A 72089-nucleotide genomic window follows, 5' to 3' on the forward strand; every position below is an offset into this window, starting at 1 on the left:
CACTTTGAACAGTGGACGTTACATTTCAGATGTGTTACGACCCGTAGCTCTACCCTTCATTCGATCCCTGCGAAACCCTACATTTCAGCAGGATAATGCACGACCGCATGCTGCAGGTCCTGTACGGGCCTTTCTGGATAGAGAAAATGTTCGACTGCTGCCCTGGCGAGCACATTCTCCAGATCTCTTACCAATTAAAAACTTCTGGTCAAGGTAGCCTAGCAACTGGCTCGTCACAATACGCCAGTCACTACTCTTGATGAACTGTGGTATCGTGTTGAAGCTGCCTCGGCAGCTGTACCTGTACACGCCATCCAAGCTCTGTTTGACTCAATGGCCAGGCGTATCAAAGCCGTCATTACGGCCAGAGGTGGTTGTTCTGGGTACTGATTTCTCGTGATCTATGTACCCAAATTGCGTGAAAATGTAATCACATGTCAGTTCTAGTATAATATATTTGTCCAATGAATACCCGTTTATCATCTGCATTTCTTCTTGGTGTAGCAATTTTAACGGCCAGTAGTGTATTTTAGCGAAGATTCTTCTTTTGTCAAGATAGTTTGTAAACCGTTTTGCTTTGTAAGCTCTTTGGAATATTATGAGTACCGCAGAATATCAATAGAAGGGGTATGCCTCTGATGGAAGTGGACGTGTTTTTTTTAATTTTGTCTACAACAATACAACTGATGGTTTCATGAAAATGTAGATCGTGAAGTCAGGGTGTTAGAGAAGAGTGGGATACGATAAAAAGATATTCATAGCAACAGAAAGAATTCCATCAGTTATTCAGTTTGACAATAACCTACAAAATCAAAATTACAGCCGCAAGAATGTACCCCTAGACGCAATAACTGCAGCAAACAACAAGAAGAAAAAATGAAGGTACGTAAAATGTTTTTCTTTTGCATATGTTGCGGCTGTCGAAGCTTTTGAAACTAATGAAGACACTAAGAAAAATTTAATAGTGATATGAGGGAGAGTAAGATCACAATGGGAAACTCAAGAAGCTTTTTTAATACCTTTTGATAGGGGATCAGTATGCCCCCCTTGAAATGCTTCCGCAGCTGCTGTTATGCGATGTCTCATTTCACTCATTGTTGTTGGAGGCATATAAACAAAGTCTTTTATAAACCCCCACAGGAAATAATCACATACAGTCAGGTCCGGTGACCTTAGGGGCCTGTAATGTAGGGCTGAGTTATTTAGTCCAGTGCACCTTTGATTTAAAACTTCCCCCACTTCCAGATGCCAGTGTGACGGTGCTCATCCTGTTGGCAAATGAAGCAGTTCAAATCAGCATCCAACTGTGAGAAAAGAAACTTGTCAACCATATCGAGATATGTGCTTCCTGTAATAGTGTTCCCAGAAAAGTAAATAGCACCACACACCTTTTCCAGTGAAACTGCACAAAACATACTAATTTTTTTAGAGTCCCTCTCATGTTCTACAACTTCATGTGGTTGTTCCGTACCCCATATTCTCATTTTATGAGGGTTTACCTTTTCATTTAAATGGAATGTTACCTCATCACTAAACACTAAGCGTGGAAGAAAGTTGTCATCATCCATCTTGTCAAGAACAAAATTACAGAACTCCGCTTGTTGTTGTTTGTCACCTTCACGAACACCTTGCAATAGCTGAATTTTGTATAGTTTCATGCGTAAACGTCGACGCAACACACGCGAGACGGGCATCGAGGGCGGGGGGAGGGGGGGGGGGGGGTATGTTGAGTTGTCGAGCTACATGGCGAACGGATTTCTGTGGACTCCTTGTGAAACTATGACGGATGGTTCGATGTCTGTATCAGACACTAGGGGACGGCCCGGCGATTTCCCTTCACACAAACAACCTGTTTCTCGGAATTGTTCATGCCATCGTCTAATGCTCTGTGCTGTAGGACGAGCCACACCATACCTAGTACGAAAGTCACGCTGAATATTTATTGCACTATGCAAAACTTAGAACAACTTTGTTCATGGAACTGAAGTGCTGCCACCTAGCGGGAACCGTGTAAAACTCGAGAGTGTGCTCTTCCAACAGTACGTTGTTCACGCACATATCTCAAATAACAAAATAGTTATGATTTTTTTAAATCGTATGATTCTTTCTGATACACCCTGTATTACCAAGATAATGTTAATGCTATGAAAACTCAAATACCCTGTACTCTAAATTTAACTTTTTGCTATATTTTATTATTTATTATACTTGTAATAATAAATAAACGTAAAATACCCCCATGAAACATTCAAAAAATTACAATTGTAATTTTAGATTTTTAGTTTCCTTCTTAGAGGTTTTCTTTGCACTCGCTGGACATTTTCGTAGAGAAATCAAGCCAGAATGGCTTCATACTACAAGGATAAATACAAGACCACTTTTCCTTATTTTTTGGACACAGGTGGAGCATATTTTGCGTTCTTGCAATCGTTCTAGAACGACTTCTACTCTTGGTTCTGCTACACCCAAAACAAGGTGAATGGATACACTACGTTCAAGGGCTATGTGATAGTTGTTGACTCGCATTTTATCCGTGGTGTCACCAACGAGATCACAAGCTTGTTCAAAAATTTGAAGCTGCTTACCTGACTACCGTTTTTGTAGAAATTGTTTAAGACAAACTCATATACCCCCACTTTTGTTCAACACGTGGAAAAATAATGCCATTCGCCATCATTGGAAGAGGCTTCGACGTCCAGCGATATTTGTTTGAACTAAATATATTTATAGCAGAATCCTTAGCTAAACGTTCAGTCTCTACAATTCTGTCTTCATCATTCTCATCACTTGATTCATTCAAGGAATCACAGGTGTCAAAACAAATTCGTCTTCACTTTCGCACTGTTCCTATTCTCAGGTATGTTCACTTTCAATTTCGTTGTCACTATCAAATCCAGTATCACTTCCTACACTGTCCTCAAACCATTTTAAAACTGGATATAGTATCCTCGAAGTCAGGATCCGTAACATGACCGGCAGATGAAGACTTGGCTACTGAACCCATAAAGGAAAGTCCCTTGTGCGGTATCAGAGATCGCAAGCACGAAAGAAGCACTTGTAGTATAGGTTCACATCACATTAAAGTGGCTATTGACAAAGGAAATCATCTTCGGGGAAGAACAACTAGATAACGCTGTGATCTCCTACCCTACCCGTATGTATTACCAACAGACTAACAATAAAGGCTAGCCATCTGTGAGACCCCACCTGTTCAGAAAGGTGAGTACTACTCAGCAGCTTTATATAGGAGTCCAGAAGAACGGAAGAAATACAGTGACAAATCTCAAATCTTCGAATCTGAGATTTCTTTCGGGGACACTACTAAAAGAAGCAAGGAAGACTGGGTTTTTCAAAGCAGCCATCCTGGCATTTGCCTGGAGCGATTTTGGGAAATCACGGAAAACCTGAATCTGGATGGACAGAGGACGGACGCGCGTTTTAACCGCCGTCTTCCCGAATACGAGTCTAGTAGTTTACTAACAACTGGCCGCCCTCCTACCGCCCCCCCCCCCTCCCCCTCTCCGAGCGGTGACACACTACTCTTGTTCTGTAAATGTGTTCCTTGCAGTGTAGTAATGGAGAATTTTCCTCCGTTAAGTATTTATTCGTAGACCCTTCCACAGTTTTTTCTGTTTCATCAGCTGTATGGGGAAAAGTTCTGTATCTACATCTACAACTACATGGCTACTCTGCAGTTCACACTTAAGTGTCTGGCAGAGGGTTCATCGAACCATTTTCATACTACTTCTCTACTATTCCACTCTCGAATGGCGCGTAGGAAAAAGGAACACCTAAATCTTTCCGTTCGAGCTCTGATTTCCCTTATTTTACGTATTATAATAATCATCTCTCCCTACCTAGGTGGGTGTCAACAAAATATTTTCGCATTTGGAAGAGAAAGTTGGCGATTGAAATTTCGTAAATAGATCTCGCCGCAAAGAAAACCGATTTTGTTTCAGTGACTGCCACCCCAACTCGCGTATCGTATCGGTGACACTCTCACCACTACTCCGCGATAATACGATACGAGCTGCCCTTCTTTGCACTTTTTCGATGTCCTCCGTCAATCCTACCTGGTAAGGATCTCACACCCCGCAGCAATATTCCAGCAGAGGACGGACAAGTGTAATGTAGGCTGTTTCTTTAGTTGGTCTGTCGCATCTTCTAAGTGTTCTGTCAACAAAGCGCAGTCTTTATTTCGCCTTCCCCGCAGTATTATCTATGTGGTCTTTCCAATTTATGTTGCTCGTAATTGTAATTCCTAGGTATTTAGCCGATTTGACAGTCCTTAGATTTGTGCGATTTGTCGTATACCCAAAATTTATATCTTTTAGTACCCATGTGGATGACCTCGCACTTTTCTTTGTTTAGTGCCAATTGCCACTTTTCACACCATACGGAAATTCTCTCTAGGTCATTTTGTAATTGTAATTGATCGTCTGATGATTTTACTAGACGCTAAATTACAGCGTCATCTGCAAACAATCTAAGGGAGCTTCATGGGAATAGATCATTTATATAAATCAGGAATAGCAGGGGGCCTATGATACTGCCTTGCGGAACACCAGATATACCTTCTGTTCTACTCGATGATTTACCGTCTATCACTACGAGCTGTGACCTCTCTGAGAGGAAATCACGAATCCAGTCACAAGGGAGACGATACTCCATATCCACGCAATTTGATTTATAGTCACTTGTGAGGAACGGTATCAAAAGCCTTCTGAAAATCTAGGAATATGGAATCGATCTGAGATCCCTTGTCGACAGCACTCATTACTTCATGGGAATAAAGAGCTAGCTGTTTTGCACAAGAACGATATTTTATGAATCCGTGTTGGTTATGTATCAATAAGTCATTTTCTTCAAGGTGATTCATAATGTTCAAGTACAGTATACGCTCCGAAATCATACTGAAAATTGAGGTCAGTGATATGAGTCTGTAATTCAATGGGTTACTCCTATTTCCTTTCTTGAATACTGGCGTGACCTGTGCTACTTGCCAGTCTTTAGCAACGGACATTGTATATGATTGCTAAGAAAGGCGCTATTGTGTCTGCATACTCTGAAAGGAACCTCATTGGTATTCCATCTGGACCAGAAGACTTGCCTTTCTAAAGGGATTTGAGTTGTTTCCCACACAGTATTTAAAGCATGCACCAAATCCACGACCGGCCGCCGTGGCCGAGCGCTTCTAGGCGCTTCAGTCCGGAACCGCGCTGTTGCTGCAGTCGCAGGTTCGAGTCCTGCCTCGGTCATGGACGTGTGTGATGTCCTTAGGTTAGTTACGTTTAAGTAGTTCTAAGTCTAGGGGACTGATGACCTCAAATGTTAAGTCCCACAGTGCTTCGAGCCATTTGAACCAAAACCACGATTTTGAAGATATGGCAATGAAATTATGTACCCTGCATTATATTTATTTAAATTTTCTTATGGAATATAAAAGTTTTTATTTTCAAAACTAGTGTATGAAGAGGATGCGGTACCAAAATGGAAAAGGTGGTGGTGGTTAGTGTTTAACGTCCCGTCGACAACGAGGTCATTAGAGACGGCCCAAAATGGAAAACCATTTTGTTATTCTTTCATAAAAATCTCAGTTCCTCACATTAAGCAAACAAAAATTGCGGCACATACTCTGGGTAGTATTTTAGTGCTTCCTATATTTTCGAATACTTACTACGTGAGAAACATTTCTAAATTTGGCTTAATAATAAGTTTTAATAAAAGGTTTAATTTTTTTGGCTCTTCAGATTATGGAGTACAAATATGGAATTGTCCATTCGTTTAAGGTTTGTTGTTAAAACAAATACTGGAAAATCTAATATCTCACTGTCGAAGAAAACATTACAAAACATAACAATACAATAAAAACACACAGAATATACCATTTTCAGTTATTAAATTAAATTAATTTTTCTTGAAGAAGTCACACACATATCGTCCTTCTGGCGTAATCTGCACATTCAGTGTGGGTCCACATTTCGCGCATCATAGACATTATCATTCTTTCCCTACCTTGTCCTGCGAAAATTTACTTGGACAAATAAGACAGTCGGCTTCATTAGTAGGTACACTGTTGTCCGGAAGGCTACTGTGGGTAGACGAACCATCTTTCACACTAAAACATCAGATGGATCCTGCTTGCAGATGATTCATTGACTGGATCATGGGGGAAATCCTCAACTATTCCATCATCAGTGGCAATGAAATATACATTAACGGATATATCGCTGGTACCCTAAACCCATTTACTACTATCTCTCCTGGGTGGCATTCGAGACAGTTCTTCCCAAACATTTTGGCGATGCCCACGTTTGCCACTGGATGTGCATTTTCCCTCATCCGTACGCATACCTGCTCTTCAAAGGACTCATGAAAGCTCTATCCAGCGGTTGTCTCTTGTGGGAGGCAACAGGAGGTAGACGCAAGATGCTGACATGTTTTTCGCGTGCGAGGTTTCAACATCCAGATTTCTGGAATTCCAAAACGTCCATCCAGAATCAGAAGCACCGGTGATTCTGCTGTTGGCTTCACCTTTATCAGGAAGCGTTGAAACCAATAAGTGAAGAGCTGGCTTTGAATCGATCCAGAAGAATGGGATGCTCGAATGGGCCAAAATGGGGCACGTCTCATTAGCTGTCTACTGTGGTTGTTACGAGGGACTATCACTATAGGTGGGGCAAAATTTCCTGTAACGTCCATGCGGGTGACAACATTCACAAGTGATTGACATTCTGCAGAGGAGATGGACGCTACTTGTCGTTCTCCCTTTCTTGCAATGACATGGGGACCTTTGCTCTGCACAGTGCTTAGACCATTTTCGTTGTCGTGTTAGATTCTATCCGGTGAAAACTGTTTTTCTCCATCTCTTGTGAAAGCGGAAAGAAAAATTTGCCACATCTTCTCAAGTGAAACCTAGAGATCTATTAAATGAGGTTGTTGTAGATTGTCGAATCGAAATATCCTTTTGTGTTGCTTCAATAAAAGGCATAACCACCCTCCTCCAGCCCCATCACCCAGAAATGAATTCTGGACGTTGTCGCCTTTGGCAAAATGAAATGCCATCAGCCGGAGATCCTTTCATGTAAGTCCAAAATATTTACTTTTCATTGGCATGCTATATGCAGTCAGCTATTTTTCTTGTACGGGAGACAGAACAGGTTTTCACTCAAGTTTAGTCTTTGTGGCACAATCAGTTGGTAAATCTAATAAAAATAGTGGCCTTCGGAGCTTGGAACTTTCTTGTCGCCTTCAGGGAGCCTTTCTTCTTTTCTCTTACATTTTTAATTGCTATTTGCATAGTAGTCTCATCCCAGTGCTTTCGAGCTCGGGAAGTAATTTCTGAGGCAATACCTGTAAATAAAACAGGTTGCGTAAGTACTGGTATTTTCTCTGTTTAATACTTTTTCATTTAGTAAGCTCCTTTCATGAAGTTTCTTGAATATATTGAATAGAAATATTTTAATATTCTTTTTAAAATTATAATTTCGTAAACACAATACAAAATTCGTGCAAAATTCCAAGCCCTTTTCCCCGTACCTTAGCTTACACTCAATTTAAAAACTTACTCTTGAGGCAACATTTATTATGTTCATACAGGGTGTTTACAAATTCCCGTTACGAAATTCTGGGACTTGTGGAGGTTAGTGAGTATATAACATTTTGAATAGGAATCCATGTCCGGAAACGTAGCGTTTTCGTTCTACGACGGTTTCAATTCAGATGTGTAACGCGTCCACGTCTCCTGAGGAAAATGGAAAAGTCTAAGAGTTGCTTGTCCTGATAAGAAATACGGCAGACAGGATGACGAGTACTGTGCCACTGAATGTCTGTCAGGAAATGTGGTTTTAGCACTTCTCACGTACGGTTCGTAGACATCTCTACAGACGGTATTATGAAAGATTGATAATCCGAGGTGGTCCGACTGCGAGGCCGCCGCGATCACTGGATTTAACTGCTATGGACTACTTCTTTGGGAGTCATAAGCAAAGTGTAATTTACGAGACTTCTATATAAGTTTTTAGAAGATCTGTTACCACGTATTCCGGCCGCTGAATTAGAAACTGAAGACACCAGGTGGGATTTAGAGTGTGTACGAGGATACGCTTCGTCGGTACAATGTCTTCAATAACGTTGGTGATCGTCACATTGAGCCGCTGTTGTAAGCATCAGTACTGTTATGTACGAACAGTATGCTAGGTTCGTTTTTGTTTTGGAATAATATAAACTGTAATGATTAAGTGTTAATACAAACAAATTTGCGTAAGTGATAAATGGATAATTCGTTACGCTTCTTTTCGAAATGTTACCTAATAATTGCACTGCGTCACGCGTTATTCAATTTCTCAAGTAGAATCAGTCTTAATTAAAAACGTCGCAAAACGGAAACGATACGTTTCAGGACATACGTTCCTATACAAAAAATTATGCACTTACAACCCTCTACAAGTCTTAGAAGTTTGTAACGGGATTTGCCGTACACCCTGTAGAAATAAGTGCACCAAATTTCGTACTTGTCGTCTTCAGAGATTCTGCAAAAAAAGGTACTTAAATTCTCAACCGAAAAACACGCTTGTCAGGGAGTGCAATTTGAAGTTCAACCTAACGTTTTTTCTTATATCATCTCTTCAGAAGGCCACAGATTTACACTCAGGGTTCTCTTTCCCTTCAAGGCTTCTCTTCTGGTTTCTTGTTTTGAGCCGTCTTTCGGTCACCAGTTCATCAACTGAATTTTCAGGTACTGAGAGGCGCTGCAAATCTATTTTTCTAAAGATGTCTGAAGGAAATTTCCTATTTTAAAGCCCACTCTCTCTAATATCTTTATCCTCCCTACGTTCCAATTATTAAATACAAGATCTGCAACGTAAGTTGAAATTTCGACAACTGTAGAAGGTGGAAACGTGCTTTTAAGGCCTCGTTTCGATACGAGTGACTTTAGAGACTCATTTGGATTCTAGGGTTGCCATGGGTATACGTTTCTAGAAATTCAGGGTTGTCCTCTCCTTGTGAATGTAGGTTTGCTATCCCCGTGAGCCTGCAGATACTTACACCAAGTAAAGTGGCACAGATGGTAATGGGATGTTCATCTGTTGACACAGTATGTAGCCCATACTGCACCTTTCATGTCACTTACATTGGACAGCTTCTGTCTGATAGCCTTGCCATAATAAACTTGAAGATTGTCTATCATCTTCTTTTTTAGCCTGTTGTGTCTGCCAATACTATTTCCGTCTTTCAATTTTTTGCCCTTCATGTCACTGATAAGAGTCAAAAACGGCTACAGCCTTCTAGATGTATCCCGTGTAACTTTGCTTGAAAGTAATCCACGAAATCATTGTTCACCAAGGTAGTACTGAAGTGTTGCTTCAAAAAAGTTGGACGTTGCAGGAAGGTCACGTCAGACATTTAATTATTTTTCAGGCACTTCGAAAGCGATTTCGTTATTGAAACTTTGGGAACTTCCTGTACATGAGTTCTACTACTAAATAAAAACTAAATTGAAAATTGACATTTCCGTCAATTTCATCAGCCTCCCCCCTTAAGCAATGTTCATATAGGTGTGCACTACTCAGTAGGTTTCTGTAGGATTGCAGAAGAACGGAGTGACATAACCCAAGTCTTTGGATCTGAGATTTCCTTAGGGCACACTAGTCGTGTTCCGCACATGTGTTCCGCGTAGGAATTGAGAATTTTCCTCTATAAAGTATTTATTCATAAACCCTTCGACAATTTATCCTATTTTGTCAATTCTTATTTCTTTTCTTTAATATTGGTTAAAAACAGTCTCGGTTGCAATTTTAGTTTTTTTATTTTTCAGCTACGCGTTTCGCCTTATTTAGGCATCTTCAGGTTATCTTAATTTGGTATTTCTTAGAAGGATCCTTTAGTCAGTGTAGCCAAAGGACATCGTCGAATATATCAGGCTAACATCGCCTTCGTTAAACTCAGTAAAAACTTTTCTAGATGGACGCGAAGAGTTTTTACTGAGTTTAACGAAGGCGATGTTGGCCTGATATATTCGACGATGCCCTTTGGATACACTGACTAAAGGATCCTTCTAAGAAATACCAAATTAAAATAACCTGAAGATGCCTAAATAAGGCGAAACGTGTTGTTGAAAACTAAAAAACTAAAATTGCAACCAAGACTGTTTTTAACCAATACTGTTACGCACTGGTTTTCTGTATGCCACATATGGATTGGAAGAATTTCTTTTCTTTATAAATTTTCAAACCATCGTTCTCTATCTACTGACTCTACAGTCATCAATTATGACAGAATGAGAGTACCTAGTGACTTGCGAGCAACTTTGAAGAGGAAGAGGAAGTTAACAAAAGACTCGCCTTTCTTCCATATTTGGGGCCCATATCAGCCAAAATCGGGAGGCTATTGAGAAAATCAAACATAAATACCGTCTTCCGACCACCGCCAAAGACGAAAGAGCTGCTGGGCTCAGCTAAAGACCCACTCAAACTAAACACATCTGGTATATACAGCATTGCCTGCGAATGTGGTGTGCAGTACATAGGACAAACGCAGCGCTGCATCTCTAAAAGGTGCGAGGAACACATCAGGCATGTTCGACTTGGACAGATAGAGAAATCTGCTATAGCTGAACATAGCATCAAAGAAAACCACACCTTTGATTTCGAAAACACCAGGTTGCTGTGCCGAGCCGGGAGCTATTGGGATAGCGTCATTAAAGAATCAATAGAAATACGGGTCCACGAGAATCTTGTGAAGAGGGACGACGACTATCAACTGAGCGCGGCCTGGAAGCCAGCATTAGCCGCAATACGCCAGGAACGCACCAAGAACCGTCCAGCTCACGAGACGCGATCAAAATGCTCTGACGGAGACACGAACGGCGCACCCGCTTCCCCCTCCTCCCCGCCCGCCGGCTCCACTGGACCCAGCCTCCCGCGGCCAGGTGGTGGGGGGCACGCTGCAGGTATAAATGGATTGGCATCCGCAAAGTCCCGGCACTTCGCCAGAAGTTGACGAGTATGTCACTCGTCGAAACGTCGCAGTTTGAAGACACCGCCACCCGGCAGGAAGCCCGAGAACACTTCGCCAGCTCTATACGCCGGGAAAGCGTACGTACACAACTTTGAACATAATTTCACAACTTTACTAGACTTTTCATTGCTGACAACCCGCACATAATCACGAAAAATAATTATCGCTTACTATGCTTTCGCTACTCGTGAAGTAAAACTGTAGGACAAGACATGGCCTTTCAGTTTATTACATTATTACTACCTCTATAAGCAATAGAATTTGCAGATGATATTCGCATATACTACTGAATATACTTGTAAAACTCTATCACTGTTGACACACAGTTGACTGAGATGCGTAGAAAATTTCCATGTCATGCATGACTCTACTACGAACTTCAATGGCTCTGAGCACTATGCGACTCAACTTCTGAGGTCATCAGTCGCCTAGAACTTAGAACTAATTAAACCTAACTAACCTAAGGACATCACACACATCCATGCCCGAGGCAGGATTCGAACCTGCGACCGTAGCGGTCACACGGTTCCAGACTGAAGCGCCTTTAACTGCACGGCCATACCGGCCGGCTACTACGAACTTCATTCACAACACATTTTGCATACAGTATCCACATATACCACCGGTTGTGTCCGCAAAATTATTTTATTTTACGACACATAGAAGATATGACGTACACATTCAGCTCCGTGAAACTACAGGACGAAATTCGCGAGAGATAGAGGTGAAATATGTTTACAAATATGTGTGAAATATGTTAAATACATGTGAAACACATGTGAAATTCGCGTGCGTGGGCGAAGCCACAAGTAAAATGCTCCTCTTAGGCCCGTGGATCGATTTCAGCCATACTTGATACACATATTACTTACTTACTGGAAAGTAATACTGTGGCTGTAAGAACCAGCAACTTGCTGCTGGCTTGGGGGCGATAATGTGGAGAGAGAATGGGATGGAGGAAATGGACAGATAAACGGGAGAAGTGGAGATGGAAAGAGATAAGGGTGGGAAGACAGAGACAAATAGAGAGAGGAGGAGAAGGTAGTTTTAGAAGGCGTTAACTGGAGGTAGAGGGAGAGGAGGAGATGGACAGAGTGGAGTAGAAGACGGATAGAGAGAGGGGGAAGGAGGAGATGAAGTAATAGAAGATTGGAATAAATACATACGGGTACTAAGCCAGTCCGGTAATTGAAAGAATGTATATACTATGCTTCAAATTTGGTTCCAGTCGTGTGCAACGTTCAGATTTCAGCATTTATAGCGGCAGAAGTGGTGTGTAATATACCATACATTAGGGACAACTATTATGTTAGAAGCAAACATATGCTTAATGTCATCTTTACCTTTAATTACGTTACTGATTTGGATTTATTACTCCTTGTAATTATTGAAGAGCGAATATCGGTTGAGCACGGAAACATTCCACCAGATGAAAATTTCATTTCTGTCAACAACTCCCGCTGTCATCTCCCACAGGACAAAAAAAAATATTTTGTGTTGGAAATGACAAAAATGCGCCAGCCGCCTGTCTGTCACAGCACGCAGTGTAGTACACTCGTCGAAAAAAGACAATGCTGACAATTTGCCCCAGGCCAGGTGAATAGAAAGGTGGATGTGAACTGCATGGTTTACTCCGATGCGGCAATGTGTCACAGGGACAACAGGCTGTCGTCGAATACGAATTTATTCAGAAGACGTCTTCAGTGCCACAATGTTGCCATCAAAAGGTATTGCCTGTTAGTATGGAATGGTTTGGGCGCCTATCCAGAGGGTTCATGTGAGACTGTCTCCTATCGAGTCTTTAGCTAAGGCATGTTCTTGTATATCTGAGTGGTCTGATTCGGCCCACTACGATGTCCCTCCCTGCGTCAATCTCTTCATCTCAGAGTAGCACTTACATTCAGCGTCTTCACTTATTTGTTATATATTTTCCAATCACTGTCTTCCCCTACCTTTTTTGCTCTCTAAGGCACCTTATGGAACCATTGCATTTAACCACTGATGGCTTAACATACGTCCTGTCACCCCATCCGCTCTTCCACTAACCAATTTCTACATCTTTTTTTCCTTGCTCACGCTGCGGAGAAATTCCTCATTTCTTATCACTTGACATAATTTTCATCATCGTCGAATTATACTGCGTGTTATAATTGAATGAAAATAGCCCTCGGTCACAATTTTTAACGAATTACTCACAAAGATGTTTAAGATAAAAAACTGTGATGGCGAGCCACTAAGGGCTGCTCGTTACTTGCGCCGTTACAGGTTGCCCTTTTGTCATATTTATTATTTTATAAGTGACATATAAGTACAGCCAGTCTTTCACGATGATTCCGTACTTATACTCTGTATCATACGTTTTTTTTCATGTGACCATGTTACAGACCATTCTTTGATTTAAATTCTGAGGAAGACACTCCTAGTAGTGTTGAAACCCGATTAATTCGTTAAAAATTGTGACCGAGGGCTATTTTCTTTCAATTATAACTATTCACGGTCTCTGAACGTGCAGCCATGTACGTGTGTTTATATTTACTTAACACTCCACACGACCAACGCACTCGTAAATTCCCTGGTGTGCTAACTTCAAATCTTCGATTTTCCTTGCAGAAATATCTTTCTCGAATAAAGGCCTATCTTTGAAACAACAACACTTCCTTTTGATCGGAATGCTGTCTGTGTTTTTTTGTATCCTCCTTGCTTTGTTCTTAATGAGAATTTTGCTTTCGAGGTAAGAAGATTCATTTACTCAGTTTACTGCGAAGTCCCTAGTTCTCATGTTAAATTTGTTGCTAATCTCATATCTGCTAGTCTTCATTTCCTTTGTCATTCTTTAGTTTCATCTCAAAAATAATCTGTCCTCAGTACAAATTAGATTAATTAATAAATCTAAACTGAAGATCCAGCGCATCTTGATGCGGGACATTCCAGTAACCACGTCTCTCCAGTGGTACCGCTCGCGCCCCGTTTTCGTATATCGGCAATGTCGTTTCTGCGCACTAAGGACTTGCATCTGAGAACTCTATGCAGTCAGGGTCGGATACGCCACGCCCTCTTCGGCAAGAACCAACGTTCTCACAGGGGCTGCCTCAGGTGTGAACCCAGTAGCTGCCGCAGTAGGTATACGCTATACTCGAGAATCTCTTCCTTATAGGCTGTGTTCTGTTCATGCTACACAGAGCAGTGGACTCTAATTACGTTCAGTAGAGAGGAAAATAAATTGTAAGGACGAATTTTTTACCTCGAAGGTAATGTGCCTGGGGACACATGATGTTTCCTGGTCCGTTTTCAGTCTAGTAACCGATTTTAGAATCACGTGAAGGAACACACACCAGAGACCGCCATAAGCAATTTCTGGCATTTTCTGCAGTTTTTGTTGCTGTCAGACGTGAGATTGCGCTTAGCGCAGAATTTTTACATATTTTTAGTTTAACACAAAGTGTGTGTGAATTCCTAAGGGATCAAATTGCTTAGGTCATCGTTCCGAGAACTTACACACTAATTAAACTAACTTAAACTAACAACAACACACACACCCATGCACGAGGGAGGACTCGAACCTCCGGCAGGATGGGCCGCGCAGTCCGCGATACGACGCCTCAAACCACGTGGCCACTCCGCGACACATTTAGGTACTTTATAGTATATTAAAGCCACAGGGAACACATTCAGATGCAAAATTTTTTGGTGAGTAAAATTCCATATATTCTTAAAACTAGTGATATAACGTGTGGACGGTGAACCCATACTTTGTGGGTCGTGTCCCAACTTTCACTATGAAACATGTCATACTTGTAAATGAACTGAGTTTCTTTAACTTTATAACTATTTTACCTCTATCGAAAATGCAAATTTGTGCTACTTTTCAATAGCCTCTGTTTCAAATTTCATTTTATAACTGGTCTTTGATAATACTTCTAATAAACTTGATATCAATTACTTATTATTGATATGTAGTAGAGCATTAATGTAACATGTACTATTGAACACAATACTTGCAAGTGATACAGACCTTGGCGCCCTAAGGATTTCAGGGAAACGACGCAGATGGAAGGATTACACGCCAGGGGTTTCTTCTTCAACAACAATCACCGTTTGATAAAAATAAAAACACGTCTTTAAGACATAAATAACAGGTGTCAGCAATTAACAAATGCATCTGATTAACAAGAAAACTGGAAAGATCCACTAACGTTATTAACTGACCCAGATCTGACAACAAGGAAAAACTTTAAAGTCACGCAAAATTGTTGCACAAAACTAACGAGGAACAAGAAAAATAATGTAATTATGGTACAAGATGCCTGCGAAGATGTTAAAGCCAATAAATAGTGAAATTATTGCCTTTATGAGGACACTAACGGCAACGGCCTTGCCGCAGTGGTTACACCGGTTGTCGTGAGGTCACCGAAGTTAAGCGCCGTCGGGCGTTGTCGGCACTTGGATGGGTGACCATCCAGGCCGCCATGCGCTGTTGCCATTTTTCGGGGTGCACTCATCCTGATGATGCCAACTGAGGAACTACTCGACCGAATAGTAGCGGCTTCGGTCAAGAATACCATCTTACGACCGGGAGAGAGGTGTGCTGACTCCACGCCGCTCCTATCCGCATCCTCCACCGAGGATGACACGGCGGTCGGATGGTCCCGGTAGGCCACTCGTGGCCTGAAGACGGACTGCTCTATCAGGGCACTAACATGAAAAGCATTTCCTTCCACAATTTCTTAAGCATTCACTACTACTTCAGAAAATCAGTGTCTCTCCCAAAAACAAGGAGAAGCCCTAAGAATAATTAACTGACACAAACCTGCCAACAAGCAAAAAGAGTTAAAACCGTTCAGTATTAAAATTTACTTCTAAAAAAACTGACAGTTTGAACAACTTATTCCGCAGGTACACTGTAACAAGAGACACATCAAAATCTGACAGGATAGCAAATACAACTGTCAGATCAGATCTCAAAGCCAAGGAGCCAAAAGAGTACGCAATAATTTTTCACAATAAACTTTTCCACGGGAACCGCGCATTGAGAGAAGTGGGGTCTGTATACAGACTGAGAACCCCTTGCCGGCGTTACACACACCGACTAGCATTTCCGACGTGTATGTTGCTTTTGCAGAAACCAGGAAGCTGGTGGAGCCGACCGAACGCTACGAAGGGTCCGACCTTGTTCCTGTGGCTGGAAGGGCCCAGCCGAACTTAAATAACAAATAAGGCAGGCGCATCTGCAATACAGCAAATCCCATTAGTTAGGATGCCACTACTAGATCTTCACTTGACCCGCACAGAACGAAAAACATTAAGCAAATCTTCGTGCTTAATAGTTACATTTAAGACGAACGAAGTAAATTATCGGGCAAAGAACAAGGGCGCCTCCAGTTCAGTCATCTTAGTGGGACGTGTCGTTTGACAAACATAAGGCAACAGTTAAGCAGTTCTCGCCCTAGGCTACAAATCAAGCATCAATAAATAGAAAGAGCACTGTATTACTATAAAAATATTACGTCAGCTTCGTACTACAAACCACTCAGGGCCTTGAGGGTAGCCGGCCGGCGTGGCCGAGCGCTTCAAGGCGCTACAGTCTGGAACCGTGCGACCGCTACGGTTGCAGGTTCGAATCCTGGCTCGGGCATGGATGTGTGTGATGTACTTAGGTTAGTTAGGTTTAAGTAGTTCTAAGTTCTAGGGGACTGATGACCTCACCAGTTAAGTCCCATAGTGCTCAGAACCATTTGAACCATTTGAACCTTGAGGTTAGTCCTCCACTGATTTCACTAAGTTTATAGCGGCAAAAGTGAAAAACTGTTCTAGCTTACCCAGCCTGTGTCCACCCAGCCTGTGTCCACCCAGCCAGCAAGCAGATAAATAACACGCCCTGAGCATTAATCGGCACAGCAACACGATGACGCACGACACACCTTAGACTCAGCGGTATCTGTGGACAACACTAAAACATACTAAAATACAGACAAGTTTCTCATGCAGACAAAACCCTTCAACGATTAAGGCCCCTCACTTGCGATCATAAGAACAATAGCACATAATACATATAAGTATTACAGTTTCGGCGAGGCGGACGGCTGTGATCGTATCTGAGAGGCTCTCTTTCTTTCTCTCATGTCAAGAAGTAAGAGAACAAGACAAGGTGGACACAAAGAATGGATTGAGAGTGCAAGGACATGTAATACCTCCGATTCCAAAATAATAATCCTTTCTAATTAGGATCGAGACAGTAAGAGGAGAGGACGAAGAAAATAAAATCTTGATTGCAAGGCGACGTGCGACAAATCCACGGGTTCGGTTTAAGAATGACGACAGCAGTGCACTGCCAGGCCCAGAACAAAACGGGCCGCAACCGCCGAGCTGGTGGCCGCAGCGCAGGCCTGCGCAGACTCTCTCGCCAGACTCCGTCTCCACTCTAGCGTCCCAGCCTCACTTGCTTCTAGCGAGCCACAACACCTCGCTGCCCGAGCGGCATATGCCGTCCGCCTACGGCGGCCGACCGAAGATTCTGCGGTTCTAGGCGCTTCAGTCTGGAACCGTGCGACCGCTACGGTCGCAGGTTCGTATCCTGCCTCGGGCATGGGTGTGTGTGAGATGTCCTTAGGTTAGTTAGATTTAAGTAGTTGTAAGTCCAGGGGACTGATGACCTCAGATGTTAAGTCCCATAGTGGTTCAAATGGCTCTGAGCACTATGGGACTCAACTGCTGAGGTCATTAGTCCCCTAGAACTTAGAACTAGTTAAACCTAACTAACCTAAGGACATCACAAACATCCATGCCCGAGGCAGGATTCGAACCTGCGACCGTAGCGGTCTTGCGGTTCCAGACTGCAGCGCCTTTAACCGCACGGCCACTTCGACCGGCCTAAGTCCCATAGTGCTCACAGCCATTAGCCAAAGATTCTGCTTTCTGTGCGGGATCGACTCTGAGCGAGCCGCCACGCCCCAACAATGTTATGTATACATGGGTGTTTCAGAAATGATGGTCAGTACTCAGGGATATGACAGGAATGATCATTCGAAACAAAAATTTCAAGTATACATGGGCTCTAAAACGCATGCGTTAAGGGAAGGTTTACTATTTTTTGGTTAAAAAAATCGTTTTTTTTAACTGCATTTTTGGATCCATAAAAGTGTTAAGAATCCACCCCTGAAACGATTATTCCGAATACGGAACGTAAATGTTTGTTATTAGCGGATGAACAAAAAACTGCACCTGCCTGAAATCGGCCTTTTTCATGCACCATTTTTTTTCTTTCGGAGGAAGAGTTATTGTACCGGTGCTTGGGAGGAAACACACAAAATTCAAATGAAAGTCTGAATGCGTGTGTTCTCACTACCTTGTGGTTCAGTAAGGGAGAGCGTTGCACCTTGGAACACTTCTCAGACTGTCGCCTCTAGCCAGCTCTGTAACAGGAGTTTTTTTCTTATTCTATGATGGCGTTCAATTTGTTAGTGCTGTGGTCTCCTTTTTGAAGTTACAAAAATTAATCTAGAAAAGTAAGGTTTCTCCTAATATGAAAATATGTACCAAGGTACATGGTCATGTTTATAGGAACAAATATTTTACTGAAATGTTAACTATTATTTTTTAATAAATACATTCGCCAAGACCACTCGTAAATATTTACTACTGACTACAGGTGTCGATAGGTCATTAGCCCCCAAGCATTTGCATTCTGGTGCGAAGACTGTGGAGATTGCGACTTTCCTGGCAGTGAGCAGCTTCAACGAAGGCTATTCAGCAATTCTGAAAACCATGACAACGATGGACGTCACCCTGGGACTCTATTCGACGCAGTTCGCCAAGCATTTGGACGACCACCGGATTCAAGCGCCGAAAACCACTTGTGACCGGCAGTAAGAGCTGCTCTGGAGCAGCACAGATCGAGCAGAACGCCCTCTATGTGGAAGAGGAAGGACTAGTTTCTGGATCCGGAATAGCAGATTGCATAATATTGCATTTATATATAGCCAAAACTTCAAACGCGTTTTTCTCGAAATGACTTTTTTTTATCGCGCGGTATGGTAACTTCAAATCTACTGAACCGATTGGCATAAGTCTTTGTATCCGACGAAGCTAACTAAAGTTGTACCGCTTTCATTCCGATCCATCAACTATAAATACTTTTACTTGGCCGACGAAGTCGAAAAATAGATGAAAAAACCCTATTTTTTTCCAATGGCCGCTATTTTGTTTCCTATGGACCAAATAACTTACGCGAGGTACAACTCCTAAAGAATCTTATATACTTCGCTAACGTCAACTCAATTTTGATTTCAGACGAGCCGGCTGACCTGTGACGTACCGCGCGTGGAAGTCTGCATCGAAATTTTGTTTCGTTCCGACGGCCCTTCCGCCTTTGCTCTTCGACATTTCCGGTCGAAAAAATTCCAGTTTGTAGAGAACATATCAATAAACATTTTGACCACATTTGACATTGATATCCATAACACATCCCGATAAAAAAATTCTCAAAAAACATGCTTCTTTCGGGCCTCCCCTTAAAAACTATGAACAATTCTTGGTTTACGGTACTGTGAAAAAAATCCCTTCTACTGCAAGCTCTTTGCTTTCCATATTTTCAGAAGTGGTAGTATGGACCAAAACAGGAAGAAAAAGTGCAGTATACATGTGCTCTAAAATGCATACGTTAAAAGTTACGGGCATTTATTCATTAGAAGAGTTGTGTTTCAAAGTAGCGAAGATGAACACGTGCTCATAGATCTTAAGGAATGTATTTTAGAGCACATGTTTATTGGATATTTTTTTCTCTTTTTGGTCCTTACTACTACTTCCCAAATTATGGAAAGCAAAGAGAATGCAGTAGAAGAGATTTGTGACACAATATCGAAGATCAAGAATTGATCATAGCCAAGATGAGATGACCTGTAAATCTTTACTACTGCCTACAGGTTTCAACAGATCTGTGCTCTCAGTCATCATCGGAACTTACGTTAATGTGTTAAAGATCCGATGATAACAGCACAGACCTAGCGACACCTGTAGTCAGTAGTAAAGATTTATAAGGTAGTCTTGGCGAATCTACTTTTTAAAAAATAATAGTTAACATTTCAGTAAAATATTTGTTCCTATAAACATGACCATGTACCTTGGTACATATTTTCACACTAGGAGAAATCTTACTTCTCTAGAGTAATTTTTGTAACTTCAAAAAGAAGACCACAGCACTAACAAATTGAACGCCATCACAGAATAAGAAAAAACTCCTGTTACAGAGCTGGTTAGAAGCGACAGTCTGAGAAGTGTTCCAAGGTGCAACGCTGTCCCTTACTGAACCACAAGGCAGTGAGAACAAAATAAAATTAAACCAACGATGGATTCTGTCACAATTTCTGCACCACACATTAAACCTTACTCTTCTTTTCTTCCAAGCTCTTTATGACCCCACTAATATTATCACAAAATTATCAGTTCATCAATCTCCATTTATCACTTCAAAGATCAAATGAGCCTTCTTTGTGCTACTGTAGACTGTACACACCACAATTCAAATATTAAACGCACAGTCATCATTTTTTGTAAGTTAGTAACGTGTATCTACTACATTTAAAAGTTGCATATTAAATGCGCCACCATCATTATTTTGTAGGTTAGTAATTTTACAGCAGCAATATGTCTTCTTCAGTCATAATAATAAACTTCATTGCGCAAGTCATACGTGTTTCGGAGATACAACACCATTTTCAAGAACTACATTAACGTTTATTGGAAATGGAGTTTCACTTTGTAGCGTCTCCTGGCCAATCGTATTAAAAAGCGTGTGACAGAATTTTTTCTGTATGTGTAAGACCAGTTAACATGTATCGATATAGTGCCACGCTCATGGAGAAAGAGAAATAATTTAAACACGAATAAACATGACCAAGTGAAGTAATAAAGCAAGACTGTGTAAACATTTCACGAAAATATGATGTGTGTATGTAGAACATTCATAATTATTTGACGTTTTATGCATTTTTTAACTTTGAATCCATGACATATTATTATCTTTGACAATCGTATTCTTGTTAAATGAATTAGTGATTATGATCCGTGCCTCACATAAAAAGGACAATTCAGTGCATGTATAAACAGTAAAAAACATCGTAATAATTTCTCTGTTCTCTTTGGGGTTCGTTACGAGTAACACTTGCGTGTTAAGCGAGTGTATGCGCTGGCCGTGAGTCTTTTGTTCATGAAGCTTGAGATCCGCCATTAGGCGAGTTGTTGCAAAAACGTGTGTAAAATTAATGCTGTTTTTGTTTGAATATATAGAGTTCCAGCAAATATGTTTTTAAAATAATTTGTAAAGTTGCCAGCCATTCGTCCCGTAAATAATTTAGACATTTTCAGCATTTAATTTAGCAGAAGCCGCTGTACCAATCTGCGAGGGCAACGGCCGCAGACGCGGCACATTTAAAAAATATTTATTTCAGGCATCGCAGTCGTCTCGCCGGTAAAGCGAGGTAACATGATAATACTTAACATTTTCTTACAGCTTCCAGCAGTGCCGGCAGACTATATTATATTATTCAGTGCATTTCTGTGTTTGATTTGGAAGGTACTGTCCGACGTGTTCTATGCCATCACAAAAATATAACGAATAACTGTGTTATGACTTTATCATTTTCACATTTTGTGGCAAGGTCTGCTCTGTTAAACTAAAGCAATATTTTACATTTTTTCCCTGAGATTAAGAGAACGCGGGCTAGCCGCGCGCCTGTTCTACGAGAACAGTATTCAGAAATCCACTGCATAACGTAACCAACATTCAGTGCTCTGACGATCATTGGAATTTGAATTTCATTACTGACTTTTCTGAATACGAGGCAAGGTAGTGAGTTCAGATACACTTGTCTTTCTTTCTTGATTACGTTACAGTAGCAAGTGAATGTTTCCTACCTGGTTATCCAGAGCAGATGTGGAAAAGGAATAATTTGATCCACGGTGTGCCACATGTACGATAAAAGTGTTTATTCCCTCACCCACTCCATGTCTGAACTTAACATATGTGTGCTAGTGTAACTCATACAGCCAAAGTGAAATATTTAATCAACATTACTCAAAGTTACTTGCTTTTATGAAGAAAGAATTACCAAGTAAAGACAGTGTAATAACATTGAATCAAAACCATAGCAACTTGCTACAAATAATTTTGTGTACTGCCATCAGCTCTCAGTTTCAGTTTTATATCACTCTGAAAATTGCAAATCCAAACTTTAATATTGTAAAGCAAAGTTACTAGTTACCATGTACCAACTTACTTGCTGCTACACGTATATATGTAGTTGTAGTTGTTGTTGTGGTCTTCAGTCCTGAGACTGGTTTGATGCAGCTCTCCATGCTAATCTATCCCGTGCAAGCTTCTTCATCTCCCAGTGCCTAATGCAACCTACATCCTTCTGAATCTGCTTAGTGTATTCGTCTCTTGGTCTCCCTCTACGATTTTTACCCTCCAAGCTGCCCTCCAATACTAAACTGGTGATACCTTGATGCCTCAGAACATGTCCTACCAACCGATCCCTTCTTCTAGTCAAGTTGTGCCACAAACTTCTCTTCTCCTCAATCCTATTCAACACTTCCTCATTAGTTATGTGATCTACCCATCTAATCTTCAGCATTCTTCTGTAGCGCCACATTTCGAAAGATTCTATTCTCTTCTTGTGCAAAATATTTATCGACCATGTTTCACTTCCATACATGGCTACACTCCATACAAATACTTTCAGAAACGACTTCCTGACATTTAAATCTACACTCGAAGATAACAAATTTCTCTTCTTCAGAAATGCTTTCCTTGCCATTTCCAGTCTACATTTTATATCCTCTCTACTTCGACTCCTTTACTATTTTGTCTCGTTTCCTAATCTAATTCCCTCCGCATCACCCGAATTAATTCGACTACATTCAATTATCCTCGTTTTGCTTTTGTTGATGTTCATCTTATATCCTCCTTTCAAGACACTATCCATTCCGTTCAACTACTCTTCCAAGTCCTTTGCTGTCTCTGACAGAGTTACAATGTCATCGGCGAACCTCAAAGTTTTTATTTCTTCTCCATGGATTTTAATTCCTACTCCATACTTTTCTTTTGTTTCCTTCACTGCTTGCTCAATATACAGATTGAATAACATTGGGGAGAGGCTACAACCCTGTCTCACACCCTTCCCAACCACTGCTTCCCTTTGATGTCCCTCGACTCTTATAACTGCAATTTGGTTCCTGTACAAATTGTAAATAGCCTTTAGCTCCGTGTATTTTACCCCCGCCACCTCCAGAATTTGAAAAAGAGTATTCCAGTCAACATTGTCAAAAGCTTTTCGTAAGTCTACAAATGCTAGAAACGTAGGTTTGCCTTTCCTTAATCTAGCTTCTGGGATAAGTCGTAGGGTCAGTATTGCCTCACGTGTTCCTATATTTCTACGTAATCCAAATTGATCTTCCTCGAGGTCGGCTTCCACTAGTTTTTCCATTCGTCTGTAAAGAATTCGCGTTAGTATTTTGCAGCCGTGACGTAGTAAACTGATAGTTCGGTAATTTTCACGTCTGTCAACACCTGCTTTCTTTGGGATTGGAATTATTATATTCTTCTTGAAGTCTGTCTGTATTTCGCCTGTCTCATACATCTTGCTCGCCAGATGGTACACTTTTGTCAGGACTGGCTCTCCAAAGACCGGGGTCTTGTTTCGACTCAGGTCTTTCAGTGGTCTGTCGAACTCTTCACGTAGTATCATATCTCCCATTTCATCTTCATCTACATTCTCTTCCATTTCCATAATATTGTCCTCAAGTACATCGCCCTTGTATAGACCCTCGATATACTCCTTCCACCTTTCTGCTTTCCCTTCTTCGCTTAGAACTGGGTTTCCATCTGAGCTCTTGATATTCATATAAGTGGTTCTCTTTTCTCGAAAGGTCTTTTTAATTTTCCTGTGGGCAGTATCTATCTGACTCCTAGTGAGATAACCCTCTACATCCTTACATTTCTCCTCTAGCCATCCCTGATTAGCCATTTTGCACTTCCTGTCGATCTCATTTTTGAGACGTTTGTATTCCTTTTTGTCTGCTTCATTTACTGCATTTTTATATTTTCTCCTTTCATCAATTAAATTCAACATTTCTTCAGTTACCCAAGGATTTCTACTAGCCCTCGCCTTTTTTCCTACTTGATCCTCTGCTGCCTTCACTACTTCATCCCTCAAAGCTACCCATTCTTCTTCTACTGTATTTCTTTCTAAAATGCTATATCGTTCGAAACCCAGGTGCAAATACGGAAGTATTTTACTTATGCAGAGGATTGTCATTTCGTGGCCAACTGAAGGTAAGTGGGTTAGATGCACTGCTCAATAAACATCAATGTAGTACTTGGAATTCAGCTGTACCTTCGAAACCCAATTGACGTAAACGTGTTATTATGACTGAAGATGACACATAATCACTGGAAATGATGTTGCTAATGTACGAGCTATAGTCATAGACAGACATTTATAAAAATGTTCTTTAGTGATGCATCAGAATTTTAATTTCAAACCATATATTTAACAAAAATTTTCAGTCTCATTTTTTCGTAATTATATTCAGATACCTAATTATTATTGTAGCGCTGACACCACTCTCCGACTCCCTGCCTCCTTTGCAGAACCTGGTTAAGTAAACTAACAATATAGGAAATAAATATAGATTATATTACCAGAGCTTTCTTGATGGAGACCAGTACATTCGAGATGGGCTCGAACGAGAAGTCCACTGTCTGAGTGGCGGTTTCAAACACTTTGAAAATCTTGTAAATACACACAACTTACATAGCATCTTTCAAACCGCCTCACACAGAGTAAGATAATCTGTAATGTAACTACTAGCTAGCGCGACAGTTCCCAAGCAGACCCCATCAGCAGTTAGTCGGCTTCCCTGCAGAAAGCTTCCGAAGTTTTTCGTGATAACTCTGGTGCTACGTTCTGTGTAAGTTTCTCTGAATGCCACCTGCGCTAGCCAATACAGAGTCCTCTTTGGCTTCTGACGTCACAGCCTTTTAGACAGCTTTTCGCAGAGGACACTGGTTAACCCACGAGACAAAAGAGAATGCCACGCTCCCACCGGCAATAATTCTCTAACGATTATAAACAAAATACTTCGTGGAAACATTTGATTCTCTTATCTCATAGCTTGATTCGCCAGTTTCGTGAACAAGTGTTTATCATTTCGATAATAGTCACATTTATTGTAATTTTTCGAGATTAAATAATTTACTGCATGAAATTCAAATAGTTTTGAATTAAAAATAGAAGCCACTATGAGTGTGTGTTTGCTGCATGTTAGTTCAAACATCACTGCATACGGGATGTAGCTAACACTTTCATTTATTCTTTCAACTGGGGAGGATGTCTATACCTGTAACCAGTTTCGAGAAAATTGATTGTATGTAGCGCACTCAGTTCCTCCCATGCGTGCAGATGATAAAGCCAGAGTGAAATATTCGTAACATACCTCGCATCTCAAAAGCGGACTGAGATATCGAAACTAGATTTTCGTAAATGATAGCACGCGAAGAGAAAAGTATTTTTCCCTTATCTACCACGATATGAAAGAAACTATAGATTGTTTCACTGGAATAATGTAGTTTTCTAAGAGTCATTGATAGCTGGTGAAACAAGATTTGCTGTGCGTTTTAGAAAACGACAAGTGAAAAATCATACATTTATTTTTGTACCGAAAATGGGTCCTGTTGTGGACTGGCAAGACAGCCAATCCACAGTGACGGGTAACCGAAAGGCACGCGCTTAAACTCACGCAGGCTGGCGTGAGGTCTGAAACAGGATACGTAATGAATGCTATAAAGAAAAGTACGTAGCTTCTGGAATACTTAACTTTAATCCACAATTGGTGAACATTGGTCTTGTTACTGTACATGCTTCATTAGATACATAGCAAAGGATAAATGGCGCCTTGCTAGGTCGTAGCAATTGACTTAGCTGAAGGCTATGCTGACTATCGTCTCGGCAAATGAGAGCGTAATTCTCAGTGAACCTTTCCTAGCAACGTCGGCTGTACAACTGGGGAGAGTGCTAGTAAGTCTCTCTAGACCTGCCGTGTGGTGGCGCTCGGTCTGCAATTACTGACAGTGGCGACACGCGGGTCCGTCGTATACTAGAGGACCGCGGCCGATTTAAAAGGCAACCACCTAGCAAGTGTGGTGTCTGGTGGTGACACCACAGGTCCTCAATAAACTATTTTGTTCTGAGAATGAGTTTTTTCGTAAACTAGTGACCTGTCTAGGTCTGAGTTTGTAGTTTAATAATACAATGTTTCAAGACTCCGTCACAGTTTCAACTGCATCAGAATGTTAGTAAAATGGCTCTTTGTAAACACTGCTGTGTTTTCAGGAAAAGAAGCAAAATTTAGCTCTACAACAAAAGAAGTTAGGTATTACTAAAACCTCTTCGCTCACAGTCAATAGCTGGAACCCTGAAGTCTTCCTCTACTGTGACAGCGTGATCAGGAAACTTACTCATGATATTCTGCAAGTTCTCTTTAGACCCCTCTATCACTACAGCTTCACACACACAGCTGGCCCATGAGAGAATCCGATTATCATGTTTGACCCATTTTTAATGCTTATCATCAGCCAGATTATCTGACATGTAATACCCTTAATATCCTCACCAGAAAGTATCTAATTCTTTACTGCAATAAATACCCCTCAACCACTGGCGTCTAACCTATTCTTGCGATATACAGGGTTAACCAGGACTCCACCGTCAGACTTTTAGAGGTTATGGACGGATACCTTTTGAGTATTTTGGTATGAAGCAGCGGTTCTCAAATTTTTTTGGCGACAGAGCCCTTTTGAAATAATACATATTTTACGGATCCCTAAAATGAGTAGAATCTGGTTTTATCTTTATTCTTTAATTATAATCATTTAATGAAATTCGTACAAATATAGTTACATTATACCCTAGTGACTTCCCCAACAATAAACATAACACATATCAACACAATACAAAAGTAACGCTGTATTGATTTCAATGTAAATTGATGAAACTGTCTCCATTTAATGGGGAGTGTTAGCTGTTTCTTATTTTTGATTAACTGTTTAATGTCAGGCATGATAAAAGACAACTGAGGACGCATGTTGGATCCAGCATAAAGTTCAATGCCGTATTTGTAGCTGCGTATGATAAGAATCTCATTTCACAACAGTATGTCGTTGGGAATGGGAGAAGAACTGTCAGAGCCTGTGTGGCAAGTTGTATATGTTCAGTACGAGCCCTGTACCAATGATAATCAAGTGACATTTTTCTGAAAAATTATTCCATACTTGGATATGATACCATATCTAAAAAGCATTCATAGGTTTCGTTTGATGTATTTTTTGGCTTCACCAAATTCGGTAGTAAAAGATTCTGAACCCCTGAATTCATTTTCAGTTTGACCGGCCGGAGTGGCTGTGCGGTTCTAGGTGCTACAGTCTGGAACCGAGCGACCGCTATGGTCGCAGGTTCGAGTCCTGCCTCGGGAATGGATGTGTGTGGTGTCCTTGGGTTGGTTAGGTTTAAGTAGTTCTAAGTTCTATGCGACTGATGACCTCAGAAGTTAAGTCGCGTAGTGCTCAGAGCCATTTGATCCATCTCATTTTCAGTTTTGTGTTCTGCTCTTAAGGAAAATATGTCCCAAAATGTGCGCACGCCATGGAGACGCCGGACCAGTTATTTAAATATTGAATTAGGTAATTCTACTGCCTTAGCAACGAATACAGCGTTGAAAAGCTTTCCAGTTCTCACTTGCTAATGTAAACGTTTAATATTTCTAAAATTTAAAAACCTCTCTCACACCGGCCTGATTTAGCTTCACTGATCAGGATAGTAAAAACATGCGTATATTAAGGGAATTTTCATTGACAAAGCAGGGTTATGACATTCACACAGTTCAATACTGTTCTATCCTGATTAAATTAAACTTAACTTAAATTCCATAAGGCAGTGAAGCAATTTCGAAGTCTCGGTGCGACGAAAATTGTCAGTCGATCTCCTGGAAACATTTGTAATAATTATTAACTTTCGCTGATCACATGGGGAAGACCGGAGATCTGCTGGTAAGACCGTGTTAGCCTATTTATTTGAAATAACTGGATATCTTGAGCATACAAAACGGCAGGTTCGTCCAGTGTAAATCAGACGTTCCCCACTGATCCCGTGCAACACAGCGTAGTAAGCAGACACTGTCAATAACAATAATCCGATAAATAATACGCGAACACACTTACTTTAGTTTAGTTCATGTATTAAATTCCTTCTCATACAGAATCTCATCAAGATGGCGACTAGCTCAACAATACATACATATACATCCTTCTTTCACGACTAATCGGCAAGAAGTCCCTATTCTTTTCATAAGAGAAAACATAGATAGCAGAGAAGCTATTCCATGGAGTAAATGAACGCTCCAAGGAATAATTGGGCTTGAAACTACTTTGCATTGATAATTGGTAAGATAAGAAGAGATATTTCGAGATATGTACTGAGTTATATAATTTATAAAATTTCTGAAAATATCGCGGAGAGACCGCTGCAAGAGACATTACAAACGGTCCAAAAACTTATTTCAAAGGCGGATATTTTGTTACTACTAGTGAAAACTGTTATCTGTTTACCTTCTAAAGATAGATGTAATTCATTAATTTTTCTAACTATACTTGCCAAAAAAACAAGTGTGTACAACCGAGTCACACCTTTCAAATGGTTTTCTTATTTAAAAGAAATATCAGTTTCTAATTCAGTTCTTAGTTTGAATATTCTTGAGAAGATTTTACGCCGTGATAACCATCCATCCTAGGTGTGGAGCAGTAGTGTCTTATATCTGCTCCCATAATCTTCACACGACATTGTAAATAATCGGCACTGAAGGAGGGGTGAATTAACGCAACCGATTATTTTCACCGCTTCGTCAGTAACAAATTTTAGATTTGGCGGCGTGTTCTTTATCACCAGCGCTTGTTTATGCAGGACAAAATGGCTGGAATTTCAGTTTGGCGCTTTACTTATCATTAGTCATACCGCTCCTCCTATTTTTCTTGTAAATTTCTTATTTGTGAAAAAACTGATACAATCTTTTCAGTCGACATAATTTCTTTAGAAAATTGTTTACTGGATTAAAAATTTGTTTTCTGGTAGTGTTCGTTGGTAGCGCACCTAAGCAAATCTTCTTCGAGTGAATATTTATATGGATATCACACAGATATCAGCAATATGGCCAGTCCAGCAACATCGGACGAGTTATCCATTTTGAAGACGAATTTGTTGTGTTGAATGCGACCAACTAGTTCTACCGAGATATAGCCTGCGAGATCGTTAATTCGATACGAAACAGTGTCATTCGAAAACGTCACGGTGTAAAGATACTTTGTAGTTTTTTCATCGAGCATGCATTGCTTTATGTCTGCCACATACGCTTTTATTAAATTCTCAACAGTAGTGGTTGCTTCACCCACGATAGCAAACCGAATACGATGCCTCCATTGCTGTTTCATACAGTTTTGGTTGCATACCTCATAGTTTTTTGAACTGTTCAAATTTGCCGGCCGCGGTGGTCTTGCGGTTCTAGGCGCGCAGTCCGTAACCGTGCGACTGCTACGGTCGCAGGTTCGAATCCTGCCTCGGGCATGGATGTGTGTGATGTCCTTAGGTTAGTTAGGTTTAAGTAGTTCTAAGTTCTAGGGGACTGATGACCATAGCAGTTGAATCCCATAGTGCTCCGAGCCATTTGAACCATTTTTTTTTTTTTTTGTTAATATTTTGTTCTCTCTTGTGGATTAAATTTTTTTCATTATTGGCGTTGCAATCTGAGTGTGTAGTTTCTAAATGCTTGTGCATCATAACATCTAACATGGAACTATTCAGAAGTTGCTTCCTGCACAATATGCAGCGAAATGAATCGTTAGAGCCAACATATCCAAGATGATGTAAGATTTTTTTTCTCACATGGAGTGAGTCGTTAGATATATTACTGCTTGAAACCACAATGTTAGAAGATGTTACATCACCTTCTTGACGCTCATAATCTTGATCAGAAATCTTTGACATTGACTGTATCTTCCAGATGAATCACCTTTAAACTTTCAGAGTAAGATTTTGTTGCAACACCTTTAAGCCAATGCTCCATTCTATCTGAAACCAACAATTTAATTTTACAATATGACAAACATGGTGGAATAACGTAGTCACATGATATTGAATTTTACAACCATAATAAGTAAAAACCAATACGAATCGTATATAATGCCATACCGAATCGATCTGCGAGTTTCAATCGCATACTCGATTTGGAACTGTACTGTGTGCTGTGTGGCGCAAGTTTAGGTATAGTGAGACGGTGAAGCGTAGGGACCGAAGTTACAAAATCGTTTGTGGCGGTCAGATATGTTTTTGGATGAGAGAGAGATGGAAAGAGCGTAGTGAATGTTTGCAGTGTATCTATAGAAGAGACAGTGTTCAGCGAGAGAGAGAGAGACAGACAAGGACGGAGAAAGCGTTAGCGTGGTTGCTGCGTGCGTGAGTAGCGATCATTATTGGCTCGCCATATACCGACTCGCGTAAGCTAAAGTCTTTGTATGTAATTTTTGATAATATGAAACTTCCTGGCAGACTAATTCATATTATCTCACCCTACGCTGCAGAGTGAAAATCTCATTCTGGAAACATCCCCCAGGCTGTGGCTTAGCCATGTCTGCGCAATATACTTTCTTCCAGGAGTGTTGGTTCTGCAAGGTTCGCAGAAGAGCTACTGTGAAGTCTGGAAGGTAGGAGACGACGTACTGGCGGAATTAAAATTGTGCGGACGGGTCGTGAGTCGTGCTTGGGTAGCTCAGTTGGTAAAGCACCTGCACACGAAAGGCAAAGGTCCCGAGTTCGAATCTCGGTCCGGCATACAGGTTTAATTTGCCAGGAAGTTTCATATCAGCGCACCCTCCACTGCAGAGTGAAAATCTCATTCTAAAATGTCCCCAATTGTTGTAGATTAAGTACCTGTGATTTTAACGTTAGAGAATTGTGGTAAAAGTGGATAATAAAACATACTAAATGATAGGTCTACACTAAATTTGAGAGTTGTAGTATTAATAACTGCTGTCATAAATTCTTGTAAAGATATGGTTCAGAGGTAACGATCTACCGTTAGTTCCACTATAAAAATTCTATAATGCAAAGTTTTCATTCTAGCGAGCTGAAACCATTTCGGTGATTTCAAACATCTTGACTGTATACAAGTGAAAATTAAGAGGTTACTGAAGTAATTTGTAAATATGTTATTAAAGATTATGTGCCCGAGATAGCGGTCGTTGAGAGGCTGCTGCAGTATGCAGATAGCCGTAGACAACAGATGTTCCCTCTGCCGTCCGCTCCGGCAGCTATATAAATGCAGCCCGCGAGGCAGTAGTAAGGTTCACGTCGCACTCAGCCACCGTAAGATCCACGTCTGTCAAACGTCGGATCGCACTCTGCCTCGGATGACGTCAGAACCGAGCTGTGACAAAGCCCGTATTGTGCGGTAAAAACGGATAGTGAACTCGCGAGGACTGTACACCGTCCTGGATCGCTTAGAATTCACCGAAATAACTGTTAGTGTACCGTCCTTGTGAATTACAATTTCACGTGGCAAGTGGCGACTTTATTTCCACTTTTATGGCGACCATTAATTTTGAACATTTATTGCAAGCTTTCATTGAGTAATTTTAGTCAGGGCGAAAGACAATCTGGTCGGAACGTACATTAGAGGTCGGCTCTGAACTGCTAAACGTGCTGTTACAATGGAAAGACTTGCTTTCAATTGAAAATAGTGAATTTCCAAGTGTTGTATATGAGAAACGTTACGCAATACAATTTTGATTGGAACTTTATACTGTTATTTAAAATCAAAGTCCTGATCCCGCAAAGATATATGAAGATAGAAACTTTTCTTTCAGTGGGCTGGACCAAACTGTGGCCGTGCAGACTGGAAACTAAGGTCAGTATGTTTCCCTTCGCTTTCTGGCTGACCACAAAATTAGTTGCCAGGCTCGCGTGAGAAAAACATCTTCAAACACATGATTAACTTTTACCCGCCGCCCCACAGTGTTTTGTCATTTTTTGGATACTAAAAGTTACAGGCTTCTTCACCGTTGAAAGGTCTTTTTACAGAAACAAGGGTGACTGTTGTAACAAATCTTCTAAATCATAATTCCTTTACTGCTCTGTAACGATCGATCGGAGACCTTGAATTTCATGTACCAAATTACTCGCAAGGTAATCCTAAGGAAACTCCAAAAGTTAGTCGGTGGAGTTCTGCCTCACTCCCTATATTGCAACTTGTATTTAGGATCTCGTTGCTATTCACATCTGGTTTCAACCAACTTTCTTTTCCTAATACTGTCTGGGTTATTATCAACTTTAATTAGCGATACTATTTCTAGGTCGTTACCATGGGTGCTCCTGTAACTTACTAACACCACATTAAACTTTTCTGTTTCCGATGGAGAGGTTCCTCTGATCTAGAAAACCCCCATAGCAGGCCACACGTCGCTCTACACTGTTGTGGTAAAAGTCACGTCATATCTCTCCTAACATCGTGTCGTACCTCCTTTTTCCTGGCATAGAGCAGATGCTAGTCGTGTCATCATGGACTCAACAAGTCGTTACAGCTCCCCTGCAGAAATATTGAGCCATGCTGGCTCTATAGATGCCCACAATTGTGTCGCCGGTATAGGATTTTGTGCACGAACTGACCTCTCCATTATCTTCCATAAGTGTTCGATGGGATTAATGTAGGGTTATCTGAGTGGACAAATTTTACGCTGGAATTTTTCAGAATGTTCTTCAAACCAATCTCGAAGAATTGTGTCCCAGCGACATGGCACACTGTCATCCATAAAAACACCATTGTTGTTTAGAGCCGGCCGGTGTGGCCGAGCGGTTCTAGGCACTTCAGTCTGGAACCGCTTAACCGCTACGGTCGCAGGTTCGAATCTTGCCTCGGGCATGGATGTGTGTGACGTCCTTAGGTTAGTTAGGTTTAAGTAGTTCTAAGTTCTAGGGGACTGATGACCTCAGATGTTAAGTCCCATAGAGCTCAGAGGGATTTGAACCATTTGAACCGTTAAACTTTTCTATCTTTGAATTGCAAGACGAACGTCTTCGATTTCGGCAGGCAGCTCATCATTGATCCCAAGGGCGGGGGAGAGGACGGAGGGTTCCGAGTTTCTGATTCAGATCTTCCACTCTGCTCCAAACCAGAGGACCGCGATCGACCGACTCTGGGTTCGATGCTACATATCGAAAGCTTAGCCTGTAACACGCATGTGATGCTAGCTGCCTTCACCAAGTCAACCAACCGCCGAAAGCAACCGAGGATGGCCTCAGAACCCAAGCGGCAGCGTAATACAGTAGCATTCAGCGAATTTTTCCTGCCATGCGAGAGCTATAGTGGAAAGTTGAATTCACTATACTGGTAAAGTTCGGTAAGCAACGCTGTCATGAAAAAGTCTAACTTGAGGAGCAGAAAATCCAAGTATATCGAACTGCTTCTGTCTGTTACTAACATTGACGTTTTATGCTCTGTCGGCCGGAGTGGCCGAGCGGTTCTGGGCGCTACAGTCTGGAACCGCGCGACCGCTACGGTCGCAGGTTCGAATACTGCCTCGGGCATGGATGTGTGCGATGCCCTTAGGTTAGTTAGGTTTAAGTAGTTCTAAGTTCTAGGGGACTTATGACCACAGCAGTTGAGTCCCATAGTGCTCAGAGCCATTTTTTTTATGCTCTGCATAAATTAACGCAGACAGTTATGAATCAGAGTTTGATTAATGTTATGCAGCTTTCAGATGTAGACATTAACGAAACAACTATTTTAGACTATATTTAATAATGTTTTGCAATGACGTAATATCGCAGACATTGTTCTCGTCTGCACGCACGATTGCAGTGGCCACCGAATTCCGGCGAGCAAGCATTTCGACTTCAGTGAAAGTGAAATCAGATCACATCACAGTGCACGGCCACGGAATAAGAGTTTGTACGTTACAGCCGCTGTAGTTTCAATTTAGTCGATCTCAACGCCGTACACTTGCTTGTAGACCGTTTGGCATCACATGTGTGCAAGGTGGATCGTCCGACGTAGCCTAGTGATCTATAATCACGAACTAGAGGTAATCTGTTGGCAGGGTTTCTTATACTGCGTATGGCAGAAAAACGGTCCGAACTGGACGCAGCGAAACAGGCCGAAGATTAAATTGTAAAATAACTTCAATTTGCAAGAACGAAACACTGGCGTATTGCCACTTCACGCACTGTTCTTGTTTTGAAAATGATATTTTGTTGATGGCCACCATTGTTACGTTGATACTCAGACAATCTGCGATGTAAATTGTCCAAGGTACATTCAAGTATGTGTATAGAAATGTTTCTGATTTCCGCACGAATCGTGTCTTTCAGTTCCTGAGTTGTGTGTGGACATCTAGCACACACCCTGTGTTTCAAGAATACCCAAAGAAAGGTATCACTGACCAAGTAAGTCAAGAGAGGCCATGAAACGTCCCCATTCCTTGAAATTACATGGTCACCAGACACTCTGTGCACTGTTGCCGTTGAAATTTGAGCGTAGTGAAACGGAACACCATCTTGCTGCAACCAGTACTCATTTTCAGGAATCTGTTAATGTTCAGGTGCGAGGAATGTGTCAAACACGGCAGTATACAGCTGAAATGAAACTGTGGTTGTTTGTCCATGTTATCCGCAGAAAATAAAGGGCTGATTATGTCCACCGAAGAGACAGCGCATGACACTGTGACTTTATGGAGTTCGTTAGGACTATCCTCGCACCAGTAACGGCAGTTTTGTTTGACGAAATAACCACTGAGAAGAAAATATGCACTCATCCACAGCAAATTTAAGAAGCGTAATTTTAGTGAACAGTTCAATACACAGCCATTCGCTTTTCATAATAACTTTCATTTAACTGTTGCACAACCTGTATCTTGCACGGGTGGCAATTTCAAAATCACTCCTGTAAATTCTGTACGCTGCGAATGGGCATTCCCTCTACCGCAGCTTGCCTCAAAGAACGCTTTGGACTGCTGGTTTGCAACATTTTATACCTCCTCTATTCGTTCCTACGAGCGTTAAATTCTGTGTCTACCTGGCCATTTCAACTTGAATGCACTTCTTTGTTGCTTCAGTGTGTGTTTGTTGATGGTACGGGATGACTCCGTCCAAAGTTGCAGTAAAGACGCTATCCTCGTCTAATAGCAGCAACACAGTTACCGTTTTTGAAATAGGTCTTCATAGCCACAGCAAGTTCACGCTAGTTCCGGTTCTCGATTTCAGCACATGACATACCTATCGGAAACATATGACAAACTTTCAGTGTTTCCAGTAATACTATTCCACTTTTAGAGACTAATTGTTGCAGCTCGTTTTTCTACCACACCCTGAACGAGACGTTTCAGGAGGAATACTAAATACTGATGTGCTAGTCTATAAAAACTCCATATAGTCTATGTCCAGTTCTTATCGGTTATAGAGATGCAGCTGGTTACAGATATGAGTTTTCCTTTTATGTGTTGGTACTGCAGCTACTTTGGGATTATTTATCGACTGTGATTTTTGTTTTAAAATTCAAGTTGTGAAGCTATGACAGAATTTACAAAATTGAATTTTTTAACTGTGAATGTGGTTTCAATTCGTTCAAGGCACCGTTATCTAGACTACCTTGTAAAGGACTTTCCATCATTATTGTAAAATATATACATTTTCTGGTTGCTTGGCGGCACATTATCTAAAGCTAACATTTGCCGGTAAATGGGTCGGCAGAAATACTTTTCTGGGCTACCTAGCTCCCCAACGGTGACTTCTTTATTCTTTTTCCTGTGCAGGCGGTTGAAAAGCGAGCTCTACAAGAAAAACGTAAATGCAAGGTATGAATTAAGTGTTCGGCTTGTGAAACGTGCTGCCCTAATAGAAGGACACCAATACGACCTCGGACGAGTTACAGATGAGCTGCCAAGAGAATTCGGGACTGCAGTGAAGTCGAAGGCGGAATTTATAAAAATCCTCTTCGAACTTAATATCTGTCTTTCCTTAACACAGTCTGTGTGTCTTTGTGTTGCCTTCTAACAACAGTATTTCTGTAACTATTAAGAACTGGTCATATTATATGGAATGTTTTGTTTGAAGTTGTCCATACTATAACCTCCTAACGTATTTAAGAGGTGCGTTTGGTAAGTAAGGCAACACAATTTTTTATTCTGAAAGCGGTTTCCTTTTATTCAGGATTCCAATACATCATATCATTCCCTACTCTTTTGGCTGTAGAAACCTATTTTTTAACGTGACCCTCGTTCAGTGCGACCCTACCTCAGTGGGTGCCCGCATGGCACCACTACACTTGTTGACGTAGGAATTGCTTGCTGGATCAATAACGTCCCCAACATCTACGGACTGCTTCCCACTGAGTGTATCCACAATTGGTCAAAACAGATGGGAGTCGGAAGGCGCGAGATTCGGCCTGTGAGATGGATAAGGAAGAACAGTCCAAGAAAATTTTGTGAGCTCTCGAATGTGCAGATCTGCGTGAGTCATTGCGTTCTCTTGGAGAGGGACATGTTCGTTCGCATGCTGAAGACGTGAGGGTGGTACAATAGTTGATTGTTGCACCATGAGGGAAGACATCAAACAGAAAAACCCTTCCATATTCCCACAAGACAGTCGCCGTGGCTTTACCAGCTGAGTGAGCGGCTTTAAAGTTTTTCTTCGGAGGAGAGGTGGCATGGCGCCACTCCACTGATTGCCGTTTTGTTTCCTTTTTGAAGAGACGAAACCGTTTTTCATCGCCTGTACCGACGTTTGACGAAAAATTGTCGCGTTGAGCATCGTAATGTGCAAGCGCTTCCGCACTGATGTTTATTCGTTGCTGTTCGTGGGTTTCTGTGAGGCGGTGAATGGGCGGGCTCACACCTTTGAGTACCACGACCGGAGGAGGAATGCTTCAGCATTACCAACCGAGTCGTCCAGTAGAACAACGAGGTGTTTGTGATCAGTTGATCACCTCGAAGGAGAGTGTCCGCACGTTGCAACATTGCAGAAGTCACTGCGGTGTGCGGACGGTTTGCACGACCTGGTTGCGATGACGTCGCCGGTTCTAAGCGCTTCAGTCCGGAAGCGCGCTGCTGCTACAGTCGCAGGTTCGAATCCTGCCTCGGGTATGGATGTGTTTGATGTCCTTAGGTTAGTTACGTTTAAGTAGGTCTAAGTCTAGGGGATTGATGACCTCAGATGTTAAGTCCCATAGTGCTTAGAGCCATTTGAACCATTTTTTTTGCGATGACGTCAGACGCCTCACCCAACGAATCACTGTGCTCTTGTTCGCTGCCAGGTCAAGCGCCCGTGAATAACTGGAATGCTCTGGTTTCCTGCTAAAAGAAACTCAGTGACAGATCTCTTCTTGGAACGCATCTCCATTACAGACGTCATTTTGAAGGCTACTTCTAACGTCGCCACCCATCGGAAGTTCATGAAACTATAGGGGCTGAAGCGGAAATATTCCATGATGTCCCACAACAAATTTTGCATTTTTTTCAACTGCAGTTGGTCGAGGAAACAGGTATGTTGCATTTCTTACGTAATGTCCCTCTTAGTATTCCTACCGAAACGGCTTGCGTAGAGATGGCGCGTCGTTTCATCAACAGATAACGCGCGAAAGAAACAGAGCGAACAGGCTGTATGTAAATTTAGACGAGGTTCCTTATCGGAATCGCTGCGCATGACAGCGCGCGAGACGCCGTCGCATTACACCCGATGACGTAACAGCGGCGCCGTCTGTTGAACACGCACAGGGGGCCCCAGTGGACAGCATAGTCTCTGGAGGACACGGGGAGGCTGTAAACAGTGCTTAACTACTTGTAGATTTTGAGTGTGAGCACTCGTGTCTGTTAGTGCCCTTACACGCGAGCAGAGCAGCTGTGGCGTTGTGTGGGGAGTATGGGGATATCGAGTGCACCGTGCTGTCGTGACAGCAGGGAGAAGCGCCAGCTGTGAAATACGGCAGGTCAGTTCTGATAACGGTTTCATCTAAAGCTGTGTTCACAGTGGCATCGACATCGGTCACAAGACACCGTCGCCAGAGGTCGCCAGATAACATCGGCCGACAGAGTTGTCATAGTGCGTCCGATGTCTTTCGTCAGTTCCTGGCAGGGTCAACGGCGTTATGTTAGGTGGGTTAGAATCTATTCTTTGTATGAAGTAGTTTGGATTTTAACCTCTTATGGTGGGGTCAATTTGTTAACATCGAGTATTGATTTAAGTGTCAGGCAGTCGTTTCTGAAAGTATTTGTATGGAGCGTAGCCATGTATGGAAGTGAAACATGGACGATAACTAGTATGGTCAAGAAGAGAATAGAAACTTTCGAAATGTGGTGCTACAGAAGAATCCTGAAGATTAGATGGGGCCGGCCGAAGTGGTCGTGCGGTTAAAGGCGCTGCAGTCTGGAACCGCAAGACCGCTACGGTCGCAGGTTCGAATCCTGCCTCGGGCATGGATGTTTGTGATGTCCTTAGGTTAGTTAGGTTTAACTAGTTCTAAGTTCTAGGGGACTAATGACCTCAGCAGTTGAGTCCCATAGTGCTCAGAGCCATTTGAACCATTTTTTTTGATTAGATGGGTAGATCACATAGCTAATGAGGAGGTACTGAATAGAATTGGGGAGGAGTTTGTGGCACAACTTGACTAGAAGAAGGGATCAGCTGATAGGACGTATTCTGAGGCATCAAGGGATCACCAATTTAGTACTGGAGGGCAGCGTGGAGGGTAAAAATCGTAGAGGGAGACCAACAGATGAATAAACTAAGCAGATTCAGAAGGATGTAGGCTGCAGTAGGTACTGGGAGATGAAGGGGCGTGCACAGGATAGAGTAGCATGGAGAGCTGCATCAAACCAATCTCAGGACTGAAGACCACAACAACAACAATGGTGGGGTCGATTCTACGACGCCCTGATGCTTGGATACGAGTGTTGCATAGCAGATTATAATACTGACGAGCTCCGAACGCATGTGAATGAGCTTTCCTGTCTCGTAAAGAATGTGGCGAGTACTATACATTCTGTCCTCAGTTATCAGAATAACCAGCCAAGTTTTACAAATATATGAGATGACGTGAGATACTTTCTGTTACACACACTAGATAATTCGTGGTGACCTTGAAAAGCAAGTTACAAACACTCTATTTCCGGTATTTGCTGAAGTTGTGCAGACGTACGTCAATTAAACTTCAATCACTATGATTTAGCAAACCAGTGAAAATGGCTCTGAGCACTATGGGACTTAACATCTTAGGTCATCAGTCCCCTAGAACATAGAACTACATAAAACTAACTAACCTAAGGACATCACACATATCCATGCCCGAGGCAGGATTCGAACCTGCGACCGTAGCAGTCCCGCGGTTCCGGACTGCAGTGCCTAGAACCGCGAGGCCACCGCGGCCGGCAGCACACCAGTGAAAGACAAGCATAAAGGGAGGTGTAGGATATTCTGAAAACCTAAAGCACTTAAAAGTGGAAATACGTACCGTACACCACATTTGCAAACCACTTCCTATTAATAGAATCACTATCCTCCTGGCATAAGCCGCCTGTAAGCGGCAATAATAATTTGTGAACAACTACTGACAACCTACCACATAAAGATCCAGTTCAGTAGCTATAAGCATATAAGATACGCCACGCATTCCACCTGAACAAATTAATTTTTGAGGTTATATTCTATGCCTAATATTTCCAATAAAGGTTTTGCATATTTGAGGTTTCGAATAAACCTGCGATTTCAGTCCATATATACCCTATATACCGATTAAGATATTTTCATCCTCAGGATGCCATAAACTCACTCTTTCTTGGACTAAACTTACCAGTTTCCCTCGCCCCATACTTCTCGCGCGAGGACGACGGTCGATTTGACCGAAAAAAAAAAAACAATCGAAATCTGTGCGCTCGGGAGACAAGATCAGATATAGTGTGAACGCATACATAGTGGCGTACTTATTTGAAAAGATAGGCCGTCTGCGGTCGATGTCGGTCGTCGGCGGAATGCACCGATATCGGGGCCACTGTGCCCGCAGCCTAATAGCAGCGATGGCGAGTCGACATGGCATAACACCGACAATGTCTTAGCATCTCAGTCCCCAGTGGGAGGAATCTTAACCACAGGTACGCGAAAAGACAGCAACTAAAAGGTAACAGAGCTCATTTTCCTACATTATCGTCTTTGTAAGATGCCGTTGTTAACAAATATATTTAACATTATTCACATACAGGGTGACACACTTGAAATTAAACTTTCAAAACGCTGTAGAAATAACACCACTGGTCAGAATGACATCAAATTGCAACGGAATATTATCGGAGAAGGGGGAAAACGTACGGCAGAAGAAAAATATTATGTGAAAATTGATCAATAGATGGCGCTGTATGTGCCAGAATACGTAAATGAAACACCTATCATGTGCACGACCCATTGAAGTTGGTATAAACACGCCGGGTACACGGCTTTTCCTCCTTGCCATGACTGTCTCAATGCAGAATCGCAGTCTGCTTGTAAACTTGTAGTACAAGAAATGACTGTGCACACGTCGCTCTGCAGAAGTTCCCAACACCGAAGGGTTTGAAAAAAGGCGTTGGTCGGATGACTGCCGTGGGTCTGGAGAAAATTATCTGAAATTCTAAAAGACCCTTTGGTGTGTAAACTGGTAGAGTGAGGAAACGAAGTGATTCGGCGTCAGTGGAAGCAGTGGCCATAGCAATGCAGGAGGAAACGAGTGGTGGTGTGCAAACGTGTAGTGCACGGAGAATTGCCAGAACATTGGACATATCCGTGAGCATGGTGCGTATAATCCTAAGAAACGTCCTTCTTTGCTATCCAATCAGAATTACCCATGTGCACGAGTCGCTTCCTGTTAACCTGCCAGCAATAAAGACCTTTGCTTTACAATTTCTTGCTCACATGAATGTGGACAATGATTGCCCGTGAAGATGTTGAGGACAGACGAAGCCCACTTCCATCTGACAGGATATGGCAACACACAAAATTGTCGAATATGGGCAACGGAAAATCCACACCCGAATCAACCAGTACCACTTCATCCTGAAAAGGTCACTGTGTGGTGGAGGTTTACGGCATCATTTACCATAGGGCCATATTTTTTCGAAGAGACAGGTGCTTCCGGTCCTGTTGCCTGTACCGTCACTGGTAAGCACTATGAGTGTCTTTTGCGCAATCACATCATCTCAGCTCTCCAACAGCGTGGACGAGTGGACGGGATCATTTCTATGCAACATGACGCACCTCCGCACATTGCAAGTCCAGTTAAGCAGCTGCTGTAGCGCCATTTCGGAAGTGCTAAAATTATCAGCCACCATTTCCCTACAGCCTGGCCGTCCCGATCACCTGATCTTAATCCGTGTGACTTCTGGCTGTGGGGCTATCTGAAAGATGTTGTGTTCAGTGTTCCGATTGCAAAACTTAGCTACATTTAAGGCACGCATTGCGCAACTCATTCAGAAACGTGATCCTGGAAACACTTCGATCTGTTGTGGAACATGCTGTTTCTCGCTTTCAACTTGTTGCAGAAATTGGTGGACAGCATATTGAACATGTTTTGCACCAGTCACACGGAAATTAATAATCCGATTTGATTTTGATTGATGCTTTTTATGCGGTTTTTGGCCTCAGGAAAATTAAAAACCTATGTGAGTGATGCTTTTTATGCTGTTTTTGGAACCAGGACAATTATAAACCACTATTTCCTATCTGATGCGATATGACCTTGCTACGGCGGATGGGCGTACGTATCTGACAGTATCACGCCTGTACGCCCATGCACACGGAGTAGTAGAGTTTGTTTAACGTCAAACGTACACCTTAGGCAATGTCGAATGATTCATTTGTCATTTGTAGTCGACCACTATTAAATTATGATGCTCAAGCGCTACATTTTGTAACTATTTATTTTTATTCTGCCATACGTTTTCCTCCTTCTCCGATAATATTCTGTTGCAATTTGACGTCATTCAACCAAAAATGTCAAATGAGTGTGAAATCTTATGGGACTTGACTGCTAAGGTCATCAGTCCCTAAGCTTACACACTACTTAACCTAAATTATCCTAAGGACAAACACACACACCCATGCCTGAGGAAGGACTCGAACCTCCACCGGGAGCAGCCGCACACTCCATGACTGCAGCGCCCTTAGACCGCTCGGCTAATCCCGCACGGCTGACGTCATTCACCAGTGGTGTTATTTCTACAGCGGTTTGAAAATTTAACTTTAATTATAATCATCCTGCATTTTAGTATCTCTTAATAAAGAATTTCCAAGATATAACGGCATTAGAAAGTGATACTGATCTGTTCTACTCTCCTTATTCATCGGATATTGAAGAGATTTGTTCTGAAGTACAACTAGAAATTATTGGCCTGAAATGTGACAGAGAACGCAGAGACAAGTGTAAGTACAAGAAAAAAATCTCGGAATTTTATACACTCCTGGAAATGGAAAGAAGAACACATTGACACCGGTGTGTCAGACCCACCATACTTGCTCCGGACACTGCGCTGTACAAGCAATGATCACACGCACGGCACAGCGGACACACCAGGAACCGCGGTGTTGGCCGTCGAATGGCGCTAGCTGCGCAGCATTTGTGCACCGCCGCCGTCAGTGTCAGCCAGTTTGCCGTGGCATACGGAGCTCCATCGCAGTCTTTAACACTGGTAGCATGCCGCGACAGCGTGGACGTGAACCGTATGTGCAGTTGACGGACTTTGAGCGAGGGCGTATAGTGGGCATGCGGGAGGCCGGGTGGACGTACCGCCGAATTGCTCAACACATGGGGCGTTAGGTCTCCACAGTACATCGATGTTGTCGCCAGTGGTCGGCGGAAGGTGCACGTGCCCGTCGACCTGGGACCGGACCGCAGCGACGCACAGATGCACGCCAAGACCGTAGGATCCTACGCAGTGCCGTAGGGGACCGCACCGCCACTTCCCAGCAAATTAGGGACACTGTTGCTCCTGGGGTATCGGCGAGGACCATTCGCAACCGTCTCCATGAAGCTGGGCTACGGTCTTGCACACCGTTAGGCCGTCTTCCGCTCACGCCCCAACATCGTGCTGCCCGCCTCCAGTGGTGTCGCGACAGGCGTGAATGGAGGGACGAAAGGAGACGTGTCGTCTTCAGCGATGAGAGTCGCTTCTGCCTTGGTGCCAGTGATGGTCGTATGCGTGTTTGGCGCCGTGCAGGTGAGCGCCACAATCAGGACTGCATACGACCGAGGCACACAGGGCACCCGGCATCATGGTGTGGGGAGCGATCTCCTACACTGGCCGTACACCACTGGTGATCGTCGAGGGGACACTGAATAGTGCACGGTACATCCAAACCGTCATCGAACCCATCGTTCTACCATTCCTAGACCGGCAAGGGAACTTGCTGTTCCAACAGGACAATGCACGTCCGCATGTATCCCGTGCCACCCAACGTGCTCTAGAAGGTGTAAGTCAACTACCCTGGCCAGCAAGATCTCCGGATCTGTCCCCCATTGAGCATGTTTGGGACTGGATGAAGCGTCGTCTCACGCGGTCTGCACGTCCAGCACGAACGCTGGTCCAACTGAGGCGCCAGGTGGAAATGGCATGGCAAGCCGTTCCACAGGACTACATCCAGCATCTCTACGATCGTCTCCATGGGAGAATAGCAGCCTGCATTGCTGCGAAAGGTGGATATACACTGTACTAGTGCCGACATTGTGCATGCTCTGTTGCCTGTGTCTATGTGCCTGTGGTTCTGTCAGTGTGATCATGTGATGTATCTGACCCCAGGAACGTGTCAATAAAGTTTCCCCTTCCTGGGACAATGAATTCACGGTGTTCTTATTTCAATTTCCAGGAGTGTATTAATAGTCGGATCGGCGGAAGCAGAATTTGATCCGTCACTATGGCAGCTCCATCTCGTAGTGTGGAGACGGACGAGCGCTGCGCCTGCACTGTTGTGCTTAGCGGGGCGCGCTCTAGTGGGAAAGGTGTGTAAGCGCTGACTATGCGGAACTATGTACACAACAATTTCCATGTGACATAAGTAATAAACTAAAACAATTATCTGTGTATTTAGTTTGCTGGCTGCAGCCAGTTGTCTCTAGGTCCATTTCGAAGATATTCCAGCAGAAAGATCCTGAGGGTCATCGTAGATATACAGTTTCTTGATTTGATGGCACCTGAACACGAAACTTCTACATAAACAGATGGTGGACTGTCGGATTAAGTGGGAAAAGTTTTATTTTCAATCAAAACTTTAATTTTCTTCAAGTTTCGTTCGTTGTACAGTGTCCAGTGTTTCGCTGCAGTGCGGTGGTGGGCTGGACGCCTTGTTCCCGTGCAAACCATTCCCAAGGCAAGTAGTACTGACGGGGCGACGCTCCAGCGAGGCGTCTGTGGCGTGGGAACGAGTCCAGATGACCCTCCAGCAACCAATCGGAAAGCTGCGAATGGTCACGTGGGTATCGGGAAGCAGGCTGGCAAGACCGAGCCGGGACCGATCTCTCGCACCCTTGGCAGTCAGCTTCCGCTCCGATTTGACGTGTCATCCGCATCCCTATTTTCAGTCAATATGCCCCTCAGTCCACCTGTGGCCTCCCAGGCTTCACTTCTATCCCCTTAGCAGTAACTTTTCTGGAATAAACACTAGCGAGTTTTTTACAATCAAGACTTTGTGCTCATTTAACCAACTTTCGTGCACTCAGGATGCCCAGTTCCTGTACCTTCCTTGCCCTCAAGCAAGTCCATGTACACCTCTGACAAGTCAGTACGACTGAAACAAGTACTAAGAATAAATACACGTAAAGACGTCCAAAACCTAGAGAACAGTATCAAACGAAGCGCTGTATAGTGTGTCGGCCTAGTACCAATAGTTAAATGATGCAATGAAATTAAAACTGGTAATGAGATTAGAAACTGTTGATCATCATAAAAACGACTCATCCTGCAGTTGTTGTCATTCTGAACGAAATCAACAACAGGAGGCAATACTGCATAGATGTATTCACCGACGGAAGTAAAACTGGACGAGAAACAAGATCAGGCGTAGCAGTTTTTACTAACACAAAGACAATTCCGTGGTGATCTGTGTCACGAAATTTTAACCCTGGGATGCTGATGCCAGTAGCAACCAAAATTACTAATGTTGTGTAGGTCGACAACGCACAATTTTCAAACTACGGAAACTTTGCGCCACGCGCTCCGATTGGCCGCGGGATTGCCCTGTTGCCGGATGCTCTGGACAACGCATGACCGTGAATGCTTTGCCTGCCGGAGATCGCGATGTATCCTAGGCGGTTCCCACGCTCGGTGGTAGAATGCCAGCCTTCCACTCTGGGTACCTGGAGGCGAATCCGCCGCGGTCCGACAAATACATTGTAATTTCACGATAAGACGTACCGGGAACAAACCGATCAACAGCTGTTAGTTCGCAAACAGAAAGCCTTTTACAAAGTGTGTCGGCCCTAAAAGGACCTTTCTTGTTGCTAGGACATTGTTTAATTAAAGCAAGTGCTCGAACTGCTGACCCTCTAACGCGACACAAGCTTGGTAACGTCGAACTGTGTTTTGCCGAACTTTTTCAAAAATTCCTGGCATTGCCCTGATGTGATTGGCGGCATGTTGAATGCGATCCATTAATTCTTCTTCGTTTTTCTAAGTGGTTCGCATCCAGATGGGTGAACTAGAACCTTGAAGAATCCCCACAGGAAAAAGTTCGGTGGCGTGACGTCTGGTGATCATGGAGGCCATGTCCTATGAGCACCTCTGCCAATTACCCGGCCGTCGAAGAGTTCATTTAAATATCCACGCACAGCACGACTGTTATGTGCGGGAGCCCTTTAATGCTGCAACCATATGCGTAGCCGTATGTCCAGGGGAACATCTTCCAGCAGGCCGGGTAGAGTTTCTTGCAAAAAGTGAAGGTAATTTGCCATGGAAAGTCCAAATATGGAGCGAAAATCTTTCCTGGTGTCCGTGGACGTACGTGACGTGAGGATTTCCCCTTGCCCAGTAATGAACGTTTTGAGTGTTGTAAAGGCCATCCCGATAGAAGGTGCACTCGTCGGTATACAACACAATGGCGGATGAGTCGGAATCTCATCGTCGCAGAAACCACTGGCGAAGCCCTAGCCTGTGTTCATAATCCGCCACAGGATTTAGGTCTTGGACAGGGTGGAAACTAAATGGATGTTGGCCATCATCCCTCAAAACCTCCCAGACAACCGATGAGTGATCCCCCATGAAGTGTCCAACCGCTGAAGTACTTGTCGTAGGTGCTTCCCCGAAGCTATCGAGAACAGCCTCTTAAAATGCAGCATCTCGTTGTGTTCGAGGTCTTTCAGCATCACCATGATATCCCACTAAGGAGCCTGTTTCGCCAAGTAGCCGGTGAATTGCAGTAAACGTTTGTGGATGTGAGTGGCGTCTTGCTGAGTACCGCTCCTCATACTCATACAACCGTCGAGCTTCGTGCTCATTACAGTCGGCTAGTCCATAAACAAAAACCATATCTAGGGTATTCTTCAACAGAATACCGTGCCGCCGTGCTTACTGTATGACTAAATCGCAGGTGACGTGTATGTGTGCTCCGAAGCGAAGCTTACGTTTGAATTCCTCTGACGTGGGGTGGAGACAAACAGCAAGACCTATTCGACTCGTGTGCGTATCATGTTGGGGCAGTGACGGGGCGGGGGACGTTTGTATGTGTGAACCGACAACCATAGTGCTGCCCGTCAACCGACTAAAGGCAACAGGGCAATCCCATGGCCAATCGGAGCGCGTGGCGCTAAGTTTGCGTAGTTTAAAAATAGTGCGTTGTCGACCAACTCAGCATTAGCAATTTTGGTTCGTACTGGCATCAGCTACTTAGGGTTAAAATTTCGTTACACATTTTTTCTCCACCCTGTATAAATTGGGGAATGAATGCTCAAACAACCAGAATGCTTTACAATGTAATGACCCTCTAAAAATTAAATACACTGCTGGAAAAAGAAATTAATACACCCTTTCGGAGGTTTTCGATTCACTAATTATTTATTCTTGTAACTCTGCATAAGGTATATATGAAATGATTACATTTACAGATGAATATCGCAAGCGCTCTTGAGGTACCATACTTAAATACTCATACTGGTAAGTGGTATAGCCTCCAAAGACGGAAATCCTGGCGCTGACTCTGACATCCAGTCGATCCTACTGATTGCGTATGCTGTACATTATGCCACGCCTGCTCGACCTGTTCACGTAGTTATGCAAGGGTTGTTGATTGGCGAGTCGCACGAGTCACTTCTCGAACGATATCCCATCCCACGTGTGCTCGATTGCAGACAAGTCCGAAGATTGTGCTAGCCATGGAAGCTGCGATAACTATCCTCTTCAAACAACACATCATGTTCCTGTTCGAAGAACGGCAAAAGAAAGGGTCTAACAAAATTCTGAACGTACCAAGCGCTGATTAGGGCCCCTCCAGAAACGCCAAAGGCGAACAACAGCTGTAGCGTATGGCACCCCAGACCTTAAGGCCTGCGGTGGGCCCAATTGCGTCTTGGACGACTGCACTCTACGAGACAGCGCTTACCAGCTCTACCTCGCACGCGCAAACGACCATCACTTGCGTGCAGGCAGAACCTGTTTTGATTGCTGCAGACCGTGGCACGTCATGCCGTCTTCCAAGTGATCTGAGCCGTGCGTAGCTCATGTTTTTAACGTACTTCCACCTCACAACGTTAATTTAAATTACTACTGTGACTGAGTTGCTGCTTTGCCTGACCGTGAGTGGCGTTAGCAGCGCATATCGATACGTCCCCTCTCGTAGTATCTTTGCTCGACTGCTACGACTTCCTGGTCTTGTCTGTCGTGAGGCAGTTCGCGTCGGGAGTTCGGGCTGCGAGTTCGAGTCGGCCAGTCAGTTGGAACCCGTCTGGAGCCCAGTCCAGATCTGCCAGTCGGGGAGTTGCAATGCGGCACTAGTGCAGTCGGGTTGGAGCAGCAGTGAGGTCCGCGTCGACATGACTCTCCCGACCATTGCCGCCACGGATCACTTGAGCCGGGCCACGGTCTTGGTGGATCGTCGGTCGGTCGTCCAACCGGACGACGCGTTTTGGATCGCCGATCGTTCATGAGTAGGCTGTCTGTGTGTGCATCGACTTTGTCTTCGTGTGTGTTTAGTTACTGTTGGGTATCGTTCAGGTCGTGTGTTTGTCAGGTTGTGTGTGCAGTTGGCGCTATTTCCTTTGACAAGTTATTTTAAATGTTGTAGATGTACTGCCTCTGAGAGGTCCGTCGTCTCATCGGGCGACATGTGGCTGGTTCTCCGAGCGCTTCTGGGCCCCTTCAATCACCATCTTGTGGAACTTGCGTCCTTTCTTTCCTGTTTCAGGGATGTCGTTTAGCCAGTGGGCGTGCTTCCTCTGCATGGTTGGGTCCGAACCAGAATTTACGCCGTCGTGTGTCTGGAAGTGAGTGGGAGACGCACCAGAAGTGCAGCAGCGACGGAGCAGCAGTCGCGGACGGACCAGCAAGCAGTCGGTTTGTTGGTATCGACCAGGGAAGACATATCCGTGCGGTGCAGTCGGCTGGGTCCGCTGGCAGCCCCTGCGCAGTGTCGGAACGTGCGTTGAGCTGTCCGATCGCTACGAGCTTCGTGGTTCACCGACCCAGGACGTCAAAATTGAGTAGTGGTTTCAAGTATCCAAGCCATGTCCATTCTTGTTGTGGTGGTTCGTTTCGGTGGTTTGCTCTTGGGGAGTTTTCTCGTGAGCAACACTGAGTGTTTCTTCTGCTGAAATTTAGCTGCAATGCGGTGCAATTAACTATTTTGGTCGACTACAATTTGAGTGCACCAGTGGAATTTTCTGTCTTGTGGCCGTTATAGTTCTGGTAACCATGCACGGCTCATGATCATCTGACGGCACCAGTGGAGCCTTGCCCGGCGAGGCTCTGAGGGAGGATAGAGGTGTGCGTGCCCGTAGTTCCACTGCTAATAACAGGTTAATAACAGATAGTGTTGACAGGTCTGGGCTCACAAGTGCTGTTATCTGTGCTGTGCGAGCTGTACGATCTGCCACTGCTGCCCTTACAACATGACGATCCTGTGCTGCGTGGACGTCCAGGACCTCGTCCACGGATGTGAGAATGTCCACGAGGCACGTTGCCAACTGATGCAGAACGTTCAACTTATGTGGCCATTCTCTGAAAGAACCATCTCGTCTTTCGCAAGACCACAACTTGACCTCTTTCAAACTCGCTCATTTGGCTGTAGGAAACACGAATGCATCTCCGTGACATTGTTGCTTGCTTACTTCACGGGTTTGCACCACACAGAGCCTTCTGCCTGTGAGCATTTCCTATTAAAGCATAGAAACAGATGTCGTTCTAATAGCTGCGCCACTGCGCTGTCTATTGGAAGACGACGTTGAAACAATCAGTACCCTGAATGAGATTTTCACTATGCAGCGGAGTGTGAGCTGATATGAAACTTCCTGGCAGATTAAAACTGTGTGCCGCACCGAGATTCGAACTCGGGACCTTTGCCTTTCGCGGGCAAGTGCTCTGGAAGCATCCCCCAGGCTGTGACTAAGCCATGTCTCAGCAATATCATTTCTTCCAGGAGTGCTAGTTCTGCAAGGTTCGCAGGAGAGCTTCTGTGAAGTTTGGAAAGTAGGAGACGAGGTACTGGCGGAACTAAAACTGTGAGGACGGGGCGTGAGTCGTGCTTGGGTAGCTCAGATGGTAGAGCACTTGTCCTCGAAAGGCAAAGGTCCCGAGTTCGAGTCTCGGTCCGGCACACAGTTTTAATTTGCCAGGAAGTTTCTTAATTATCAGTACATCTACTATCCCCAAAGTGCCATATGTCGTCATCGGATCAAAATCGGCGTCGTCTTTTCAAGTACACTAATTTTTTTCCCTTCAGTGTACACCAGATGGCTTAAAAATAACTGCAGTAATACAGACAGACAGTAAAGCAACATTGGTTTTATTGATGAATCCAAATCACCGCAGCAGCTTAACTGAAGAATCAGGAAATAAAATTAATATGTTGCGAACAAGAATTGGGTTATAGACTTTACGCTGGATTAGAGCTCACGCAGGCATACTTGGAAATGAAATGACTACAAAAGGGGTCATTACAAAAGAGTATTTACCAACACTGCACCAAAAACTGGCGGTTAGAATACCGCTCTCTCCTAATTTCACAACGATGTTAACGGGGCAACCAATGACGTCATTTTTCGATGCTCTGGAGGTAACCAAAGTGTGGACCACATGTTGCAAGAATGTTTCGACTTGGACAATCAGAGAAACATACCACTGGAAAGTGTAGTAATGGAAGGGGGAAGATAGCCATCTCGAAAGAATGAACCAACGTAATTCCTTTTAAAAGAATTCTATGAATACTGTAGTTCCACATAATTTCAATATGTACGAACCTCAGTTACCAGTTGCAAAACATATTATACAATATGTAAAATATTTTTATCGTATCGTCAACAAAAGCCTTAATTAAGTAAATCAATATCTGTAGTATTACGATATGTAATGGAGCATGTTAATAATAATACAAAGAATGTTGAAATGCTCGTATAGTTCTGCAAAATTTTTCACGTAAACCAATCCTGAAGAAGCTGTCTAGTTTCCTTTAGTACACAACCGACTCTTAGTAACAACACACAACGATCTAACCGATACGTAACATGATCACATTATACAGATTTCACGGATCTGCTTCGTCTAAACGAGGAAACTTTCTCGCAAAGTGCAGGAAAATATTGAGTAATGAAGTAACTTACAGTTTTAACCTGCCACGACACCGTATTTGTTTAAGAAGGGGCCACCTGAGGTACTTCGCGAGAGTCGTCGTACGAATGTGAATAGTTTCCTTGTAATCAAACGCCGTGTACTGTCAACACAAACTGTAAAGATCAGTCAAATGAAAACGAGACAGATGGAAAAAATCAGTAAACTGTCCATTAATTTAAATGTAATAGTCAGATCTGTTACTACATTTACCCCGCTGTGAGCAAAACGGTCAACGCCTTCGTGGAACAATGTTTGCGGTTGCCTGTGGAACCAAGATTGTACCCAGGCATGCATCGATGGGCGCGAATGTTTTTCTCCTGGGCTCTAAAACTATCGATGGAATATGCATGGGGAGACATTAGGACTGTATGTACATTCTCAGAAATTTCTTACCCAAATTAAGGACTGTGTTTGATACTACCATACTTCTCTTGGCTAGGAAAGACCTTTTTACCTGTGCTAGTCTGTTTTTGGTACCCTCCTTAGTGCGACCATCATGAGTTATTTTGCTACTAGGTAGCTGAATTCCTTAATAACTTAAACTTCATCATCACCAATTTTCATGTTAAATTTCTAGCTGTTCTCGTTTCTGCTGCTACTCATTACTTTTCTCTTTCTGCTATTTACTTTCAGTCCATATTCTGTACCCATTAGACTGTTCATTCTATTCAGCAGATCCTGTATTTCTTCTTCACTCTCACTGAGGACAGCAATGTAATCAGTGAACCGTATTACTGATATCGTTTCACACTGAATTTTAATTCCGCACTTGAATTTTTCTTTTACTTCCGTCATAGCTTCTTAGATGTATAGATTAAGCAATAGGGGCAAAAGTCTACATCATTGTCTTACACCCTTTTTAATTCTACCACTTTGTTCTTGGTCTTCCACTCTTATTGTTCCCTCTCGGCTCTTGGTCATATTGTATAAAATAGCTGGCCCCTGTTTTCGAACATCTTGCACCATATGACGTTCTCGAACGCTTTTTTTTTGTTTCCAAGTCGACAAATCCTACCAATGTGTCTTGATTTTTCTTTAGTATTGCTTCTGTTACCAACCACCTCCCTAAATGATTTTAGAAATTCTGAGGAAATGTAATGCATCCCTTCTGACTTATTTTTTAAGTCTATCAAAGCTCTTTTAAATTTTGATTCTAATACTGGATCTACTATTTCTTCTGTATCTACTCCTATTTCCTCTTCCCCTCATAGAGTACACTGGTACTCATTCCACCCATCCGCACTCTACTCTGGCTTAACACTGGAATTCCCAATGCACTCTTCATATTACCACTCTAGTTTTTAATTTCACCAAAGGTTGTTTTGACCTACCTATATCCTGAGTCCGTCCTTCCAACAATAATTTTTTTTTTATTTCTTCACGGTTTTGAAGTAGTCATTTCGCCTTAACTTCCCTGCATTTCTTATTTATTTCATTCCTGGGTGATTTTTATTTTATTATTCCTGCATTTCCCGGAATATTTTTGTACTTCATTCTTTCACCGATCAACTGATATCTGATTTCGGAATCTCTACCTGATCATGATATAATCTAACTAAAATCTTACCGTATATCCTGGCCTTTTCCAAATATACCTCCTCCTTTTGTGATTATTCGGTAGAATATTCGTCATTACCAGCTGAAATCTTTTGCAGAACTCAATTAGTCTTTCTTCTCTACCATTTCTACTATCACGCCCATATTCTCCCGTAACCATTTCTTCTACTCCTTCCCCTGAAAGCACATTCCAATGCCCCCATGACAATTAGAATGTCGTCTCGCTTTACGTACTGCATTACCCGTTCAAAATATATATATTCTCTACTTCTTCATCTTCGGCTACCGACGTCGGGGTATATACCCGAACTACCGTTGTCGGTGTTGGTTTTCTGTCGATTGCGGTGAAAACAAACCTATCACTGAACTATTCGCAGTAAACCACATTCTGCCGTACCTTCCCATTCATAACGAATCCTCCTCCCGATATACCATCTTCTACTACTATTGATATTACCATATTTTCATCTGATCATAGGCCTAAACCTTCTTCTTTCCATGTCACTTAACTGACCACCAGAATATCTAGACTGAGCCTCAGCATTTCCATTTTCAGAATTTCTACCTCTCATACGACGTTCAGCCTTCTGACATTCCACACCCCGACTCCTACAATATTATCCTTTCGTTGGTCACTCAACTTTTTTCTCATAGTCACCTCCCGAAGATCCGAGTGAGAGATTATTCCGGAATCTTTTGCCAATGGGGAGATCATCACAACATTTTTGCAATTACAGGCTACATATCCCTGTGGATACACGTTATGCGTCTTTACTGCAGTGGTATCAGTTGCCTTCTGCACCCTCCAGCCGTTGGTCATTGCTGATTCTTCTGGCTTTTACTGGCAGTCTCCCAACCTCTGTCCTCTCCTCCGCCCTGTTTGACAAGGCCGTTGACTGATTGAGAGTGGCTTCTTATGTCGGAATTCTTCGGGCACGATTGCTGATTATTTTCGTTCAAAATTTAAGCAGTAATCGAATTTTAACCCGGCACCGAGGACGATTTTATTACTTATTGGAGACGTTACCCCTAGCCCGCGGGTACCTGACGCCGTCGATATTACTTTGAACCCCGGGTCACCATTGCATTATCTAATGATAAGCTACTGACGGAAGGCTGGACAACATTAACAACAAATAAATGAGAAGATTATTTTTACAATCAAGACAAATTAATGGCTGTTGTTCCATACAGATATTATGTCTAAAATTATTTAGCTGCAACTCATTTAAAACAATGTGACGTGAATTTCTTCGAGAGTTTACCGTTACAGATATCCAATGGCATCGCAGGCAGCCAAGATCGCCTAATCTCACGGTGTAAGAACAATGTTTTTTTTTTGTTTTTGGTGAAGTTCGTGCCTCTGCCACCTACAATTTCGGTTCGACTGCGACGTTACAAAGCAACATCAAAGAAAGCTGTAACTTCAGACTGGTTCCCAAAGGTTTGGCTATCATCTGGATATTTGTCTTCCATCTAGTGGAGGCCACATTGAATATTTTTGAAACATGAATGAAAACTTAGTTTCGAGACATGATTGTAAATAGTACCCCCGTATGTACATGCATGTAAAATATATACCCTTCTTAAAATCAGGGGCTTTTTATGAAAATATAAGCTTGATAGTCGTACGTGTAAGTTAAAGTTTACCCCGAGTGTCTATCTTCAAACATAAAGAACATATAATGTTGTGAAATTAGATGAGTGATTTTTTAGTATTCTGCATTATTAAGTGGAGAGAAATTCAATACTTGTGGCAAGTTGAAACCAAGCTCTTCCTTTTTCATGGGCCATGAGATAAATTCGACTGGAGGGGATCTGAGGTAGGCAAGCTCTAAAATGTTGACGGATTAATGAGATTGCAGTGATTTCATGCGTTTACTGCCTCTCCTTTTAACGTTCTCCAATTTACACTGGTGCTGGCTATACTGATTGCCTTTCTGGGTGAGCTTTAGAATCGTAAGCGCTGTGAATACAAGACAGGAGTCCCAGGTGTGGTATCAACGTTCGATACCGCACTTGCTAGGGGGTGCAGATATCGACCGCGGTCCGTAATAGATATCGCTGGACCCGCGAGTCGCGACTAGCGCCGCTCCGCGGCTTGTGACAAGTATCTAGCGAATTCTCGTACACTCTTGCTCGCGACGTCAACTAGGAATGTAGCACAGCTTTCATCTGATAGGAAGCAACCTCTAACAAGGCGCTTAGTCAAGTATGGCATAAGTATTGCCTCTCTAGATATGTTTGTAATTACATGTATGCAGCATATGAAGAAGCCTATAACACAAGTTAAGTACAATATACAGGGTCGTCCATTGATAGTGACCGGGCCAAATATCTCACAAAAATAAGCATCAAACGAAAAAACTACAAAGAACGAAACTTGTCTAGCTTCAACGGGGAAACCAGAAGGCGCTATGGTGGGCCCGCTAGATGGCGCTGCCACAGGTTCAAAAATGGTTCAAATGGCTCTGAGCACTATGGGACTCAACTGCTGAGGTCATTAGTCCCCTAGAACTTAGAACTAGTTAAACCTAACTAACCTAAGGACATCACAAACATCCATGCCCGAGGCAGGATTCGAACCTGCGACCATAGCGGTCTTGCGGTTCCAGACTGCAGCGCCTTTAACCGCACGGCCACTTCGGCCGGCAACTGCCACAGGTCAAACGGATATCAACTGCGTTTTTTTAAATATGAGCCCCCATATTTTATTACATGTTCGTGTAGTACGTAAAGAAATATGAATGTTTTAGTAGGACCATTTTTTTGCTTTGTGATAGATGGCGCTGTAATAGTCGCAAACGTATACGTACGTGGTATCTCGTAACATTCCACCAGTGCGGACGGTATTTGCTTCGTGATACATTACCCTTGTTAAAATGGAACGTTTACCAATTGTGGAAAAGGCCGATATCGTGTTGATATATTGCTATTGTGATCCTCTGTACGCTCCTCGGTATCCTGGATGACATCATCCAAGTGTCCGGACCGTTCGCCGGATAGTTACGTTATTTAATGAAACAAGAAGTGTTCAGCCACGTGATTTAGGTGCGTTCGCGGCTAATCCGCACATCATTATCAGACAAATTGCACGAGAATCGGGAATCTCAAAAACCTCGGTGTTGAGAACGCTACATCAACATCGATTGCACACGTACCATATTTCTATGCACCAGGAATTGCATAGCGACGACTTTGAACGTCGTGTACAGTTCTGCTACTGGGCATAAGAGAAATTACGGGACGATGACAGATTTTTTCACGCGTTCTATTTAGCGACGAAGCGTCATTCACCAACAGCGGTAACGTAAACCGGCATAATATGCACTATAGGGCAACGGAAAATCCACGATGGCTGCGAAAAGTGGAACATCAGCGACCTTGTCGAGTTAATGTATGGTGCGGCATTATGGGAGGAAGGATAATTGGTCCCCATATTATGGATGGTAATTTAAATGGTCCAATGTATGCTGATTTCCTACGTACTGTTCTACCGATGTTTCACTGCGTGACAGAATGGCGATGTACTTCCAACATGATGGATGTCCGGCACATAGCACGCGTGCGGTTGAAGCGGTATGAATAGCATATTTCATGACAGGTGGATTGGTCGTCGAAGCACCGTACCATGGCCCGCACGTTCACCGGATCTGACGCCCCCGGATTTCTTTCTGTGGGGAATGTTGAAGGATATTTGCTATCGTGATCCACCGAAAACGCCTGACAACATGCGTCAGCGCATTGTCAATGCATTTGCGAACATTACGGAAGGTGAACTACTCGATGTTGAGAGGAATGTCGTTACACGTATTGTCAAATGCATTGAAGTTGACGGACATCATTTTGAGCATTTATTGCATTATTGTGGTATTTACAGGAAATCACGCTGTAACATCATGTGTTCTCAGAAATGATAAGTTCACAAAGGTACATGTATCACATTGGAACAACCGAAATAAAATGTTCAAAAGTACCTAAGTTCTGTATTTTAATTTAAAAAACCTACCTGTTACCAACTGTTCGTCTAACATTGTGAGACATATGTTTGTGACTATTACAACGCCATCTATCGCAAAGCGAAAAAAGTGGTCCAACTAAAACATTCATATATCTTTACGTACTACACGAATATTTAATAAAAATGGGGGTTCCTACTTTAAAAAAAACGCAGTTGATATCCGTTTGATCATTGGCAGCGCCATCTAGCGAGCCAACCACAGAGCCATCTGGTTTCCCCCTTCAAGGTAGACAAATTTCGTTCTTTGTAGTTTTTTCGTTTGACGCTTATTTCGTGAGATATTTAGCCCGGTCACGATCAGTGGACCACCCTGTATATTATTTTTTACCAACGACGACTAATTATTTCAGTCGTTGCAGATACAGTTTATCAGCCAGCTCCTTACCGACTTCACTGCCAAACCTGCAATATATGTTACTATTTAGCATTGGCCACCCGTCACCATAACAACTGACGACGAGTACCATAACAACAGGTATGGCAAAAACGCCCCCTGGCGAGCCAACGGGACATGACTTTTCGCAGAATCTTCAGATATACCAGGCCTCACAGTGTTGGGGTGAATGTCGTCTCAGCGAGTGTCGTCTTGGCGCCCCTCCAATTGTTTTGTATATAGCACGATTCCACTCTGGAGAAGCAAGCTGAAAGCATTTGTCCCGTGGAACTCTGCCAGTTGGAGGTTCACACACGGACCGTGTTCAGAAGAATGCATTCAGCAGATAAACATCTATCACTTTTCTGAGAATCACGTCAAAACAGTCCTGACATGATACATGATCAGAAGATACCGTAGAAATGGCACTTAGCTTCGAGCACACCTTTCTGCCTTTCCCCAGGATCCGTGATATGAGCCTAGTTGGATGAGAGGACAGAATTGATGAATAATCAAAATATCCACGGGTATGCTGCCGGTCTATAGTGTCCAACGGACACAATATTTCGGCGATCAAACATGTCGCCATCATCAGGTGAACTGACGGACTGAGCTCCTGTGAACGTGCCGGCACGGAGATCCGTACGCTATGGCTGCTCAGAGGGAACTGGGTTCGGTCGCGGCGGCAGCCGATTTAAATACCCTCCGCCCACGGCGCGCTCCCTCCGCCGTCCGCGCCCAGCGCCACGGTCGCGCGGTGGAACAGATTGCGACGGCGTCTAAGATGACGTCGGTGTGATGGCTCTGTCCGCCGTGGTCGTCACAACTATACGTCTGCTCGATTTACTCTTGATTAACCCGATCGCTGGTTCCCAAGCCTTGCTAAGATTATAGCCACAGTCACGGTTTATGAGGTCGTCATTGGTGCGAATTTCGATGGCCTCTCTAACAACGCTGTCCCAGTATCTCGACGTCTGTACCAGAATCCTCGTGCGGTCATTCTCCATGGCGTGATTTTCCGACAAACAATGTTCAGCGACCGCCGACTTGCTCGGATACATCAGTCGAGTGTACCTCTGGTGTTCACGGCATCGATCCTCGACGGTACGCATCGTCTGACCAATATACGACTTGCCACATTGACACGGAATCTGGTACACGCCGGCCTTCCTCAAACCGAGGTCATCTTTGGCGCTCCCCACCAGTACACGAGTTTTATTTGGAGGACAAAACACAGTTCCGACCCGATGTTTCTTCAGAATGCGGGCGATTTTTCCCGAGAGTGCGCCTGTGTATGGAATAAATGCAGTGCCTACCTCCTCCCTCGTGACTTCATCCATCTCAACAGGTTGTGCTGCAGTGGTTGGGCAGAGAGCACGTTGAATCTGTCGCTCTGAGTACCCATTTTTTCGAAATACAGTCCTCAGATGTTCCAATTCCTGGGGTAGACTCTCTGCGTCAGAGATAGTGCGCGCCCTATGTACTAGAGTTTTAAGTACCCCATTCCTCTGTGAAGGGTGGTGGCAGCTGTCTGCATGCAAATACAGATCAGTGTGCGTAGCCTTCCGATACACCCCATGACCTAGGGTGCCGTCAGCCCTTCTCTTGACCAAGACGTCAAGGAAAGGTAATTTACCCTCCGTTTCAGTCTCCATAGTGAATTTGATGTTGGGGTGTATGGAGATTAGATGTGTAAGGAAGTCAAGGAGTTTATCCATACCATGTGGCCAGATGACGAACGTGTCGTCAACGTAACGGAAAAAGCAAGTAGGTTTCCATACGGATGACGACAGGGCTTCCTCCTCGAAGTTCTCCATGTACAAGTTCGCTACCACCGGTGAGAGTGGGCTACCCATGGCGACTCCCTCCGTTTGTTCGTAGTATTCTCCATTAAAAAGAAAATACGTGGAAGTCAAGACATGCCTAAAAAGTTCAGTGGTCTTCTCGTCAAACTTCTGACTAATCAATTCTAGTGACTCTCGCAGGGGTACCCTCGTAAACAAGGAAACGACGTCAAAACTCACCATGATATCTGACTCATCCAACCTGAAGCTATCAAGGCGTTTAACAAAATCCACGGAATTACGGATGTGATGAGGGCATTTACCCACATAAGGACTTAATATTCCCGTCAGGTATTTGGCCAGCAAATATGTAGGTGCCCTGATGTTGCTGACAATGGGGCGTAATGGTACCCCCTCTTTGTGAACCTTCGGGAGTCCATATAGTCTAGGCGGTACCGGACCTTGGGGTAACAATTTCTTAGCGTCACCCTCCGGTAAATCTGCGTCCTTGAGAAGCGACCTCGTCTTGTTTTCCACCTTGCTCTATTACAGCGGGACGTGTGTGACTCATGCTAAGGTGGAAGAAATGAAATTCTGAAGAGGAGTTAAAGGTTGCACAATAGAAGACAGAATAAAAAGTCAAGATATTAGAGAGGAACGAAGCATTTACGTCTAAATGATAAAAACTTAGATTATAGAATAAAATGAAACGAACGCCGAGAAAGAATGGATAGCGAGAGACCCCCTTAAAGGCTATAAGTGCCAAGGAAGAAGAGATAGAGGAAGACCACGGTAAAGATGGGTACTACAACAGGCAGTTTCGCTTAATAGTGAAGTACAAAAAGAAGAATATAGCTTTATACTCGGCAGAATGTAGATGCGAGAAGTAAAGGTCCATTGGTTCTGCGGATGGGACGAACTACGGCCACTGGAAGTCAAATGACTACAATTTCCGTAGATTTCACGTAATAATACTAGCTGCATAACAGTTCTGATTTATTTTAGTGGTACAGGAACTGTACGCGTAAACACAAAGTAAGTTTCAGATAAGCTCAGGACTGGAGTGAGAAAGCACATTGTTTTATCTTTTTCTTTCGCGTTGGAGCTCTTGGACTGCCAGGGCCCGGGGAGCCTACTGCGACACATAAATAATAAATATTTCCAGAGGGCACCAACGTCGCAGCAAGCAGCGGCTACTAGCGCCGAAATTCGAGACGTCGCTTTTATCTGTAGGCGGGCAGCAGTAAAGGCAACCGCCGTCCATTACGCCACGCCTTAACGACGGCTCGTATTTGGAAAGATGACCATCCAATACACGGGACTACATTTATGTAAGAACATTCCTTTCCTTTATCTTAGATGTCCCTTTTTACGATCGCTATGCCGTACAGAGAGGAAAAGCAATGTAATCCACAGGGTTAACAGTATTCCGCGTCTGAAGTAAAACGCGAAACTAATTTATTCACTGTGCTAGGTTCTTTGGCAAAACTTTGTCTCGCACTGAAATTTACCCTGTAGCCTGTGCAGAACTTTCAATGATAAAAAAAAAAAAGCTGGGGAAAAATGTAACAAGAAAGCCAGATGACGCAATTTCCCTGGTAACGCAGTGGGTGTCAGTTAAGCTGTAATTTCTTTGTGCTCTATAATCCAAGCTTCTAAAAATATGACCACTGAATTTAAAGAGGTTACTAGAAGGAGTCGAAAGCTTATGAGTATGCAGGGTGGTTCACTGATCGCGACCGGGCCAAATATCTCACGAAATAAGCGTCAAACGAAAAAACTACAAAGATCGAAACTTGTCTGGCTTGAAGGGGGAAACCAGATGGCGCTATGGTTGGCCAGCTAGATGGCGCTGCCATAGGTCAAACGGATATCAACTGCGTTTAATAGGAACCCCCATTTTTATTACATATTCGTGTAGTACGTAAATATATATAAATGTTTCAGTTGGACCACTTTTTCGCTTTCCGATACATGGCGCTGTAATAGTCACAAACATATGGCTCACAATTTTAGACGAACCGTTAATAAAAGATAGGTTTATTAAATTAAAATACAGAACGTAGGTACGTTTGAACATTTTATTTTGGTTGTTCCAATGTGGCAAATGTACCTTTGTGAACTTATCATTTCTGAGAAAGCATGCTGTTACAGCGTGATTGCATGTAAATACCACATTAATGCAATAAATACTCAAAATGATGTCCATCAACCTCAATGCATTTGGCAATACGTGTAACGACATTCCTCTCAACAGCGAGTAGTTCGCCTTCCATAATGTTCGCACATGCATTGACAATGCGCTGACGCATGTTGCTAGGCGTTGTCGGTGGATCACGGTAGCAAATATCCCTCAACTTTCCCCACACAAAGAAATCCGGGGACGTCAGATCCGGTGAACGTGCGGGCCATGGTATGGTGCTCCGACGACCAATCCATGTGTCATCAAATATGCTATTCAATACCGCTTCAACCGGACGCGAGCTACGTGCCGCACATCGATCATGTTGGAAGTACATCGCCATTCTGTCATGCAGTGAAACATCTTGTAGTAACATCGGTAGAACATTACGTATGAAATCAGCATACATTGCACCAGTTATATTGCCATCGATAAAATGGGGGCCAATTATCATTCCTCCAATAATGCCCCACCATACATTAATCGGCCAAGGTCGCTGATGTTCCACTTGTTGCAGTCATCGTGGATTTTCCGTTGATCAATAGTGCACATTATGCCGGTTTACGTCACCGCTGTTGGTGAATGACGCTTCGTCGCTAAATAGAACGCGTGCAAAATATTTGTCTTCGTTCCGTAATTTCTCTTGTGCCCAGTGGCAGAACTGTACAAGACGTTCAAAGTCGTCGCCATGCAATTCCTGGTGCATAGAAATATGGTATGCGAGCACTCGATGTTGATGTAGCACTCTCAACACCGACGTTTTTGATATTCCCGATTCTCGCGCAATTTGTCTGCTACTGATGTGCGGATTAGCCGCGACAGCAGCTACAACACCTACTTGGGCATCATCATTTGTTGCAGGTCGTGGTTGATGTTTCACATGTGGCTGAACACTTCCTGTTTCCTTAAACAACATATCTATCCGGCGAACAGTCCGGACACTTGGATGATGTCGTCCAGGATACCGAGCAGCATACATAGCACATTCCCGTTGGGCATTTTGATCAGAATAGCCATACATCAACACGATACTCGACCTTTTCCGCAATTGGTAAACGGACCATTTTAACACGGGTAATGTATCACGAAGCAAAACACCGTCCGCACTGGCGTAATGGAACGTGATACTACGTTTGTGACTATTACAGCGCCACCTATCACAAAGCGAAAAAAGTGGTCCAACTGAAACATTCATATTTCTTTACGTAATACACGAATATGTAATAAAAAATGGGGGTTCCTATTTAAAAATACGGAGCTGATATCCATTTAACCTATGTCAGCGCCATCTAGCGGGCCAACCACAGCACCACCTGGATTCCCCCTTCAAGCTCTTTGTAGTTTTTTCGTTTGATGATTATTTCGTGAGATATTTGGCCCGATCAATGGACCACCCTGTATATGCAGACTGACGTGACAAATGAAAGCTTGTACCAAGGCTAGGAAGGATCCGCGTGAAATCGCAGCACAGCAGCAGTAACAAATGGTCTTTCACCATAACTTCTCCAGTTCACTAGGCAGATGCACTACCACTACGCCAGCCTTAAAAATGGTTCAAATGGCTCTGAGCACTATGGGACTTAACTTATGAGGTCATCAGTCGCCTAGAATTTAGAACTACTTAAACCTAACTAACCTAAGGACATCACAAACATCCATGCCCGAGGCAGGATTCGAACATGCGACCGTAGCGGTCGCGTTGTTCCAGACTCTAGCGCCTAGTACCGCTCGGCCACCCCGGCCGGCACGCCAGCCTTAAACAGTGGCTTTACTCAATAGCACGAAATACCCTAGCACGCCTCTCTCCTCAGTGCAAATACCCATTCAAGCCTCAGCCCACTTGGTATTCCGGCTAAGCTCGAACAGCATTGCACAGGGTCTCCAGCTGTATTGGAGTAGTACATCAGACGAATGGAACAGGGTGAATGGGAATTTGGATTGAGGATGTAGGTATGCTACGGTATCCTTTGTGGTTGTGCAAAGCCACTGTGTCATGGTGGCTTAGTGGTTAGAGCATCTGGCTAGTGGTTTTGAGACCTGGATTCTAATCCTGACGTTGGTCGAATTTTCATTCGTGGCTTCAGTCTGCATATAAGCATCATAGATATGTAAGGCCTGAAATGATCTCTGGTACTTGATTGTTTCATTTGACTGGGTTAAGTTTCCAGAACGCCAAGAAGTTTCATATCAGCGCACACTCCGCTGCCGGGTGAATATTTCATTCTGGAAATATCCTCCAGGCCGAGGCTAAGCCATGTTGCATGGGGAATTAATTAAAAAAGAAAAGACTAATATTAATGAATAAATGCAATAATTTTACTAGCTGTGTGACTGGTTACGAAGTCTCGTAACCGGCTGGCCCTGACTAGTATTAGCAAGCAATCTGACTGCATAAAATAAAATTAAGAATGACAAGGAATTTCCATTAACACAATTGATTACTTTTGTCCCCTGTAACTATAAAAGGTACGAAACAACAAAGCACAAGTGTAACTGTTCTGTGTTTAGTAGTGTGACTCAACGTACATGTATCTGGCTCGGTTCTTTCTCAGTACGATAAAATATTTTAAACACCATTTACAATGAATTAATTGAAAAACCAGAAATACTGTGATTGCACATAGAAACCAGAATTACAAGTCTAGTAAATGAACACGAGTCAGATGCTTTGCTGGCTGTAGCTGTGAGCAAGAGGGATTGTTATTAAAGAAAACTGTAATACCTTTTTACCTCATTATATATTGACAAAAATATTCCATTACACCAGCATCATAAATCAAAAGCCCATCTCCTTTCTCAAATATATTTTGACAATTGCATCCTCTTGAATATATACATTACACCAACCGAACAGTACAATAGTTCAGTTAACACTCAGATCATCTACTCTCTCGCCCAACAGAACAACACACTGCTCTCGACATCCTCCAATCTACTACTGCACCCAGTGGAGGGGGCAGAATAATAATCTTTGGCGCAATCTCTGGCGCTGTGACTCAGTGTAGCCACCTTTCATATGCCCCTTCTCTACGGGCTAGAATTTAGTGGTAATTTTACCAGCATTTATGATGAAAATACCACCAAATTCGTCCAAAAACACAGACAAAAATAAAAAATTGGATTAATAAGTAAATATCACATAACTAAATAAATTTTGGCTTTGCACTGACCCTTCAATTACCTAATATACAAAAATACAGTAAGGAATACAAATGCTAACATACATATGATTTTACATAATAGTTTACGGAAGTATCACTTCTCAGAGTAGTTAAACAGTTCAGTCAATGGCAGCAGTAATGACGAATAGGTATAGATAAGAGCCTCATAACATTTCACAACCAGTAAATACAAAATAAATCAGTTTACACAAATATTCACGTAAAATCTTTTCAATAGTTCAATAAACAAGTAGCACTTCTCAGAGTAGTTGACAGTTCCAGCAGTAGCACCCAGCAATGGTCAACAGGTGCAAACAGCAGTCCAATAACATTTCATCAGCAGTATTTGAACAGCTCCAACAGTGGCACCCAGCGATGGCGAGCAGGTGCAGACAGGAATGAGTGACATCACATCAATAGTTGCAGTTCCAACAGTGGCACCCAGCAATGTTGAACAGGTGCAGACAGCAACAAGTTACATCATCTCAGTCGTAGCAGTTCCAACAGTGGCACCCAGCAATGGTGAATAGGTGCAGGCAGGATTGAGTTACATCACATCAGTGGTTGCAGTTCCAACAGTGGCAACCACCAACGTTGAACAAGTGCAGGTAACAGTCCATCACATTTTATCAGCAGAAATTAAACAGTTCATCACATTTCATCAGCAGAAATTTAACAGTCCATCACATTTCAGCAGCAGAAATTAAACAGTCCATCACATTTCATCAGCAGAAATTAAACAGTTCATCACATTTCATCAGCAGAAATTAAACAGTTCATCACATTTCATCAGCAGAAATTGAACAGTTCATCACATTTCGTCAGCAGAAATTAAACATTTCCAAATGGCACCCAGCAATGATAATAGGTGTAAGCATGAACAACAGTTTGAATGCTCACACAATAGCTTTTAGGAAATTATTATCAATGCTCTTACACTAAACATATAAATTGTAATAAACACACTAATGATGTCAGATAATTATCATATTAATTATTACAAATACATAAATATCAGTAAACCTATAATATTTATGGGTGTCAGTGCAAGCCACAACAAATAAGTAAAATAATATGTAGGAGGTAGGTCGGTACCAATTATTTGGGATTAGGAAAGGAAAACACACAAAACACACTCACTCATCTTTCATCCACATACTAAGCACTATTGTGTGATTGAATAGTGTTAACTGTGTAAATGCAATTCTATCAAAATTTGATGTGTAACATGTGTATCAATTAGTAGTGGCAGCAGTGTATAACAGTCAATAGTAGTTAGTCAACGTCATAGTCATCATGTCAAGACCAATGTTTGCCAAGCCACATCAAAATATACAGTTGCTGAACAACTGTCAGTTTGCCAACATACGCAAATACTTCTTTCCCATGTATATGTATATATATATATATATATATATATATATATATATATATATATACTGCTTATTGATTTAACAATGTGTGTGTGTGTGTGTGTGTGTGTGTAGACAGTCTTCCTTCCACTGGAGTGTTCTAGTCTGCCATCTTCATCCTTCTTATTCTGTATAAATCAACAATATATATATATATATATATATATATATATATATATATATATATATATATATATATATGCTCTTCACTTACCTAACCTCTCATCCACCAAAACTCTAATAATCATCATCATCACACAGTCTCAATCCTTCAATAATACCTCTTCAATACGTCGATACATATAAACCTTACCACCAATATCATTTCACTTCCATAACAACTCTTTCCTCTAGTCAGTCTCCTCGAACAAGTACAGATAAAATCCTAGTGCAAACTTCAGTTCGTCATCCTATACAATCCGAGGACACAATGTCAACATACAACCTCTGTGTAATCCACCTGAGCCAAATCTTCTACTCGTTACGAATTATAAAATATATTTTGGTTACTTTGTCCATCATAAAATGAAAGAAATACATACATGACCTCTAACAGCCTTCAGTTTAATAACTTTTAGTAAATAGGCGTGAGCATACAGTGTTAATGATCACATAAGGATTTGAATGAATAAATCGTAATATTTCACAGTGTGTACACCACTTCAAGAATCATGGCAAAGCAGAAGCAAACATGTGAAGTATTTCTTTGTGTCAAGTGTCACTTGTTATTTCAATTGCTCACGAATTATGCAGTGTAATAAATGTCAATAGCCTAAAGCTAGTGTTGGTATTTCATGTCGTCAGATTCCTTTCTATAATAATGAATTTATACAGCTACCATAAAACCTCCAGTTCATGTGACTTCAATGAAGTTTAAGTACCCATGTAGTTCATAGAATTATACCAGTTCATCTTCTTATCTTAAAATGTAAAGCACTGAGCGTAAGCAAAACATGCAACAGCGAGTAAATATACCAATAGAGGACAGAATATCAACAAGTGGCTGCAGCACAATCCCTAAAACGAGGTTCTGCCAAGTGAACAATCTATAATTAATACCACAGTGAAACCTAAACTCTATGTTCGTACACAGTATACAAACATTTCTATATACTAAATTAAAGAATAGTTATGACAACAAAACAGAAATGTGCAAATATGCAATCCATACACAAAGCAGTAAGTATATATCTTTCATAATAAATAAGTCATTAGCATCATTTCAGCATAAGCAAATAAATGTTCATATGTAATCTTAATAAGTAAACATGAAGGCGCAAGCAGATAAATCACAAAGTATAACTTACATACATAGCCATACCAGCACAACTAATCAGGTGACAAATATAATTTAAATAAATAGGCACAGCAGGCAAATAATGAAATATATGACATCAGAGAATAAGTACAGCAGCCAAGCGATGCATAATATATACAAATAACAACCCTCTTCATTAATAAAACATTGTGAAAATTAACAAATGTACGCAAGCATATCGCTTCACCAGTAAATCCATAGCGCATAAAATTTAACACAAAGTATAAATCACGTAATTGCGAACGGATAAAGTACATACCTAAGTAGAAATATGTTAACTGAAAAATAAACTCAATTAATAGTTACCATTTTAGTTTGTTACTTTCTTCCTCGAAATTACATTCTTTCTGAAATTTTCTCGATAGAAAGTCTTAATGTCGGACACGCAGAGAATTTACCTGTAGTTCTTAAAGATTTTATACAACTGTATACTGGAAAAACTGAACATTAATAACATGATAAGTTATCAAGTCATTATAGCTTTATACTGAATTTAACCGGAGAAATTAGATTGTCTGTTTGTTTACGGCTGTCAGTGCATTTGCACTGAGCGCTCGATCGGCTGTAGGTAGGCGTGACGTAGGAAGTAATTGTTTGCAGTCAACGGTTCCCTTGTGCGGCGCGCGGACTGATTGTCGCTTTGTGTATGTGCTGCCGCTAGAACATGGCGCGGTATCCCTGTGTTCTCTGCGTGTTTACGTGTAACTGTTAATTTTCTCAAAAGTACGTCATTCCAAAACAATTGTAACGTTCGATGCATGATGTATTCCCTTAGAGCGCCGTGATTTAAGAGTTTCTACTGCAACAGTGTTATCATGAATAATTTTGCGAACACTAGATGGACCGTTATAAAGCAGAAAAAATTTGCGACACAAGCCTTTGCCTTTGTGTGACAAACGATGAGACTTAATTAACACCTTTTGACCAACTGACAAAGTTTTTAAACGACCAGGACGTTTAGATGATTTCTATCATCTAGCAGCCGCAGATGCAATATTTAGTAGAGCCAGGTTGACAACTTTAGAATGCCGCAGTCTCCGTGTAGGTGGAAAAGGAACGATTTCAGAAATACGATTTGTCGGTGCTTTATTTTTTAATATCAAAATAGGCGGTAAAGAAGTTGAATCAATACGGAGTTCGTTCAGAATGTTTTGAAAAATATGAAGATACTGATCCTACGTTCTGTGATTATGATGACAATAAAGACGACACATTTCATTAATTCCCTTCATCCATCTCTATGACGGGTTAGATTGAGGGTAAAAAAGTGAAATGAAAATTGGTTTAATCTTACGACGCCGTAGAGTACGAAGCCAAATTTTAGAGCGAAACTGTGGTCCATTATCTGATATAACTTTATCAACATGACCCACTTCTTTAATAAAATGTTTGATGAAAGCATGAGATACTGAACGAGCTGTTGCTTTGCGTAAAGGTGGAAAACACACATATTTTGATGTCAATTCCACTACTACCATAATGTACGCAAAACTATTAGTAGAACGACCCACTGGACCGAACAAATCGACTGCAGCCTTCTCCTTTAATCTCGCTGGAATGATACGAAACAACGGTCCTCTGTTGGAAATAGTTAGCGGCTTATCCTTTTGACATAATTTGCATTTAGCAAGAACAGATCGAATACGTTTTTCCATATTACTGAAGTAGCAATAATTTCTGTCTTGATGATACCGATTACTGTTTTCGTATGATTGATCATTCCGGTAAGAATTTCTGTTATTATAATTGCCTGTGTAATTTCTGTTAGAATATCCGCTATTATCATAAGGCTAATACCTAGTGTCCTGTCTGTTTCGTCTGTCATTTCCAAAATTACCTTTATAATGTCCGTTCCGATCATTACCCCTTTTCTCTGAAAATCTATTGTGATTACCGTTACTGAAAAAATTACAAGAAGTTCCATCGTCGTTGTCATACTCAAGTTCTTGTAGCAAAGACTTAAAAGTTTCAATGTCGTCTTTATATCTTCCGGCTAAAGTAATGTGTCTTATCGATTGTGGCAGCTTAGTTAAAAAAATACGATTTAATTCAGTCGGGCTATAAGGGTTGGAAAGGAATTGATTCTTTCGAATCATGTCTTCAAAGTATTCTGCCGGCGTGCGGAACTCAGACTGTTTAAAATTACGCTTCATAATAAGACTATGTTTGACTCTGACTTGTGTGTTTTCGGACCAATATGCCGATCGATATGCATGATAAAAATCATTTAAACTATAACAATCTCTAATAAGTGCGCGCATGCGTGTCGCCGGTTCGTTTTCTAAATATCCACACATAAATTCCAACTTGTGACTTAGTGGCCAATTTGGCGAAATTGCGTACAAAAATTGATCTAACCATGAACATTGATGTATTTCATTATTAGAATTGCGAAAGATCTTAAATTTCCGAACAGTTAAAAAGCGTTTATAGTAAAAGTTTTCGCCTCGTGGCGACAAAGGTCTACCGCGTCTCCCCCAGTCCAAATGTCGATTATTGTCAAGTTCGCGTGCCTGGCGCTCTCTTGTTGCATCTCGTAAATGAAATAAATTATTTTGTTCAAAGCCCTCTGCTATCTGTGATTCTAAATTTCTTCTGCTGTCTTTTCCTACGATTTCGCCTTCAATTTGTTTGACTTGCTTTCGTAATGCCTCAAATTCCCTTATAACGCGTTCATTAAATTTTCCCTGATTTTCAACATGTTTTTTTTATATTCTGGTACTCTTCTGTTTCTGCAAATAGCAATGTAGCTGTATCATCTGAATCTCTGGCCCCATTTAAGCTAAGACTTTTCAGTTTGTCTGAAATATCCTCAACTTTTTCCGTTAAGTCACCTATTTGTTCTTTCTGTTTATTTACATCTTCCGTAAATGTTGCGACTCGGGTTTCAATAATTACACATTTAGTAGTTAACTGTTCATATTGTTGTGTTAGGTTATTTATTCTATCATTTGGTACGGATTCCTCGATGCATTGAAATATTTCTTCCTTATCATGTGCACGTTGTAAATTTAACTCTGAAAATTTTTTTACTATCGTGCCACCTCTTTCTTCCTGTTCTCCATCTTGTTCCTTTTGTCTATTTTCTATTGAAGTTAATCTGTTATTGTGAGCATTCAAAATCGGTTGTACTTCTTCTCTGATTTCTTTCTTTAATTCATCTTTCATGTTTTCAAAACATGTCCCTATTCGTGAGTCTAACTGTGTTGCCATTGTTCCCATCTCTGTTTTAAATTCAGATCCTAAATGTGTTTCCATTGTTCCCATATCAGTTATGATTGTTCCTATTTGTGATCCCAAATTTAATATTGCACTCATCAACTGCTCCATAATAACTGGTTCTAAATTCTTTTCGCTCCTAACATTTCCCGTAAAACTAACTTCCTTCGTCATAGCTGTAAAGCTATCTGTGTTCAATACTATTCAAGAATCTTCTATCGTTAATCTCGTATTCTGAAAATTTTCCAATTGTGAAAAAATTTGAACTGGTTCCGAACTATTTTCCAACCTTATTAAATTGTTTCCTACTCCATTATTCACCACACTGTTCACCTGTTTTGCCGAGTTCGCCATGTTAACAATTTCGTTATTCTGACTATCCATCATTCTTGCCTCTTTCATTGATCGTGTAACCATTTACAAAACATACAAAACTCGTCACTATACGAAAATTATACGCAATATAACACTTTATCACCAACAATACCATTCATACGAAGTGCTTCCCGACGAACACGACTTATGAACTATTAAAACCTTCACAATTGTACCAAATTGTCAAACCCACATATGACACATCAAAAATTAAATTCTGCAAAAATACCATTAGAAGAATGACAAGACAACTACAAATGTTCAATTACATAATCTACACATGCAATATAGACTACAATTATTAAACTACAAATTACTACAACAATACTATGGTCTACTATTTTTACTATGAAAAGAATTCCAAGGGACGATCCTGGCAGGGTCGCCACGTGCATGGGGGCTTAATTAAAAAAGAAAAGACTAATATTAATGAATAAACGCATTATTTTTACTAGCAGTGTGGCCAGTTACAAAGTCTCGTAACTGGCTGGCACTGACTAATATTAGCACGCAATCTGACAGCATAAAATAAAATTAAGAATGCAAAGAAATTTCCATTAACACAATTGATTACTTAAGTCCCCTGCAACTATAAAAGGTACGAAACAACAAAGCACAAGTGTAACTGTTCTGTGTTTAGTAGTGTGACTCAATGTATATCTATCTGGCTCGGTTCTTTCTCAGTACGAAAAAATATTTTAAACACCATTTACAATGAACTAATTAAAAAACCAGAAATACTGTAATTGTACATATAACCCAGAATTACAAGTCTAGTAAATGAACATGAGTCAGATGCTTTGTTGACTGTACCTGTGAGCAAGAGGGATTGTTATTAAAGAAAACTGCAATACCTTTTTACCTCATTATACACTCCTGGAAATTGAAATAAGAACACCGTGAATTCATTGTCCCAGGAAGGGGAAACTTTATTGACACATTCCTGGGGTCAGATACATCACATGATCACACTGACAGAACCACAGGCACATAGACACAGGCAACAGAGCATGCACAATGTCGGCACTAGTACAGTGTATATCCACCTTTCGCAGCAATGCAGGCTGCTATTCTCCCATGGAGACGATCGTAGAGATGCTGGATGTAGTCCTGTGGAACGGCTTGCCATGCCATTTCCACCTGGGCCCTCAGTTGGACCAGCGTTCGTGCTGGACGTGCAGACCGCGTGAGACGACGCTTCATCCACTCCCAAATATGCTCAGTGGGGGACAGATCCGGAGATCAATGCTGGCCAGGGTAGTTGACTTACACCTTCTAGAGCACGTTGGGTGGCACGGGATACATGCGGACGTGCATTGTCCTGTTGGAACAGCAAGTTCCCTTGCCGGTCTAGGAATGGTAGAACGATGGGTTCAATGACGGTTTGGATGTACCGTGCACTATTCAGTGTCCCCTCGGCGATCACCAGTGGTGTACGGCCAGTGTAGGAGATCGCTCCCCACACCATGATGCCGAGTGTTGGCCCTGTGTGCCTCGGTCGTATGCAGTCCTGATTGTGGCGCTCACCTGCACGGCGCCAAACACGCATACGACCATCATTGGCACCAAGGCAGAAGCGACTCTCATCGCTGAAGACGACACGTCTCCATTCGTCCCTCCATTCACGCCTGTCGCGACACCACTGGAGGCGGGCTGCACGATGTTGGGGCGTGAGCGGAAGACGGCCTAACGGTGTGCGGGACCGTAGCCCAGCTTCATGGAGACGGTTGCGAATGGTCCTCGCCGATACCCCAG

At 42.4% G+C, this 72089-nt stretch overlaps 1 protein-coding gene and 1 non-coding gene across 2 annotated transcripts; both read left to right on the forward strand.

Moving 5' to 3' along the window:
* Window positions 1-11002: 11002 nt before the first annotated feature.
* Window positions 11003-48991, forward strand: LOC126416652 (uncharacterized). Its single transcript, XM_050084448.1, has 2 exons — window positions 11003-11096; window positions 48513-48991. Exons 1-2 carry the CDS (start codon window positions 11007-11009, stop codon window positions 48900-48902), a joined length of 480 nt encoding a protein of 159 aa, XP_049940405.1. The 5' UTR covers window positions 11003-11006; the 3' UTR covers window positions 48903-48991.
* An 854-nt stretch (window positions 48992-49845) lies between these two features.
* Window positions 49846-49920, forward strand: Trnas-cga (transfer RNA serine (anticodon CGA)). The gene has a single exon. It is a non-coding gene; the product is annotated as a tRNA-Ser (tRNA).
* Window positions 49921-72089: the final 22169 nt, after the last annotated feature.

This window comes from Schistocerca serialis, chromosome 8 (genome assembly GCF_023864345.2).
Source record: "Schistocerca serialis cubense isolate TAMUIC-IGC-003099 chromosome 8, iqSchSeri2.2, whole genome shotgun sequence".
Taxonomy (NCBI): Eukaryota; Metazoa; Arthropoda; class Insecta; order Orthoptera; family Acrididae; genus Schistocerca; species Schistocerca serialis.

What these genes read in the sequence shown, in the direction of transcription:
- LOC126416652 (XM_050084448.1), top strand. Translation starts at nt 11,007, where the DNA reads ATGTCACTCGTCGAAACGTCGCAGTTTGAAGACACCGCCACCCGGCAG. An exon ending in GCTCTATACGCCGGGAAAGC is followed by an intron (nt 11,097 to 48,512) that starts GTACGTACACAA and finishes TTCCTGTTTCAG; the next exon opens with GGATGTCGTTTAGCCAGTGG.